We start from the raw sequence: 72,089 nt of genomic DNA on the forward strand, positions 1-72,089 counted from the left end.
AAATTCAAAATATTTAATATTTTTATACAATATTGAAGGATGCCAATTTTAGCATCTAATTGGTCCTTGTTTGTCCACATGAGGAAACAGGCCCTTACTGGGCACTGTACAGGTTAGTCACACACTTCTACTATGCTCTGGAGCGAATTCTCTCATCCCACTTCATGTGCAATCACAAAAGAGCACAGACTACTATAACGAAGTGGTAATACAGTCGTGTTTCTTAAACAGAAACTAGATGTAAATTGAATGTGATAAAAGCCGTATAGTGCAACAGCCTCATCAAGGATTCCAAGAGTCTTGCATGCAGGGTGTCTGGATAATCATATGCATCTGTAGTAAGATAAGTAAAAGCAGGGCGACTTGTTTCGATACGATGAAACATCTGATCAAACTAAGCAGAATTCAATGAAGGATGCTTGCTGGGCAATGCCTGAGCCCCACATACTATGGTCTTAATTGTTGAGGATGAGAAGCGCTCCACCATTCCTTTAGAATCCAGATTTAGAGAAAGTCCCTCCAACTTCAACCTTTGCAGTAGGTATCAGAAGCCTTTTCCCAATACCCACTTTAAGCTCTGATCTAAGATAAAAGAACCAATTCATCGCATTCATTTCAGTAGCTCTGCAGAACTTGAAACCGAAGATGTTAGAGCCAGGGATAACAATTTTCTGGGGGGGGGGGGGGGGGACATTCACCCTCATGGATTGATTACACTATGTAACAAATTTCAAGTTTTCTTTGTACTCGAAAAAGTACAAGTTTTGTTTTCATGTTTGCTTAGCCTAAATAAATAAAAAAAATGAGGATTATTCCCCCTCAAATTTTGCTTTTCTGATAAAGTAATAGGCATTTGCGAATTGGTCACTTTTACTATTGGCTGATGGGATGACTGGAAAATAGTCCATTTATTACATAATAACTGAGTGATACTCCCCTAATACTCACATGATCTCACTTTTCAGGTATTAGACCTCGAAACAAAAATTTGCTTTCCCGATTACAAAATCAGAGTTTAAAACATAAAATGGTTTTTTTTCTACCCTTATAGTCATTGTAAGCCATTGGGGAAACTAGGCTGACTGCCTCCGCAGGGACATAAAATTGTGTTACATAGTGTTATCCAGAGCCACAAAATGGTCTATTGTTTGTATTTTAGGCACAGGGAAAGGGGGAGGGCTTTCCCTTACATGCATATGTCTCTGTCTCGAAGAAGACTACATATAGGGGGGCCCAAAAGAATCGTATTTGCCCAGGGCTTGAACTTTCAGGATCAGGCCCTGGTGTTATCTGTCACCAAACTGCAAGTCAGTGTTGCCTTTAAATATATTCATGTATCTTATTTATGGTTTTACAATTTGGTCAACAAAAAATGTGACAATACCTATGTTGAAAAGTCATCTCAATAAATACACTTAGAATTTTTTTTTTTGACAACTCCCTTGTGTCCTGCTTTCTCCTGAAATCAAATCTCAAACTTCTATTCTGTGTTCTGCTTTTAAAAATTTTGCCTCCACTGAACTACTTCTGAATTTCTTTACTTTTTGCCCACCACTGTCATTTTCATAATTTCTGCTTTCCTTTGCCTTTTTTCTGAGTTTCAACTCCCTCTTCATCCCCCACAGCTCTTTTGGGCTTCCTGGGCCCATCCTTAAAACCGGGTTAAATAATAATGGCCACTGTTAAAAAAAACTCTACATGTTTTGCGCAGTCACCTTTGCAATAAACAAATAAAATGGTTACCAATAGCGAACAACAAATAAGAACATACAAATACTTAATAAAAAATAATAATAACACACAATTCACAATATGTATAGACTATGTATTGCTTCATGAAAATGATCTCTAACAAAATAAATAAAATACAAGTAATAGAAACAAGAAAAATTTCATCACAACCACTTATAAGTTCCACAATTTGTTCACATTCTATCACAAATTTATCCCAAAAAAATACTAATTTTACCCCATGAATTATTCTTATATATACACATCATAATACTCAAGTTCTAAAATCAAATTTTTATCACCAAACAATTTTTTTTAAAGATAGCACACATAAAACATTTTTTTCGCCCTCTTTTGAGAATTTTCTATAATTGAAGCAGTGTAAAAAGGTCTCTGCATATCTTTATTTTGCCAAACTCTTCAATGCATCATATCAATTGCACGAATATCAGTAAAAAAGGTCATCATTTCATTCGATACGTGCTGCAGGGCTGCAAGTAGCCCTGGCACCCCAGTATTTGTTCTTTAACAAATTCTGGGGCATTAAACATTACTGGAGGGGGGCACCAAAATGCATGCTTGCCACTAAGGTAACCCTTAAGGCAAGGGCGCTCAACCATTAGGAGAGTGTGGGCATTTTTATAGGTTTGAAAAGGCGTCACTGACTGCTTAAGTGATTCGTAAATGTGATGGGGGTTATGCAAATGATCTGCATATATGCCGCAGGCCACTTAAGTCACGTAGAAATCATCGATGGACCACTTGAGTGATCTGGAACTGTGCTGTGGGAACTTGCATGATGTGGAACTACACCATGAGCAGATTAAGTGCTCCAGAACTGTGCCACACAGTTCTTACTTAAGTGATCTGTAAACATGTCGAGGGTCACTTGAGCAATTGGGAAATGTGTTGCAGGTCACTTTTATGATGGGGAACTGTAACATACCACAGCTCACTTAAGTGCTCTGAACTGTATTGCAGATCACTTAAGTGATGTGGAAATGTAGTGTGGGCCACTTGAGTGATGTGGAACTGTTCCATGGGCCACTTAATTGCTCCGGAACTGTGCAGCAGGTCACTTAACGATTGGTAAATGTGCAGTGGGTCAATTAATTGATGTGAAACTGCACTGCAGGTCACTTAGTGATCTGTTAATGTGCCACTTATTTCAATTTTTGCAAAATTATATTAGAGGGCGCAAGCCACATCAGATTATTCTGAGGGCCACGGGTTGAGCATATATATATGCCTTGAGACATCTGGCTACTTTTCTTAGCATTTTTTCTATAAAATGGTACTGGAGTGAGCTTTGATAACATATTTTTTATAGAAAGTGTCTCAAAAAATGGTGAAAGCAATAACAAATTTTGGACTACTCATTGTCATTTTTGTATCAAATTTTAAACAAAATTCATGTAATATTTGAAACGATTGCAAAGAATTCTGTTAATGAAATGTTTTGTTATTTTCAAGCTACATTTAGCTTGTGATGATGAGGTTATGAACCAAAATTTAAAATTGTATAGTATGTTCTCATAAGTTACACTTAAATCTGTGATGTCATATGAATTTTTTGAAATTTAATTTAACATATCATGCATAAAAAAACACTGTAATCACACAAATGCATGTAATAGACCTTAGATTTTTATTTATAACCCTTGATAATATGACAAAATATCGTATTAAAATTTTGTAACGATATAATCATTAGACTTTCAGAAATCATGTTTCAAACTCAAGTAAAATGTCAGGAAAATAGCATTCTTTGTAACATGTGTTTAAAGTTTTCATTCTCACAGATTACTCTATGTAAAAATGCAACACTAAAATGGATATTTCGGTTTTAAGCGTCTTACAAACATAACAAGGCCTGTTTTGGAATCATAAGAATGGGGCTTTCATTAAAAAAAAAATGCTTTCTCCCAAAATGAAGCTTCAAATGAAGTCAGCTATTTTAAATGCATGGGTAACGTTCTCTGTAATTCTTTCTATTTTTTATGCAATATTTGTTGATGTTGTATGCAGAAGAATATTTACTAAGTACAGCTGCACACCCAGCTCACAAGGAAACATTTCTCCCTGGGTATATGAATATCAAAGTAGAAGAGTTGTAAGTAAATGAGGACTCGAGTAATGAATGCCAGCACTCTGTCACCAGCCCTGTCGCTAAAATCTCTTCCCATCCAGCTTTGCGGAGGAGTCTGAGGACGAGGGTAAAGAAACTTCGAGGGATTTCTTGCTATAGTGATATGATCAGTAGGGCACTGGAGGAGCGAATAACTGAGGGCTAAATTTGCAGACCTGTAAGAATATGACTATTAGAGGCAAGGGCAATGTCGTACTCGCCCCAAAATGAATTCAGAAATCAAAATCTCTTACATATGGCTTAAATCAAGCATCTACAGGTTTTAAACACTCCTGACGATCCTGGTTTTTACATATGGTCTAATATGAATCTTGATATTCCTTTCTTTTAATCATGAATGTTGAAGCTATTATAACAAAATTAATAAATTCTAAGAAATTTGGCTTAAGAAAAAAATAGGTTCTTTTACGTTGAGTGATGTAATTTGGTGCATCTTGAATTTCGAAACCATTTCTAGCTTCTGGGTAGTTTTGAAAGCTTCAAGAGAGCGACACAATAATAGACAATTAAAAAACATGAATTGCTAAATGCATAAATTCATGTAAACCTTTTGCTCCATATCTAAAGTCTAGCATCTTTGCAAAGTGGCCAGCAACTAATCAGCCACTACATGAATTATGCTGTGTCTGAAGTCTGGGCAGAGTGTGCACTCAGGGCCGCAACTAGTGGAAAACAGGCGAATCTGGTGCTCCGGCAGAACTAGAGCAGGTGCTAAATTCACCCTTAACTGCTCCTTCTACATTATGCAGGGGCACCAAAATGTATGCTTGCCCTGGCGTGGCCAAGTATCTAGTTGTAGCCCTGTGTGTAGTGGCCAATTTACAAAAACACTAGACTTCAGACTTGGACTGTGACATAGATATATCTCATAAAATTAGAGCTATGATTTACATTAAATACACAAAACAAATAAGACTAGTTGCATAAAGGTGTGCTTGGTGATAGAATTCACAAGGTGCATGGTTCTACGCATCATTGATGCCACCATGAATCGAACATTCTGTACATTCTCGTGACTTAGTCAGGATTTTCTTTGGATGCTGCCAAGCATGCGCTGAATTTTTTCTTCGTTGCGAAGTATTGTGGATTTCAGAGCTCCATTGGCATCCAACTGATCCTGGACCAATTGATCTAGGTCATCCAGCTGGATTCGCAGTGGTTCTAAGGCTGATTCTGTGATACTGCGAGAAGAGTAAAAAAATATTTCCAATGTTGCAAATGGTTAATAACAGTTACTAATTTAATACTGATTTTTTTTAAGTTAGTATGTTATAAATGGTTAGCAATGAAAGTGTAGCAGAAAATACTGATTTTAAAACTTAGCTATTATATTCACTTTCGAGAAGCAAAAAGTTTTTGCGATTTCCTTGGTTCTGATATAAATTAATTCAGCATTAACACAAACCTGTTTTTTGTTTCTCTCCCCCCCCCCCCAAAATTTTATTTGAAAATCAAGAGATAAAAATAGTGGAATAGATTCGAGTATGATATGTCTAAATAGTTAATCACTTTCATAATAGCATGAAATTGATCCTTATTATGCTGAACAAACCTTTTTTCTTTGCGCAGGGCCATCAAGTTATGCTTATGCTCTTCTCTCCACATCTTCAATTCTGTTCTCATAGAATCAACATCTTCCTGGAGATAGTCTAACATTCTGCCCAAAGGATACGCTGTTTTGCTGACATTTTGAATGTAGTTGCGGAGCTGCTCCAACTCCTTGTTAGCTGATTCCCTTATTTTGTTCGAGGCTAGTTGCGATTTATCCTTGAAAAAGAAACATTTTTTCAACACTTCACATGAAAAAAAAAATGCATTTAGTAATTACAGATTTTTTATTATTTATTTTTATTTATTTATACATCTCAACAGGCTGAGCCAAATTACAGAGATGGAAAACCACTACAGACATAAAAAATACCAAAAGTACAATATAAAAGAAAAGTAAAATAATAATAATGATTTGTCAAATTTACAAGTTAAAAAAACAAATGATACAAAAATATATATGCACAACGGAAACACAAATTGAGAATTCAATACAAGGAAGACAATGCCACGTCTACGTAAAAAATTTGCATATGAAAAACTTGAATATGCACAGGGGCATATTCCTTGACTAGGTCAGGCTTTTCTCAAAGCTTCTTAATAATCTCATTCAAATAAAAAACTGAAAACAGATGAATTGCATAAAAATACAATATACAAAGATAAGGAAATTAATATGAAAATCAAATGAAAACGAAAGAAATAAAAAATCGTGATGCCAAAGAACTCTTAGAGGAAAAAGCATTAATGAGAAATATGAGCAGCACCTAGCGGAATAAGGAATCTTTAAGAAAAATATCAGGAAATTCACCCGTATTATAATTTTTATATGCTCGAAAAATTGGTGAAGTATCCAAAATGTTTGTACATGCACGAGGTAAATAAAATATCTTTTCATTTTGAAACTAGGAATGCTTTGTGAAATGCCAAAAGACCTAATGCTAAATTATCCCAGTGCTAATCAATTTAACAGCATCAACCACTGCAATTAACTCCTTAACAATCAGGGTCGAGATATCTCGCCCCAACGTAAATGGAAGAAATTTATTCCAGTTCTCTGCCTTTTTTTACCCATTTTCTATTCATCAAGAAGCTTCATTGCAACAGTGAATGGAAGTTGTGTTCCCCTCCATTTTTTTATTCCCGTATTTAGTGATTTTCCTACCCCATATAATGTATCTCTCTACTATATATAAGAGCAAGAAATAGAACACATGGAGAAGACGAGAAAGAAATTTACTGCACTCTTTATTCGCCCTTCTACTTCTAACATGCAAACAAGGAAACTTGTTTCATGAGATTCATCAATGGTACTTCAAATACAGATCATCCAAATTCGTTGCCAAAAGCCTGTATGTTGGGGGGGGGGGGGGTTAAATATCTCTCTACTCATTCAATCCAATATAACTGCATTTACTCCAATAACTGTTACACATGAACAATTTCTAAAAAGATCATAAGAAGTGTAATCTCAATGTAATGATACCCTGTGAACTAAGAAAAAATACTGCTGTAGGAGGATTATTGTTATATAAAGACGTAGCATCATAATCACCCACCACCAAATTTATGCTGTTGTTGATATCTCTTGTATATCAGCATTGTTGTTGTCACAACTAGAAAATATACTTGTAAGCATTTATTTGTCACCAAAAAAAAAAAAAAAAATCAGTCAATTCATAAAATTCAGTTGGATGTTTCGTTTGTGTTGAGTGGTTTACCTCATTACAGAAAGTAGCAATGCTGACAACTTCGTTGCCACTTTCAGTGATGATGCAGAGCGAAACACAGAAATTACCAAACTTTCTCGGAAGTACAAAAACAAGTAACAAATTACAAAATATGTTGAAGGCGACTTTTTGAGCAAGGCATAAAAAAATCAATTGTTGTAGAGCTTTAAATTCACTTAAAAAGTATTTCTATAGAGGGATGTAAAGGAGATCCTTGTATCAAAAGCAGTTTAACATTAGACTAAAGGTAATTCAAAACAAGATTTGAAAAGGTATCATTGTAGAGAGGATTCACCATTATATCGAGGATCACTGTAGCGAGATTCCACTGTATAAAATATTTTATTTTTATTTTTTTTTTATTTTTGTTATATCACTCAGTTGTACCCAGTTAATAAATTTTTCACAAATTTATAGCCTTTACTATTGTATTTATATCTGTAATACGTGTAATAACTATATAATATTCTGCTTTTTTTGCTAATAAAAAACAAAACAAAATTCAGATTTGGCAAAAACTTACAATTTCAACTTTCATCGAAGGATGTTGGCTTCCACCTTCCAAGTCCTTCTTAGTGGCGAGGAGTTGTCGAACTAAGCTTCCTGTTGGTTTAAAAAGAATATTACCATATAAGAATATTAAATGATGCAGAGTATTAAGAAATACAGTAGACTCTTTGTAATCCAGCACGTATCAGACCAGGGGTATACCAGAATAATGGAAGGTCTTCGAAAACAAATGCAGTCAAATTATTTAAAAACTGTTATGCACCATATTTTCATTAACAAAATGTCATATAAAGCCAAAAATGAACTGAACTTTAAATATGAATTTAGAATATTATATATTTTATATATTTTAATGAGTTTGCATAGTGAATCTGTGCATTTATTTTTTGTGACAAAAAAAATTGTAATTGTATTCAACATCTGGTAATGGCACAGTGCCATTAGAGTAAAAAAACTGGGGTGCACAGGGGCATATTCCTTGACTAGTTTAGGCATTTCTCAAAGCTTCTTAGTAATCTCATTTTTTTGAATGAGAGTTAATGTTTCAACTGCAACAACATTGCACACACTAGAGAAACAACAGAGATGCAGACATGATACTATCACAAATGAAGGAGACTGTGAACCAAATTGAAGTAAAGATTGAAGTATAGACATGATGGGTGGGTTACAATAGAGAATATTGTTCGGTATTATTTTCCTCCTAAGCAGCAGACGCATATAGAGACATATTATGACATTTTTTATTTCTTCACATTTGCAAAGAGCCAGCACACCCTCCCCCCATAGATAAGATCTTTATATGGATCATATAGTACACATATACTCCATAGCTTCTTAATATAGATTATTAAGAAGCTTAGAGACCCCACATATACAGCATATCCTGGTGGTTTTTTTTTTTCATTTGTCTTCATGTTTTTATCTTGTCAGCATATTTATATGGGAATGTTTATACTCATATGTTTTTCCAATAAGAAAGCCGTCCAGTGAGAGAATAAAAGAGCTAGCAAGAAAATGTGAGATTACTGAACGGGCAGGATTATTGAGAGTCAACTGTACAGTTAAATTAAAATATCTATGAGCACTGGCATATACATATGTGGGAGGGTTGGAGTCACACGGGCAGCTCAAGGCAATATTCTCAGCCATGCTAAACATTGTTCTGGTGCCTTTCTGGCATATAAGCTATACCAGTGAAAGGAAGCTGAAAACTTACAGTTGGGTTTCAAGCTAGATGAAATGCATTAGAAATCACTCATTTGCAGTTGAATTTCAAAGATTTTTGAAGGAATATTTTTATTCAATTTTTTTTCCTCTTCAAGCTAAATTTCGCATCCCATGTGACCACATGAGTAACACAGTCCTGAAGCCAACACTGTTGTTTGGAGTTCAACCCCCCCCCCCAGATCTGCGATTTTAGCATTTTTTGGAGTAAAAAACACCCCCCCCCCTCCCAGAAAATCCTGCGTGCGCCTATTTCTATTAATAAAATAAATTTATTATTCAACTGAAACTTTTTTTACCATATCAGTGGGAGTGGGAATGAATTTGCCTCCACAAGTTCTTCAGTAGATAACCCATAATTCAGTAGATACTACTTTTCAGCAGCATTTTATAATGGTTAACTATTTGTGCCACAGTTAATATAAGTATAGTCAGATAAACGATTTTAAGACATATTTATGTTTTAAATACATTTTAAAAATTTGAAGAGATAATCATAAAATTTGATCGATATGTAAAATATAAACACCACATGAAAAATATGAAAAGGGAAATCTCATCACCATAGTATGTATTGACGAATTATATGACAAACAATATACCTTTATCTTCATCAGGAGTTTCTTGTAAAATGGCAGGTTGCAACTAAAAAAATTCAACATTCCATACATAAATCACTCATTGACAAATTATGCATGCTATAATAAAATACACCTCTTTTATTTTACAAATAATTTTGACTCATACATAAAAATATAGTATATCTTGCTTATTGTGTCATCAAGACCATACAATATGAATATATTAATCAAGAAAAATTTTTAAGCAGGATATGTTTTGTTACATTAAAAAAAGTAAGAGATGTCTTTAACGGTAAAATGTCTCAAGCAGAGACTTTTCAAAAGGAAAAAATGTATCTTGCGAAGACTTCTCAAACAGAATCTACTGCTCCTGATTTTATATATTATGACAGTACTTGCCAACCTTTTTGATGTCGCAGAACTCCTGTAGTAAAGGTGTGATGAGTTACTAGTCACAACCAGGGTCTCAATGAGCAAACCAATGCAAACCAATGCAATTAGAGTCAAGATCGAACTCTGAATAATTTATTTTTAATTTACATAAAATATTTAACAATTAGATTTAGAAATATTACAACTTTTGACAACACTGATATCACTAAGTCATTGGTCCATACATCCAATCACTGGAGATCAATTTATCGTAGCTAAATGTTTGAAGTCGACTCCTTCACCTTATTCTCTCTACTTTTCTCATTACCTTGTTCTCTCTACCTCTCATTACCTTGTTCTATTTACCTCTCATTACCTTGTTCTATCTACCTATCTTTACCGTGTTCTCTCTCTACCTTTCTTTACCATGTTCTTTCTCTACCTCTCTTTACCTTGTTAGGCCTTACATGATGAAGAAGCAGCCTTACAAGTTCAGGAACATGGAAGACTGAAGAGGTATTCCAAAACTATGACATCGTAACTCCTCGTGTGGAGTTGACCAGCAAGTGATAAAGTGCGAGTGAAATGGAATTACAAGTGAAAAGCAACAAGGTTGTCACCCTTTTATACTGAAGAGGGGACCAATCACAATCGATTGAATCACTAATTTGCATATATTTTGGATTTCTTTCATCATCGTGCAATCATGATGCGACAGCATAACCATGATGTCATTTCATCATAAACAGTCAGTTGGGCACCTCAGAAACAATGTTTGCCAATCGCATTGGATCGACGCAGGCCATAACGTTCAATGAGCTTGGGTCCATACCAAATGACCTGACTTGTGATGTTTAGGTGAGAATTATTCAATTAATGACAAAAACACTTTAGAACACATTTTGAAAAGGGTGGTTCTCTCCACTTGCCACAGGTCTGATCTGTTACAAAGGTCAATGCCCTGTAGACCCCCCCCCCCCTGTAATGTCAGGTCAATTTCAGCGTCACACTGTAATAAAACCCAAAATGATTTTTTATAATTTGCATATCACACAAAAAATTAAACCTGCAAACCCTATACAAAGTGCTTACAGACCCCTGGGGAGGGAGAGGTTTGTGGACTCCACAGGTTAAAAGACTCTACTACTACTTAACAGAACATGCACCTCATACACATTATTCTGAGGAATTTCTAACAATTTGGTACTTATCAGAATGTGTTGTGTGTGTATGTATATGCATAGCCCTGATGTATTTCGGTTGTTAGAAATGTTTTCACTAGTGCTGCCATCTGTGTTCTATATTTTGAAGTAAACATGTTAAATTCTTGAACTTTCATGTTATGTAAGTATGGTGTTGAAGAACTGCTGCTCTCTGTGGACAGACTTTTTCAAATAAGAGACCGTCTCGCATCACCCCTTGAAGTTGGAAAACCGCTGCTGAAAAGCACTTTCTTTTCAACCGAGCACAATTCCAGTTTATCACCATGGGCAATTTACTACCAAATGAGTTGTGCCAGAAGTGTGAATTTTTGTATCTAATAGCGTGGCTGCCTGGATACTACATAGTGTTGTGTCTGATTTTCCAGTGTTGCCATTTATATTTCAGAAGTGAAGTGAAATGATTAAATATTTGAACTGTTTGTAGGCCTGTTGCTCTCTGTGGATTTTCACTCTCTCAGCATGGTTTGTGACACCATAATTTCATTGCAATTTTCATTCCCCTTGATGCTTACTAACAACCCTCTGAGTTTGACAGTTCATTAAAAGAACATCCAGTATAATCAGCACAGACAAATTAAGATTGTTTTTAAACATATAATCTGGAGATTATGAGCAGTAAAATACTGTAATAATCAAATTTTGTTCACCTAATAAGACATTTTTAGCTAATTTTACTTCACACACTAACAATGAAAAAATAATGAATTTTTCTTGCGCTTTCATTTCAAAAAATTCCTTTTGACTTTTACTAAATTCAGACAAACATAGAAAAAAAAACACACTGGTGGCTCCTCAAGCTGAGTCTCTCCTTTGTCTTCAGCAACAACGTATGTTTCGTCCTCATCATCTTCATCAGACAAATGCTTATCATCAATGATCACATTTTCCACTGGTTTTGCTGTTTCAGGTCTGACACTGATGATGAAATAAATTCTGAATTATTAAGGATAGTAAAGCAATCATTACATGTAAACTGAAATAAATTCCCAGCACACAAAAACTGACTCTTATGCTTGAGTTCATCTGATCTGTATTTGATAAAGAAAAATTAGCCAATCTAGGGTGAGAAAAAAAAAAGTAACAATAGGTCAGTTTTTTTTTTAGCTCTTGTGCACATACACACATTATCTACATCATACGTAGAAAGACCATTATTTTCATCGGCCCTTGTGCGTTATGACACAAAGTGAAACAAAACTTTTCCTCAAAAGTTTGCAATTTTGTTTAATATTTTAAGTCAACATTTTTCAAAATTTCTGCCAAATAAAACTAATGGCATAGCATAATAATTGCATAATGGCAAAATTTAAATAATTAGTATTTCTTAGAAGTGGTAGGCTATATGCTTGATGTCTAATTTATTTTTAATTGCATACTAAACAAAAAAAAAAAAAAAAAATTATCCATCAGAAGCAGCATCTATACAAGAAATTATTGACTAAAATCCCATTTCATCTAGGAAAAATTTTTACTACTTCTTCTATTTGCAAAACTTATACATACACAAAATTAACTAAAATAACTGATTTCTGATGGCATAAAACTGGCACTCTTTTGCAAATATAATAAATAAATGTCAATAATTCTATTTTGTATACCTTGGCTCTTCATTTTCAACTATATGCCGAATACGTATCCTTGGAGGAGCTGGTCGTGAACTCGAAGGTCTAGCTGAAGGAGGCCTTTGCAAAAAAAAAAAAACAATGAAAAGATTTGAAAGATGTAATGGAACAAAAATTAAAATCTCAAACACTTACATGTGATCATGTTTTGTTCAGCTAAAAATACTCAAACCAGCAGAAAGTAAAAGGTAATTAATAATTTGTAGTTAAATATGCATACCGTGGAACAGGTGAAATCATCCCATCTTTACGTAAATCCATAACACGAGGGTGGAGCTCTGTATTGCTTACTTCAACTGTACCTAAAAAATATGTTTCGGAATGAATATGAGTGAACAATGAAGCACTTTGGTCATAAAATTTATGAAATAGAAACAAATCACATAGAGTTTTGAACAACACCTGATTTTAGTGAGCACGCTATGCAATAAATTAGGGTTTAAATAAATATTTTTAAAACTTTTTGCTCAAGTTTACGATCCTGACTTTCAAGTAACTTATATATTTTGCCAGTTAAAGCATATTCGTTTGCATATTTTCCCTGAAAAATTTTTTTCATACATTTCTTCAACTTTCAATCAAAACATAAATCGACACTAGTGGTTTTCAAACTTCAGCTATTTGCACTTTCCTTGCTCTAGTTATTATTGTTTAACCGCAACGCCCAAGAGCAATTTAGAAAAGAACCATTTCAAACACAGAGAATAGGAATAAATCAAGGGTTCTTAACCTTTTCCCAGCCACGACCCAAAATCAACAAGATCAGCTTCGTGACCCATGGCACTGTTAGTTTTTCTAAATTAGTGAAATCAATGACATAATAAGTATATTCATAACGGGACTGTAAGTGAATTTGTATGACCCATCACAGAAGCCCCTGCGAATCAAGTTTGGATCGCACGGAACCCATGCTCAAGAATCCCTCACTGTTAGTTGATTTGAATGACCCATCTTGGAAGCTCCTGCAACCCATAGGTTAAGAACCTCTAGAATAAATCAATACCATTAAATAGTTACATTGCCCTAACAATGATGGGTGACGATTTTAAAAGCCATGACACCTAATTTCAGAACTGATTTAGACTATAATTGAATTAGTATAAATACAAATGTATACTTATTTATGCAGTTAATTATTATAAAAAATGATAACATTGACACAATAAGGAAAAAACCAGCGATAAACAAACTTAGTTAGAAAAACTACAAATTTCTAGCGCATATCAACATTGTACGGGTGCTCTTTCAATCTATATATATATAAAATTGATTTTCTGTCTGTCTGTGTGTATGTATGTTCTCTATACGAATCTACAATTTTAGATCTATCGTCGTCAAATTTTGCATATATACCAAATGGGACCCGACTTGAATGATAGGCTACTTTAAAATTTCGTAAGAGAAGGGCAAATGCCCCAAACGGGCAAAAAACTGTCGGGCAACAATGGTTTTTGGGCCTCAACAATCACTTTCGGAACGTTTACTTTGGTTACCATGGTTCCCTAGCAATGCGTTTCAGACGTATATATGCCTTTACAATGGTTTGTTACTTCTCTAATCCTGTTACTATATGAATAATAATTTATGTCTTTATAATGGTTTGCCACATTTTCAATACTCCCAGTAATGAGGTTTTTTGAATGACGTCATAATCATCATCAGCATCGCTTTGAGGGTCAGGAAAAGGGTGATCCTCATAGAAATCAGTGTTGAAATTGCCGATTTTACTGTAGAAATGCGAAAATTTGTTTTCTGTCATATCAATAATTTTAAAAATTGTATTGAATTCTCGATTTTTTTCGAAGTATTGAGTTCGCTTAAAGATTTACGAAGCCCAGGAGATTAAATATGAAGTAAATATCCAGACATATATATATATATATACTTTTGAGTTGGATATCCAGGCAATAACATTAATTTCCACTTTTTATTTATATCCTCTCAAGCATGAAAATTAATGTCTCCGTGTTGTCTTTTTATATTCAACTGCATAAATTGATATAGTTTAGGTTGTTTTAAAATCAATTATGGGTCTGTATAGTACATCGAAGAAATTTCACAGCTTTAAGCATTTTTGGAAACAGAAACAGGCAGAAATAGATAACTTGAAGTTTGGGAGGGGGAATCGAAATACCTAGCGCCCCCTTAAAAAAAAGGAAAAAAAATAAATTTGTTTTTATGTTTCTTTAAATCTAGATTTGTTTATTTCATGAAGTCACACAGGAAGTCGCCATATTGGTTAACTAAGACACGGTTTGCATGTCCCTAAAAGAAAGAGGGAGATATCATGTGATCCAAAAAGGCCTCATTGAAGAAATAGGGAGATATCATGTGATCCAAAAAGGCCTCATTGAAGAAATCCCGGGCAGTGCCGGGTATTATATCTAGTGGACATATAAAATTATAAGCACTCTCTGACTAGGGATCCAACCAGGGGCGGCTGCTCTAGGAGTTGACGGGGCAAAAAAAGCTTTGTCGAGAAAAAAAACATGGTTGGGGCACCAAAAAAGTCTTGCACAGGTAAAGATTTTTTTCGTGAGGAGTGCCAAAAATAGGTCCTGCATGGGTAGGGAGTTTTTCTCGAACCACCCCTGAATCTAATTTGGGTTGGTTACCTAATCCTAAAAATCAGGGTTAACTCAGAAAAAATATATACCTGTAAAAGTCACATGCTGTGGTTAGGTGTACCCTATCGGCGCCATAGTGTTGGTCCGCTAAAGTTGGTTTTCTGTGGTTCCCAACTTTGCGGCATGAATACGAGTTGATCTCCCTGTTAAAGAGTCTGGCCACAGAGACTAACAGCCCTACAACGCTACAAATATTCAATCATTACGCTTCATCCACAATTTGAAATATAGATGGCAACACTAAAAATTCACACGCAACACTATATACCCACTCACACTTCCAGCATAACTCAATCACTAGTAAATTTTCCATTTTTCCATGGCGATAGACCAGAGTTGTGCTTGGTTTGAAAGAAAGCAGAGGCATAACTATGGGGGAGGGGGGCAACTGCCCCAGGCGGAAAAATTTAGGGGATGGCAATTTTAGGTGAAAACAAAGAACACTGTGTTATAAAATTATCTAATTTTGAAGTTGTGGGGGCAGCAAAATAATGTTTGCCATGGGCAGCAAAAATCCAGATATGGCTCTGAAGAAAGAAAGAAAGCTGTGGTTTGGTTTTGCATCAATTTTTCCGGTTGTTTCCCTTTATCATTGGTTTTTTCTTTGTTGAGTCAGTATCAGGCAAGGAATTATTACTCCTCCACAACATGCACATCTTGCAACACAATTGCAAAGAAAAGGTATATGATTTTTTTTTTGTCACTTAAATAACCTTCCCATGATTGCCAACCATTAAAATTTTTCAATTTTATAAATCATGCAACTTAAAAACTGTTCACAGCAATGTAAGAAAGCACACAGTCACATAAGCAACTTGCAAAAAAGAGGAAACTGACCATTGACTTTTGGATCTTTGTCAACACCTGAAAGTAAATAAATACCAATTTACTTAAAGAGGGTAAAACTCAGAAGATAATGCATGAATTTTAAAGATACCTGATAACAAACAAGAATAAGCACACTACATACTTAGGAAACTCAGAAATGATTTCATAGTTCGACTAATACAAAAAATTCATAGTAAAAATAAGCATAACATGGAATTTAATTTTTTAAAAATTTCTGAGCTTAGTAATTTTCCCAATTAAATACATAATCAAAGGGAAAGAAAACATTTTCAGAATCAAAACAAATTCAACTCAGGGCTCCTACTCAAAAAATTAGAAAAAGTAGGAAAAAGCAGTACTAAAAAGTAGGATGGGGGGGGGGGTACCCCCCTAGACAATATAATCATAGCATAACAAAAAAAAATTGCTAAAAAAATTTTTTTTTTATTAAAACAATTTTTTTCCCATTAGTTTTTTTCATAGCACTATTTGCTATGACTCAAGTCAAAGCAAAATGGCAGCAATGACGTGGTTACAAAAACAATTTTTGGCCAAAACAGTGCACTAGCAACCACAGATAATTCTTTTCTGTTCTCCTCAAAATTATATATATATATATACGGGGTGATTATAAAAAAAACTATCCCGACATATGGGCCCCTAACTATCATACCATTCACAGAAACTGAATGAAATTTTGGCATAAGGTATTTTGAGGTATGCGCTCAAGAATGATATGGAAAACAACAGTGTCACTCTAACAGTTACGGTTACAGTGAGAAAATTTCGAAAATATCAAATGGCAACACCAAGTTTTTTGTATTGGAATGTGATCTCCATTGTGGAAAACCCTAAATAGCTTTCAAACGGCAACTGTAGCATAAAAATCACCGGCGGTAGATAGGCTAAAAGTGAGGACAACCAATAAGGACAGAGAAGCAGCATAAAATAAAGCATTTTATTGTGTTTTACAAATTTTCCACATGACCTTGTGGAGGACTAATCAGGCTGGGATCTCAGCCGAAGAAACGGTGGGACGAATGAAACGAACATTAATGCTCTGGTGCAAAGTCCTTTTTACTTTTTCCTTGCCTAGCTCCGGGGATTTTTGTGCTACAGGTGCCATTTCAACGCTATTTAGTGTTTTTCAGTATGGAGATCGCATTCCAATACAAAAAACTTGGTGTTGCCATTTGATATTTTCGAAATTTTCTCACCATAACCGTAACTGTTAGAGTGACACTGTTGTTTTCCATATCATTCTTGAGCGCATACCTCAAAATACCTTATGCCAAAATTTCATTCAGTTTCTGTGAATGGTATGATAGTTAGGGGCCCATATGTCGGGATAGTTTTTTTTATAATCACCCCGTATATATATATATATATATAATTTTGAGGAGAACAGAAAAGAATTATCTGTGGTTGCCAAAAAATGTCACCGACTACCGTTACATAAAATCGTTACTAATTTCCGTTGCATAGAAATGGGCCCTTTTCGAGTTTGTGATTTTATATTATAGAATAGATACTGTATATACGGGGTGATTATAAAAAAACTATCCCGACATATAGGCCCCTAACTATCATACCATTCACAGAAACTGAATGAAATTTTGGCATAAGGTATTTTGAGGTATGCGCTCAAGAATGATATGGAAAACAACAGTGTCACTCTAACAGTTACGGTTACAGTGAGAAAATTTCGAAAATATCAAATGGCAACACCAAGTTTTTTGTATTGGAATGAGATCTCCATACTGAAAAACACTAAATAGCGTTGAAATGGCACCTGTAGCACAAAAATCCCCGGAGCTAGGCAAGGAAAAAGTAAAAAGGACTTTGCACCAGAGCATTAATGTTCGTTTCATTCGTCCCACCGTTTCTTCGGCTGAGATCCCAGCCTGATTAGTCCTCCACAAGGTCATGTGGAAAATTTGTGAAACACAATAAAATGCTTTATTTTATGCTGCTTCTCTGTCCTTATTGGTTGTCCTCACTTTTAGCCTATCTACCGCCGGTGATTTTCATGCTACAGTTGCCGTTTGAAAGCTATTTAGGGTTTTCCACAATGGAGATCACATTCCAATACAAAAAACTTGGTGTTGCCATTTGATATTTTCGAAATTTTCTCACTGTAACCGTAACTGTTAGAGTGACACTGTTGTTTTCCATATCATTCTTGAGCGCATACCTCAAAATACCTTATGCCAAAATTTCATTCAGTTTCTGTGAATGGTATGATAGTTAGGGGCCCATATGTCGGGATAGTTTTTTTATAATCATCCTGTATATATATATATATATGTATATACATTTTTTTTTGGAATCTTCCACAGTCCAATCTATCAACTCTCTTTGATAGACAATGCACAGCAAATTATGAAAGCATGTAAGATTTTTAAGAATGACGCCCCTTTGAGACCACTTTCAAAAGAACAGTGCAAAATGTGTAAATTAAAAGCTCTAATGTTTATTTTCATCGGAGGTCAAGGTGAACCAAATGGTTTTACTGTGTTGCCATCCCCTGTTTTAAAGGGATTTGTTAACATTTTACTGTTTGATACCAGTGTAATAGTTTTTGAAAAATGAAGCACTTTTATTTCTAGCTCTTTGCTAGGTATTGTATACATTGTTTATATGCCTCTGTAAACACAGAAAACAATGGAATGCTATTGGGTAGCATCAGAATCCCCAAACCTATACTAGGCCTATGTATCCAACTTTGTAATGCAAACTATTGTTTCACCTATACACAAAATGTGCACCATAATTTTGAATGATGACTCCTAGTTACTGTCCAAGACCATGAAAAGTAAATACAAAATTATTTTTTTCATCCAGACAGAAGTTTTTAATGACTACTCTACTTGTTGAACTCTCAAATTAAGCAAAAGAAAAATTAATAAACCAAATGGTCCCCATACAACCCCCAAATAACCTTGAAAACAATACAATTTCTGTTTTCGCAGAATAATTATATAATTGTACTCTACAACATTTGTACTATTTGGCAATATATCAATGATTCCCAGCTCAATTAAAATCAATTACACAAATTTTGTAGATAGGATTTGGTGGAAAAGTAGGACAAAACCAAGAAAGTAGGACAAAAGTAGGAGCCCTGGAAACAATTGCATACAGAGCAAAATTTATATATATATATATAAAATTGATTTTCTGTGTGTGTATGTTCTCTATACAAATCTACAATTTTAGATCGATCGTCGCCAAATTTTGCATATATACCAAATGGGACCCAACTTGAACGATAGGCTACTTTAAAATTTCGTCAGAGCAGGGCAAATGCCCCAAATGGGCAAAAAACTGTCGGGCAACAATGGTTTTTGGACCTCAACAATCACTTTCCGAACGTTTACTTTGGTTACCGTGGTTCCCTAGCAATGCGTTTCAGACGTGTATATGCCTTTACAATGGTTTGTCACTTCTCTAATCCTGTTAGTATATGTATAATAGTTTATGCCTTTACAATGGTTCGCCACTTTTTCCATCCTCCCAGTAATGAGGCTTTTTGAATAGACGTCATAATCATCATCCGCATCAGTTTGAGGGTCAGGCAAAGGATGATTCCCATAGAAATCAGTGTTAAAATTGCCGATTTTACTGTAGAAATGCGGAAATTTGGTGGTGTTTTCCGCCCCATCAATAATTTTAAAAATTGAATAGAATTCTCGATTTTTGAAATATTGAGTTCGCTTAGAGATACGAAGCCAAGGAGATTAAATATGAAGTAATTATCCGGACCTACTTTTGAGTTGGATATTCATGCAATAACATTGATTTCAACTTTTTATTTACATCTTCTCAAGAATGAAAATTAATGTCTCCGTATTGTCTTTTAATATTTAACTGCATAAATTCATATAGTTTGAGATATTTTAAAATTAGTTATGGGCCTGTAAGAAGTACATTAAAGACATTCCACAGTTTAATTAAGCATTTTTGAAAGCTGAAACAGGCAGATGGATAACTTGAAGTTCAGGAGGGAGGGGGGGGGGGGATCGAAATACCTAGCTCCCCTTAAAAAAGGGTAAAAAATTCATTTCTACGTTTCTTTAAATCTAGATTTGTTTATTTCATGAATCGCGCAGGAAGTCGCCATATTGGTTAACTTGGACACGGTTTGTATGTCCCTCAAGAAAAAGAGAGGGAGATATCACGTGAAAAAAAAAGCCTCATTGAAAAAAACCCGGGCAACGCCGGGTATTTTAGCTAGTATATATATATAATTGGAGCTCCCAAAATATGATAATATTTCCTACAGTAGTTTTTGCTTGATATTCTTAATAAATGATGTGACTTGCTTATCTGAGATGACAATTGAGACATAAAAAATATTTACTGAGAATATCCTTCAGAACATGGTCTTTGGTCAATAGTTCCATAAAAATCTTTAAAATGGCACATAAAGGCAATTACAGTAGAACCTTGATTATCACAAATAATTGTGATGAGCCCACACCGGTAAATTGAGATTTTGATACTGAACATGGATCAATTTAAAAGTCTACATCAGCTAATTAAAATTGAGTGTACATTACATTCAATGAACAATGAGCTGTATTAAGAAGTATTTTTTAACAATTATGGAAAAAAACATGTTTAATGATGCGAATGTTATTTATTTGCACATGCAAAGTACATATCTCCACCATAATCACATCTTTATTTTCATTGGTTGGAAAATTTCAGACTTACAAAATAATTTCCTAATAAAAAAAACAAGAATTATCACTAAGGAAAATAGAATTTTGTGTCTTCTATCGCTAACAGTTTTGGATATTTGCGCATATGTACGTAAAACTTACATAATTTCATTAAAGTAGACAAAAATTTCATTGCTTCTTAATTATAGCTTAAGGAGTGCTTGATAGGATGCTTTCTGATTTTATCTTTCATTCAATGGAATGAACTCATGATTTAGAAGCTTTTAAACATATTTATTATTTTTTCCCCCCATTGGTATAATTAATTATAAAATATAATAATGTTTATTACTTACATATTAATATTACTGGTGAATGAAAAATGAGGAAAATTCTGTTTTGACTTACCAGACTTTGTCCTTTTGCTACGTGCAGATGGTGGTCGTGATACATGGCCTGAATGAGACTGTTGGGGTACATCCTCGTCCTTCATCTGGAAAGAATCATTTGAATTAAATGGAATATTTGAAAACAAAATCTTATCAGTAACATAAGTGTTTTCTACTAATCACACACCATGTTTTGCACAAATTATCTAACTTACTACCAACATTCAAAACAGTTAGTTACCGTGTCTTGCTCCACATTATTAACTTTGTTTTGATATTCTTTCTCCTAAACAAAAAAAAAATAAGTTTTAATTTTACATAAAAAAAGGTTTAAGAGAGGCAGAAATAATTAATAAATGTAACAAAATAATAAATAACAGGCATAAATAGCTACTTTGTAAGAAAAATTATCAAAAATGAAACACTGAGGCATAAGACTATCTTGTGTGTGTCAATTACATAACTACTGTTACTTATATGAAAGATAATATAAAATGATACAGAAGTGGTTATGGGATTAATTTTTCTTTTTTTCATTACCCATAACAATCATGCAAATGAAGAGGGGGGGGGGGGGAAATAACTTTCATGAAAAATTAGAAAGTGAAATACAATTTCTGTATCCTCAAATATGAGGTAAAATTTTAAGTCACTGAATTGCTACGTACAGGGCTCTCGATATCGTTTCCAATCAAATCTCCATTTACTGCATGAGAAACTTCATCAGTGTTATTGTTTACTGGCATAATGGGTGTAGCATCGGCGATGTCATCCTCATCTTCAAGGTTTGCTTTCATCAAACCATTCTGTAATGTAGAGGGTCTTTTAATAGGAGATTCATTTGGTACAATATCGTTATCTTTCTCTTCTTTGCTGCTGCGTTTTGAAACTTTTTCTTTCTTTGATTCTGTTTTTGTGCCACTACGACTCTTGGAATCATCCCTTTTAGTCCGCGTCTTTTCTTTTGATTTATCTTTATCTTTCTCTCGAGACTTTGAATCTTTGCTACGGCTTCTTGTCTTTTCCGAATCCTTTGATTTTGTCGCCTCTTTATTTGAACTAACTTGTGATGCACCTTTCTTGGCAGGTTCAATTGTCTTCGTCGTCGACCGAGAATGGGATTTTTCAGATGCATTCTTTTGACTCTGTAAATGAATAATGACCGTGAGAAAAATCTAAGAATCAGACTAATAATGAATAATGAGAAAAATGAAAGGATAAACATGAACTTTTTTTAACAAACTCAGTTTCAATATTACAAAAAATATCTGATGGTTCATGTGAGGTGGCCAATGAAATTATTCTTTAGGAAAGAGTCTACTTTTCATGGAATAAGCAATGAATTCATTGCTTATTGACTAGCTAAACACCCCAAAAACAGAGTGTACTAAAAATTTGACGTACATCACAGAACAATCTAAGGAAGGTTTTAGGACAATAAAGAAAAAGGAGTCTTCTATGTAGAGAACTTCATACAATGCTTAAATGCTAAAAAAAGTGTTCTAAACTTCATCTCATAAGCAATGATTATGATAAATGATGAAAATACATAACATTAAATTAAAAATTATAACATGAGTAATTTTTGACACTTGATTCATCAACAAGTACTAAAGTCTACATTAAAATTTTATTTCTGTACTCATTGAATTTCTGACCAAAAACTTTCACTGATTGATAATAATGTTCTTTTCGTCTCATATTCTCTTACAGTACTAAGGATAGAAAAAACATTGCAATTGTCAAGAATAGGCAATGAAAAAACTTTCTTTTAAATGTCTTGCATATTTCCAAAAACACATTTTATCTGATAATAATGTATATATTTGAATTTTTTCTTGGATAAATATTGTACAATGAAGGCAGAAGCAAATTTACAGATTTTTTGTCCACAGAGGCTCTTCGTCCTTTCTGGTTTGTGGAACTTGATTTTCCGAGAACTGTTTGGACAGCTTCTATAGTATCAATCTGAAACAAAATTATAGAATATGTAAGGGAAACTGTTGTACCTTGACCATAGTAAATCTTAAAACACTTGAAATAGTATCAATAGTATTGCATTCTAACTGATGTTTTTGAAGTGCAAGAGATTAGAAATGCATAACCTCTCAACTGAATATTATTTCAGCTATTTGTCTGTGAACTTTACAGAAATTTTGTAAGTAGACACATTTTATTAACAAAATCATGGGTTAATTTTCACTTTGTTTCTCCTCAACATTGCAACTATATTTAGTAACAATCATCGCAATCAATTGATGAACCATACCAAGTGCTCAATCACACAAAACTCTACGAATAAAGTTATCAATATTTTTCACAAATGGTGGAATATCGTGCACCTTGGAACAGTATGAAATTTGCAATTTTCCTAGTTCACCATTTTTAACTCTTCTTCTTTCAAGACAATTCTATTTTTAGAGACAACTTATATTTTAAATTTTAGAGAGTGTGATATACTTTTATCCTACAAAAACTTCAGCTACCCTCCCCTTCTTCTCTTCCATCCACCTTTGGCAGTCAAATTTGTTAGAAAAAACAAAGTTTACAGTGTGGCATACACCTAACAAAAAACTTTTAACGAGTGAATTTCCTTAGGAGGAGAGATGAGAAAATATTTTATTGCTCATCAGTGCCAGATATAGCAAATGTTGACATCACATATGTTTTATCCGTAATGTAATCATCTAGCATCAAAGGAACTGACAAAACAACACATTTAAAAACATTTAAGTTTTCTTTCTACAAGTACTATTTAGAATAATTATGTATTTCATCTATATAAATATATTCCTACCTCCCCCCCCCATTATTGTTATTTTTGTATACATATATTAATAATCATATTTGTGTCATTGTTTTGATGATTTTATTTTAATATATGATTTACATTAAAAAGAAATACTCATTACATTATTTTTCCAGTAACATTTGTATTTTTATGTCTTTATAATTTGACCCTGTTTCAAAATGAAACATTGCATATTTCAAGGTACAAAACCCAATAATGTACCTTGGAACATTTTAGCCTGTTCTTAAATCGATATCTCATGGTTATATTAGAAAAAAAGTAATTTAAATATCATTCGATGATTCATACAGTATAGATCTAGATCTAGATCTGACTGACTCCTGCATCAAAATGCGAAAAAAAATTTCCTTCTGTCATTTTTCTTAGCGAGATTTACACATTCAGCATCTCATTTACCAAAAATTTAGATAATTTTTAGCAACCATTATATTGACTTGCGATCTTCAACATGACTGAGCCAGTGAATAGAATAGAGACAGCAGTTTTAACAAAGAAAATTTGTGGTAGGTTTAAATTTAAGTCGGGCCTGGACAAATCGCAAAAAATCTAATTGCCAAGAAAACATTTTTACCCGGCAAAAAAGGTCCAAAGTAATGCTTCTTTTGACTTTTCGATGGCATAGTGACTCTCTTTCATGTTGGCAGATACGCTGCTATAAATTCTGAACATTTTGTGCTGCTCTCAACCTACAATTTAGTGACTACACTAAGACAATTTTGGGCAATACCAATTTTTTAGTCATCATGGCGACCCGGTTACTAGGATTTGTCCAGCGCTGATTTAAGTTATAGAATGGTTTTTTTATAAACCCTTTTTTAACTCAAAACTATAATTTTTACCACTTCTCTCCATTAACTATGCAATCGCAAGACAATCAGCCTTTTATCTTTAAATTCCTTCTTGCTATGTTTGGATTCAGTTATCACTTTTTTTGACATTATGACATAATAATAACTCAAAACTTTTTGTTTCTGGATTTTTAATTGTGGTGGCCATACATGTGAAGAATATATGTATATTCCATGTCCAAATAGACATGAATTGTATATTGGAGAGGGTCTCTCAAGACATAGAGTCTAACAACTGACTGATAAAGCCTGAGATAGGAAGGGGAATTTTCTTACTTTGGCTGTTGCATTGGATACTGTGCTCTATGAAGTGTTAACACAAAAAAATAAAATTCATACATTCGCTGAATTTCAAGTCGCAAAATTCTCATATCACAATAAAGGTCGTTTGAAAAAAAAATTCTTACTTTGCTTTTAGCAGCAATTCCTAGAATTTGCAGGAATTCATTGGTTTTCTGAGCCTCATGACCAGCAACAATTTTTGATGGTTTGGCATTTACAGGCTGATCAGTAACAATCGCTAAATTATGGAGGAAATACAATCAAATGCAATAGGAAATAAAAGAATATAAAATACAATATCATGTGTAATACTGCATAAATATGATGGGCAGTCATAAAATAACTTTGCAGATATAGAAATTAAAATACATTTGCAGAATTAAAATACTATTTTGAAGTAAATAATCATTATACACTAACTTCTGAAAGTTAAACATGCGAAAGCTTATATAACATAACACACACTACTTTAATCTTGCCTCTCTGGATTAGACAGTTGGTGGAACATAAACACGTGGTATTTGGGTGTAAAGTCCCTTAACATGGAGCCTTTGGTATAAAGTAATGACAGATATTCACTAATCATATTCATACCAAGTGATGCTGCAACCGTGATGTCAGGGCCGTCACTTCAACTTTTCCAGGAGGGGGGGGGGGGCAAAGAACATGTACTCAATGTATGTGTGTATATATATTTGTGTATATATATACCATTTTTAGTGCATTTTCAAAAGCCGGGGGGGGGGAGCAACCGCCTCTCCCTGACCCCCCCTCCCCAAATGATGGTTGGGTGGATGTAACAGATGTGATTACTAGTAAATTCTGCTTGGCTACTAGAGCAATATACTGATTATGGCAACAATTCTAAACACTTCAAACAGTTGTTCTTGAGATATGTATCCAATCAACTAAGGGTTACCACCCCGCTGATGATCGGTTTTTTGCTATAGTAGCCGAGCGGAATCAATGAGTGACCTCCACAACTGTTACATCCATTGTTGCAGCATCACTTAGTAAGACAATATCTGCCAATACTGTGCACCAAAGGCTCCCCGTGAAGAGAGTGTATGCCCAAATACCATGTGTTTGTGTTTCCCTAACCATCCAATCCAGAGAAACAAGATTAAAGTAGTGTTATGTTATATAAGCCATCACATGCTCAACTTTTGCATACATAGATGAGCAAAACATTAATGAAAAGCATACCTATGAGATCAATGGCTTTCTGAAGGAATGCTATCTTGCTTTCTTTATCCTAGGAAATGAAAAGACTGCATTATAACTCAATGACAGTTAGAACCCAGATCTGTACGACTGAGAGTTCAGTGCTAGTTAGTATTTGATTACCCTTGATGTTTAAAATAGGCCTGGACGGTGGGCCCTTACCTCCCATTTTATTTTGTTTACCCCATTAGCCCGTAATTTTCATAAAGTTTTGAGCTGCTCAAGTTTTGGGTGTTGAGATTAACAGAGTTTGGATTAGCTGAGTTCCAAATGAACTTTAAAAACATGTAAAAAACAAATAATCATATTAAAATCTAAGAACCTGACATGTTTCTGCAGCCAGAACCAAAACAAATCAGGTTTTTACGTTTTGCTGCAATTATTTTTTTAAAAATTGTTCATAATTTTATTTATATATTGTTATAGGCAGAGCTTGACATATGTCAGGCGCCAAGTCACCTTGGCCACTACAAAATCGATATTGGCACCTAAATTTTTTTCAGATTCATCAAAGCCTGGTTAATGGACAAAGTACATTTTTCTTCATACAAACATGACATAAAAACTGACAGAGCATGTTTCTTTCACCTTTATGTTGTCGGATACCATTTCTTCGGAGGTGTACAGCCCTTTCATGAAACCTGTCACCTTTATCACCTGTTAGAAATCGAATAGTAGATTAAAAATAATATTATAAATTTCAAAGTCAAAATCTTGATTGAGAATATAAAAAAGTGCTTCCATTTTTAAATGAGTCGCCTGTGCTATAAAAGGTTTTTTCACTTTAATTTCTCTACTGACGAAGGGGCTATAGTAGCTCTGAAACAGCTGTCTAGCTCCCTTTTCCGTATATTTTTAGCGAACATCATTGGATTTTTGCATTCTACATAGCTAAAAAATGTAATTCCATAATACCTTTATTAGTTAAGGGTTAAGCAAAACCACAGAGGTAATATACCTTTTAATACATGAGGAAATGCAAGCAAATGGATATTACGAGTATCCATACTTTTTGACTGTTATGCAGCGTTAGAGCTTTTCATCAGCAGATGTTTTGTCCACTACTGGGGTGGATATCATCAGCTCAAGAGCACAGCAGTAGTGGACAAAACGTCTACTGATAACAAGCCTCAAATACAGCATAACTACCCAAAAAGTATGGGTGCTCATAAATTCCGGCAGTGAAAGACTACTTTTTGCAAAAAAGATTGATAATGGTTTACAAGGTTTGTTCAAAAAGTATCCGACCATAGTTTTTCATGAGTGAACCAATAAAGCTAGGGAGGTGTAGGTTTTTTGCACATATATAGCCAATCCTAGTACGCATGCTTTAATTTTTACCTGCCTGCTGAAGCTACCAGTCGCCAGCAGACTGTGATGAATGAGGAAATGTAAGTGAGCACTGTATGTGTCACATTTTCTTTTTTGGCAAAATGGTAAAAAAAAAACCCTAAAATTCTACTGCATTAATAATGATGGAGCTGCTAATTGTGATGCTGAACCTCTTGGCATGCTTGAATATTCCTTGGTGATCGCTGTGCTGTGCATACTTGTGATGAACCACGTCACTAGAGTTAAAGACGGTCAGTATAACTTTAACATTGAATCTCCTGAAGTTCAGATTGCCAGTCAAAATAGAATGAATGGATTCAATGTTAATGCTCGCCTCGTCTGCAAGTACCATGTTTTAATGATCCTGCATCACCAAAGCCCTCAGTTAGCCAATAACGATCTAATTTCTGGATGTTAAGGGCCTACCAAAGAATGTGCTCTCTACCCTCCACATAAATTTGCTGTCATCTTTGAAGCAGTTGTACTACTCCTTTATTGGAGCAATGCCCATTTCTTCATCTCCAATGGTCTGTCCAAGCTTGCGGAGTGTTTCCACCCGGGAATCACCAAGCTTTACACAAAATTTAATGCAGTAGCGCAATTTTCAATTTCAATTATTCATAGGTTTTTTTTCCTGCTGTTTTGTCAAAAACTAAAATTTGACTGCACTCACTCTTCCTCATTCATCAGTGGTCTGCCGGCTTCTACAGGCAAGTAAAAATTCAAGCATGCACATTAGGATTGCCTAGCACATTCACCAAACCATGCCTCCCTAGATTCAATGGTTTATGCACAAAAAATGATAGTTACATTTCTTTTGAGCTAACAGTGGTTTTCTAAATGTGCACCGCCAACCACTGCTAGGGGCAGGACAATGAGCTGTTCTTATTAATGTGTGCCTATTGGATACCATGAAGCAATTTTTTTTTTTTGTTAAACAATTCTGGTGAGCTGCAGATGATACATGTCCAGGAGCCGCGGAAGACAGAAATTTGAGAACCATCACCTTAATGTCCTGGTCGATTTACTTTGAAGGAACCATATGCAGTAGCTGTATTTCATTTGCTAATGTTTTATTACTATTTGTTTCATTCAATCGCCTAGAAACCTCATGTGGGTTTCATTTGAACATGCCTCATACATTTTAAAAGTTTGAATCATTTTATGGCTCAAGCACAAAGATTTGTACATTTAAGGCATGTTTTTCATGTCTGTGTGAACGCAGTTCTTTTCAATTATTCTTCTTAACAAAGCTATTAGGTTTTCACATTGCTATTCTCCTTCGAAAAATTCATCTCTACATTGTACCCGGTTCTCTACAATTACTTTGTAACCTATGTTTTAATTTATTAGAAATATTTACAAGGTGCGTTATGTGCGTTTTATAATCAAACTAATATATGATACTGTAAGACTTTCCATAGAAGCATTTAGTTTACAGAGTGCAATTTAAGAGATATTTCCCGTACTTGCTAAACATGCGAATTGGCAATTTTATTCAACAGAGAGTAGAAAAACATATTTTCAACGATTTAGCAGAGCAATAAAAAAAAGAAACAATAATTGAACAGTAGTATTACATTCGTAAATATATCATGTAGAAATCTAAAGGGGGGTCTTTTCAAGTTTTTCTCGGCAAGAGGCGGCCTCCTTATAACACCGCCAAGTATTTCTTGGGTCTTCCTAATAGTGGCTGGATCGACTTCTTCAACCATTGTGAAAATTTATTGATTGAAATGAGACTAATCGCAGGATCCACTCAACTATGAAAAATCTCTAATTCAAATGCCATGAAGCAACAGTTCAACATGACGTGACAGTCTCAATATTACTTTTTTTCTCCCTTATAAACAAAACATAACATTGATTGGGAATGATTCAGTTTGATGGCTCTTTTATCCCGAAAATTTTCAAGGCATTTGGGGAAAAACGTCTTCTTCAAATGAAACATCGTGTTTGATTAGACGGTAGATCGCAAGCACTGAGTTAGTGATCGCAAGTGACGTCAGGACGTTGAAAGAAATAAGGAAGGGAACCAGATAAAACTATACTCTCAAGGGATATTTCTCCCATGTTTACGTTTTCAAAATTTTATTTTTCTCATGAGTCTTTTTTGAAACATTTTTTGCTTCTTGATTGAAGTTTGTCAATTCAGTGAAAATGACATCCGTAGTTACTGATATTCTGAATTCCGCAGGTAAACTATAATATTCAATGGAGAAACCAACGATGAAGGCAAATAACAAGAAAAAAAAGCCACGAATTCTTAACTCCTTTTCAATACATTATGGGTGCCGTCTTCAGAGGATAAAATATAATCCGGATACGGGATCCCACTTTGGTTAAAAACCAAATCTTAACTCCTGGTTGATTAAAAAAAAAAACACATCCATCCTAAAGCCAGGTTTTCCTAGGAATAAGTTTGTTGCTCAGCGTGAACCGAATTAGACTATTTCGCGCCGACAGAAACGTGTTACATAATCACTCTACGCGTTTGTGTTTTCCTAGCGAAGCGCATCAGATCGGGCGGCTATATAAAGTATATGGCTTTGGCATCAGCTACTCTGTCGTCTGCATGCTCCGGTTTGAAGGGAAGGAAAGGAAAGCACACAAGAGTGAAGAGAATATCGGCAAAACCGCGCGGCGCACGACGCATTTGACTCCTCCAGAAGCAGTCGGCCAATCACGCCCGACGTATTGCGCTCTGTAGGAAAACAGTCATGCTGCTTTTCTTATTGGTGAGTGGGCGGCGTGTCGCGCTGGGTGAATCATGTTGCGCGCGGCACAGGAAACCTGCTCCTAGGAAAACCCGGCTTTATCAGACATCGTAGTCAGAATGACTTGAACGGACGTACTTTTTTTCCCCGAACCGGGAGTTAAGATTCGGTAAGAAACTCAAGTGGGATCCCCTGTCAACTTAAGGGAACAGCTTTGGTATAAGGGACAGGTTGGCGATTTTCGGCGACTTTTTTTTCCCGGCGCCAAATATGTCAGACGACCCGAGAAAAGGCCGCCAGACACTACGTGCGCCAGAAAAAAAAAGTCGCCAGCATAGAAAACAGTAAAAACAAATGGCATAAACAAAAATAAGCTGTGGAGTATTTAAAAAATAAAACTGGATAAAAAAAAATGAAATTAGGGTTTAAATAAAACCCGGACCGTTGTGATTAAATAACGGTCCTGCTGTATAAATAAAAATATTCTATGTATTATAAATTAAAACCCGGACTCTCTTTCCGAGAATCCGGTTCTTATAAATAATCAACGGTCCTGCATGTTGTATAAATAAAAATATTCTATTTATTATAAATTAAAACCCGGACTCTCTTTCCGAGAATCCGGGTACCTATAAATAATCAACAGGTATAAAATAAATAAAATAAAAAGGATGCAGGGGCATCCTGCATGTAGAAAAGAATAAATATTGGAAAATATTAAAGGTACAACCTGAGGGAAAAGATGTCCAAAATAATTCCAATTAATTCGACACACACACTACATCATATATACGGAAGGAAGAGAAAATATGAAGAACTATCCCAACGGTTGGAACAGCTTTGGTATAAGGGACAGGTTGGCGATTTTCGGCGACTTTTTTTTCCCGGCGCCAAATATGTCAGACGACCCGAGAAAAGGCCGCCAGACACTACGTGCGCCAGAAAAAAAAAGTCGCCAGCATAGAAAACAGTAAAAACAAATGGCATAAACAAAAATAAGCTGTGGAGTATTTAAAAAATAAAACTGGATAAAAAAAAATGAAATTAGGGTTTAAATAAAACCCGGACCGTTGTGATTAAATAACGGTCCTGCTGTATAAATAAAAATATTCTATGTATTATAAATTAAAACCCGGACTCTCTTTCCGAGAATCCGGTTCTTATAAATAATCAACGGTCCTGCATGTTGTATAAATAAAAATATTCTATTTATTATAAATTAAAACCCGGACTCTCTTTCCGAGAATCCGGGTACCTATAAATAATCAACAGGTATAAAATAAATAAAATAAAAAGGATGCAGGGGCATCCTGCATGTAGAAAAGAATAAATATTGGAAAATATTAAAGGTACAACCTGAGGGAAAAGATGTCCAAAATAATTCCAATTAATTCGACACACACACTACATCATATATACGGAAGGAAGAGAAAATATGAAGAACTATCCCAACGGTTTTTCAAAACGCTGCTGCTATTAAGTGACGTCATTTGGAAGAAAAAAAAGAGAGAGGATAGAATGAGAAAAAGAGAAAACCAGTTTGAAAATGGCAGTAAAACCCGTTTGAAAGACGCGCTGGACGCTAAGAACACTGAAAAACAACAGTCAGCGCCACCGACTGGCAGAATTCTACGAACATTCTGGAACAACGACAACCCAGAGCGCGCCAACGATGGCAACTTATCGCCGGAAAAAAAGTCGCCAATTTGGCGTGTCCCTTATACCAAAGCTGTTCCATTTTTTCTGTAGTTACTTGGATGCATAGTTACATTGATTTATTTCAATTAGTTATTTCAGACCACAATGAAACCATTGGTCTCGCGGAAGGTTTTCACATTGATTATTTGATTTTTAAATAAGTTGAGTTAAAATTGATAAATTAATTAATTTTTAAATAAGTTTTGAGTTATTTTATTTTAAGTGTAACTCTAACCATCTCAACTACAAAACAAATACGTGTATGGAGGACGAAAAAACCATATTAATGATGAATGGTATAAAGTAAGGTGTCCAGTAGTTTACTAGTCAACTGAATTTTAAGTGATTTTGAATTGTGTAAACTAGGTGCCTACATTTGACATTTTATTGAGGCCACTGACCTATATATACTACACTCATGTTACCAAAGAGCTCTCACAGGAAGGGCTCAGACAACTGGCCTGCGGACCATATGCTTAAGATCCCTGCTGTAAATAGTTGTAATGGTACGGATACAGGGTAAGTGTAAGTGGGCCACTCAATCCTTAATAAGTGCTATTGAATAGATGCTTCATATTTTTCACTTATAATCACAAGTCAATATCCAGCATCTGTCCGAGGTTGCCGGACATGATGCAGTGTGTTTATCTGGTGTAAACGGTGAATACGTTTCCGAGATGCTCTGTTGATTGCTTGTGGTGAAACATGATGTCATGGCTTCAGTTACCACATTGTGGATCTAGAATGAAAAAAAGAATTCAGGGATATGTACATGCAGGGTCGTAACTAGGCAGGTGCACTCGCACAGGGCCCTTTTAGAAAGGGGCCTAAATTCAAATTCTTGCACAGTAATGGCTAGCTACGGCTCTGTGTAAATGTGGTATGAGTTATTCTCACAAAATTGTACCAAAAATGAAAAAAAAAGTTACAAAGAAAGTCTCCAAAAAATCCTAAAAATCTATTGATAAAAAAATTAAAAACAAAGTGATAACTTTTCAGGAAACTGGAATATAAATAGAAAGTGATGGGGAAAAAAATTCTGTGTCAAATATAGCTATTTAATATAAACAGCTGGGGACACAACTTCAGGACCTCATGCCACAGTGAATGAAATAGGGTCATATCCAGTGGTGTATATGGCATTATGCTTGCCCGATTCGCGAGAGGACCTGGGTTTGAGTTCTAGTGAAGACCAGATGACTTTTCTTTCTTAATTCACCTTGGCATAATATCGAGAAAAATGTCTAATTCCTAGATGTATTGGGCTGAGAAAAAGTCTAGAATCTAGTTTATTTTTTTTTATTTCGGTGAGTGCGGCCCTTGTTTTAATTAAAAAACAAATCTTTTTTTTTTTTTCTCAAACCGAGCACAACTCAGGTCTATTGCCATAGGCAATTTACTACCTAGTGAGTTGTGCCGGAAGTGTAAGTGCGTGTACCTAACAGTCTGAGTGTGTATCTAGTGTTGCGTATGATTTTTCAGTGCTGCCATCTATATCTCAGAAGTAAAGTTAGTGATGTGTAGTGACTGAATATATGTACTGTTTGTAGGCCTGTTGCTCTCTGTGGCAAGACTTTTTAACGGGGAGATCGGTTCGCATTTGTGCCTCGAAGTTGGGAACCACAGAAAACCAACTTCAGCCGACCACCACTGTGGCGATGGTGGGGCTCGAACCCGGATTCCCGCAATGCGAATCCATCACTATGACCACTCGACCACCACAGCGGCTAAAAACAAATCTGAAATGCTTGGCATCTTAAAATTGAAGTGAAATCGAAATTAGTTGCCTGCTAATTTTTTACCGAAGCCATGTAATTTAACCTGTGGCTTTTAATATATATTACGAGAAATCAATCGTAACAAGTTTCCAAGCTATTATAAGCTGTTGTAACAGACTTTTACCATGTTTCATTAGTGTTGATGAGAATCTTATTTTTCTTTATTCCTTGTTTTCAACTTTGTTTTTGCAGGTGTTTTGACGAAAGAGGATATCACGCTGAAAGTAGAAAATTTGGGACAGAAAATTGAAGATGTCAAGCTTGAAATCCAGGAAAGTTTGAAAAGCTGTTATGTTGACTTCATCCCGAAATATGCGCGCCTCGAAAAGTTAGCTGGAGACTTGGATGATGTCAAAGATGAATATGAGAATTTGTATCATCATGTGGAGAAAGAGGTAGGTTTGACATTAATACTCTACTTATTGGAATTACGGATAATGTTATCACTTGCACTTAAGCTCTGACCTGACATATACCACGACATTGTTAAAACCCTCATGTATAGTTAAGATTTTTCAGTTTCTGTAATTTTTTTATCTTTCATTAAAAGTAATAGTAAATTCTTTTTTTTTTTCCTGGTTTTTAAAGTATTATTCCGTTTTAATTTCAAAACTGAAGTAGCGCCTGAATTCTTTTCCCTGCTAAATAACTGTTATCAGGCTGCTGACTACTGTGAGATACTTCTATTTCTTTTTTCTCTCACACACACATGCAGATTCAAAAAATAAGTTCGTAGAATGTCCAGACTGTTTAGTTCAGTATTAAGAGAGTCTTACCATATCTACTGAAATTATTCAAATCTAAGTCCTTTTTTTAATGAATTTTCTCTTTTAGCTTAGTCATTCATTTTCCATAAAATGGGTGAAAATCTTTCTGAAAAGAGGTATCGGGATAGTAATTCTGAGGTAGAAATAGAATTTATTTTACTCAAATGACTAAAATTTGTCAGATTTATTTTGATTGGCATGAAAATTTAGTTCATGACAATTTAGTTCATGCAGTTTTATGTTAACGCATGCATCCATATCAACTGAAATGTTTGTTAGCTGAGGCACTAAAATGTCGAAAAAAATCTTAAAAAAAAGCTGAGGCATATATCACTCTACCCTGTTTAAAGTCTATTTTTAAAATTGAATTACTATTTTTTTGGTTGGTACAAAATATTTTCGGTGTTTCTTACAAGGAAAGGGGTCCCAAGGTGTTGTTGACATCTCACCCGGAAACAAAGGAAAAAAAAAATTAATGGTGGAATGCAATTACAGTAAAACCCCTCTTTTACTGCCAAATAATTATTTCCCCTTTTATAATGAAGTATGCATTTCAAACCCCTGATATTAACAGTCACCCCTCTTTTATGGACGGAATTTTTCTTTCTTTCTTTCGTTTTCTGTGCTGTACTTGATCATGCCTTATTTGAATTACTCTAACACTCTAGGGTCACTGGATTTTTTAAAATTCATTGTTGGTTTCTTCGACATTCAAAATATTAATAGTTACAATACAAATAATAATACTTTGTTTTTTTCAAATGACATAATAATTCCACCGGATTTTTTAAAAATATTTTTGTGAACATTTAAATGAGTGGAATCAGTGGTAATTTTTGAAAACTTTTTTGAAGACGTTACCTTGGGACCCTTTTCTTGTTAAAATTTGTCTGAATAAGATTTGGCTGTATTTATAGCAAAATTCATCTCTTTCTATTGTCTAAAAAACATCTTTTTTTAACCGAGGAGGACCAGTTGCGTTTCATCTAATTTTAATTCTGAACTGATATTGCTCTTTTGCTCAAGTTCTAAAATATCTGTTATGTAGCTTACTGCTGTTATTTTCTTCAAAATTCTTTTTCTTTTTATGCAGATAAGGCCACAAATGAACAGTTCGGTCTCTGAATATCATGAGCTGTCTGAAGAAATGAAAAGGATACAGTCGTTGAAGCAAGTCGTCTCATGCCTTACAGACATGCACAAGTGTGTCGAGAATGCCAGATATGCTTTGGACAAGAAACGTTTCTTGATAGCCATAGAAAACTTGTTGAAGTTTGAGGAAAAGGCAGAACATTTGCATATTGATGACAACAAAGACATCGAAATATACTGTGCGATGAAGCTGAAGTACTGTGCGATGAAACAGAATGTTATCTACCGCTTGGGTGAAGAGTGGAAAAAAGTTATAATATTCCCAGAGAGAATAGACATGGACAAATATCCAAAGAAATACACTCTGATTTTTGATCTCGAACAGATGGAGGGATTAGGGAAAGTAGTTGAATCGCTAAAAGCCTTGGATCAATTAGAAAGCAGGTTGAGGCTCTTTGGAAGACAATTCATGGATTCTATATGCACTCACTTAATCTGTGAAAATTCAGAACTGAATGTGACGCATACCATTGAAGATATGTCGTTTGTTGTGACTGTCATGGATGAATCGCGTCCAGTTCCTGAAACAGTTTGTAACAACCTTGTGAAACTTTTCAAAAACTTAAATAACTTGTTTCTCAAGTGGGATGCGGAGAAAAGTGATTCTAAGTCGGAGCTTGCTGTGATGCATATACTGGGTAGATGCATTGGTCGTGAACTGTGTGAGAAATTGATAGAGATGTCCCTGAAACCTTCAGTGCCCAATAAGAGTAAAGATTTGAAACGTTTTCAGGTTAACATTGCTAGTGTGAAGTCTTTGGAACAGTTCTTCTGCGACATTGGTTTGGTGGAGCGAGAGGACAATCCCATATATCATTTTATTGCAAATGTTGATCAGTTGCCTGCTAGCAAAATGGCTGTGGTAAGTGAATATTGTATGAACTGGTTGGACATAAAATAATTGTGGACCAATGGTTAAAATCTCTTGCTCTAGACAAGGTGCATGTGTGGTTCAGTAGTAGGTGTCCTCTGCGCCAGGGTTGTAGAGTTAAATCAGTTAATTTAAATCAACTGATTTTTTTTTTTAAAAATCACTAATTTAAATAAATTTTTTTCAGATACTAAAAATTATCTGTTGTAATTGAATAAAATTATTTATGCAGCTCTAAAGTGATTTAATTTTTTATTAAATTATTTAAATATCAATTTAAATATCATATTTTCAAATGTTATTTATAGTATTATAAAAATTGTGTATTAATATGTATATATCAGAGATACCATGGTCATACCAATTTAGCTGATAAATGGTTAACCAAGATTTATAGTGATGAAGTTATGAGATGTAAACTTGACTTCGAAAATCACCAATTACATGACGATGTATGGATGGATATTCATAATGAATAAATTTTGTGTGTTATCAAACGGTGTGGTAAAGCCATCCATATTGATACTATTGACACATCCGGCTCATCACATACTGGAAATTATTTAACAAATTTGGTTTTTAGTTCAATGGAGTAAGTCAACAGAAGAAAACTTCAAATGTAAACTATCAAGTTTTTTGTTGCAGACAATACTGAAAATATATGATTTCTTCCAGAAAGACTGGATAAAGAGCTTGGCTTTTTGGGACTTACATATTGGTGCAGTGACCACATTTTAAACCTGCTAGCCAAAGATTTGGTTGAAACTGATGTAACAAAGTATGTTACAAGTATATTTAGATATTTCTGCAATCATCTCTTGAAAGCATGGTATAATGTGTAAGGTGGAAGTGCATTGGTACTTCCCATAGAGGTATGGATGGAAAACTTATTTCGATTCCCTTGAATCTTATGTTAAAAATTCATCAGTTGTTACCAAAGTTTGTGAAGACCACAGATAGTGAAAGCTCTTGTGAAATCTTAAATATTGGTTCGAAAAGAAATGTCAAGGACATAATAGTGCAATTCTGAAACCAATAGCCAAAATTAATGATTTTGTATAAAGGAACAACTGCTCCATAGCTGAATGTGTATTAGCATGGAAAGAGAAGATAAAAGAAGCATCAACATCAAACTATAAAAAGGTCTTGTCATCAGAGTATAAAAATAGATATGAACAATCATTAACAGATGCACACTTTGCTGCATTTATTCTAGCTCATCAGTGTTAACTTCTTATAGGGAATTGATGTTGCGACAGAATAGAGAAATAAGTTTGTTGAATTTATCAAACAAAAATGTGGCTCTGTGGTCATCCTATAGAGAATGTATAGCTAATGATTCTGTTGTCAAAGAAATGTTGCCACAACATACACTGTACCTAAAAAAACTAGTGCACATGAAGGTGACCCTGGAAATAGAATGCTCATCTACCACCATGAAGGTTTCCATCAGGTCCGCAGCGCAGGTTCGATCATTGGTAAAAAACATAGATAACAAGTTCTTTCCTGACAAACCTGAGGCAACCCCTGATAGATAATGTCTTAATTTACTTCATTGACGATCCAATTCTATTAGTCAAAATTTGCTGTATTGCGATATGATCAGAGTTTTGGTTCTGTAAGGTATTAGTGGGTGGAGTCAGCCTTTTTTCCAAAGTTTGATAACAAAAGAAGAGACTTCCCCCCCCCCCTTCTTTTCAGTGTAGTGCAGGAATATATCAGTAAAGTATTTCTCTTCCTTTGATTTTTTTAAATTATTATTCTTGTTGGGGGGGGGGCACTTATCAGCTGCACAAAATCATAAAAAATATAATTGTGTTCATAATATTGTTCATATATATCATTCATAATAATGAATTTATTGTTTTTGTGATTTCTACTGTGGCAGTTTTCATGTGGATCAGAGAAATTTAAAAACTGCTTAAAGATTTAACAAGTCTAGACTATTTTTCCTAGCTAGTAGAGAATTCTTGTTAACAGCGACTTTACTCGAACAAGATATTTAATGACTTCAAAAATTATTTTCTGCAGGATTTACTTAGTCAGGCTCGGGACCTGATGAAACAGGACTTGCATCACACAGTTCGTGTTGGCACGACGGATTCGACTCAGGCATCTCTAGTTGATTTTGCTCCAACATCTTCATCCACAGAAGAGTTGCAAGGAGTATCGAAACTGAAGAGCAGTGGTCTCAGTAAAAATACTTTTGCATTTCCTTCCTGCCAAATCAGGTATACATTTATTTATGTTTTTACTTTGTTTTCATTATAGTATGTTATGTACTATAGAATTATGTTTAAAAAAATAATTCTATTGTAAAATGCCAAATTGTCAAGCTTTGGGTATGTACAGTAGGGTGGGTCATGGTTCTATGTAAAAAAAATTTTGTTTTTAATTTCTATCCTGCACAGAACAAAAAGGGTGCCAAATGATGTCTTTAGCTCACATATAAATTTTTTTAAGAATGGTTTATCATCTTCTGCCTCCGGATTGACTTTAAAGAATACATATTTTGAAAAAACTTTTTTTGATGATTTTTCAAAGTAAGGTTTTAAAATAAATTTTTAAAGTGTGTCTATAAAACAAATACAAATCACATGAGTAACATTTATTTATTACAAGGAAAAAGTTTAAGAAGCGGCATTTATATTATTATCATCATATTTCAAATAGCACAAAAATCCTTCTTACTACTGAATTTCGGAAAAGCGTTTGGAGACTTACTAACCGAAATGGCGACCTGGTCCATATGTCGAAGATTTTGTCATTTTAATTGCGTTGTATCTCTAATTTGCAAGTCGATCTTCATGACTGAAATCAAACTACGAACCAAATTTTGTGGGTCGCACAGTTTCTAAAATCAATTTTTCAAATTCATGTAAAGCAAGGGATACCTATTGTATTGCTATAGTAAATGGGATCGTGGTGAAACTTTTTGAAAAAGTAGAGTCATTTTGTCACACTAACTGGAAAGAATGAGCAACAGGTTTTACTGTATTAGGAAGAAAATCTAGTTGGTGATGTAAAACATTAGTGGAAATTCATTGCAATAACTAATTATGTTTTTATTTTTTCCTCCAGCAAATCGGCAAAAGATTTAGTAGAGCTTCTGCATCAAGTACTCAAGGAAGCCAAGGCATTAGAGAGCAACAGTCCAATTTATTCATCCAAGCTATTCTATACTGCCCGGAGTATATGTGAGCTATATTGTTGTGTTGTTCCCACGCAACACAAAGACAAGATAACAAGTCTCCCACAGCAGACAGGTTTGTCAAAAAAAGATTTTTATTTCCTTCACTTTCAATTATAAAACATGACTAAAGAATGCAACTAAAATTGAAACCTCCAATAGCCAGTCACCTTTTATTTCCAATTTTCTCGGTATGAAACACTCACCCACACCCACTTCCAGACATACTACTAAAACAACCTGCATCCTACAGCCACCTCTGCAGCTCTTTTCCCAGACTCTTCCATGAAGCTGGGCTGGAAAGGATCTCAGCAACATCAGAGATTATAATGCAAGTTTGGTGGCAGAATACTGCAGTTTATTCATTTAGCCCCATCTGCTGGTGATTGATGGCCAACCTGTATGTAATTTCACAAATAAAATATGAAAAAAAAAAGTTTATTGGAATTACATTTCTGGTACCAGGTTTTTAACTGAGAAAGAATCCAAAGTTCCTTCCAATAATTGCTCCTCCAAAGAAATAACAGATTCTCTCAATGGTGAATCTAAAACAAATGAATAATGAATACTGTCAAAAAAAAAAAAAAAATTTAAATACAGTAGACTCTCTTAGTGTACAGTAGACAGTACAGTTACAGTAGACTCTCTTAGTGTACAGTAGACAGTACAGTTACGGTAGACTCTCTTAGTGTACAGAAGACAGTACAGTTACGGTAGACTCTCTTAGTGTACAGTAGACAGTACAGTTACAGTAGACTCTCTTAGTGTACAGTAGACAGTACAGTTACAGTAGACTCTCTTAGTGTACAGTAGACAGTACAGTTACAGTAGACTCTCTTAGTGTACAGAAGACAGTACAGTTACAGTAGACTCTCTTAGTGTACAGTAGACAGTACAGTTACAGTAGACAGTACAGTTACAGTAGACTCTGGTACTAGTCTGGCCTGTCCAGTAATCCAACATTCTTTTCTTCAAGCGTAGAGGAGGAAAAATATGTCACAGCAGAAGTTTATATTATTTAAGTGGGTTTTTTCAACTGACATGTACAAAATCAGCAAGAGTCTACTCCACCATAATTTCTGAGAATCGAAAGCCCTTGACTTTTCTTTTATGGATGTGTTAGAAAAGTTTTCGGATTTACAGATCAAGGTAAATGAGATGAAACATGATCTCAAAGAACTTCAAATCATAAATAACAGACTAAAACATGAAAATGAACAATTGAAATAGAAAGTTGATAGCACCCATATGACTCTGGATGATATGGTATTAAGGTTGAAAGCATCAAACATCGAGATCCAGGGGATGCCGGAAGACAAGGGAGAAAATCTGCCAACTATGGTATCCAAACTTGGGTCTCTGCTTGGCGATTACTAACCTGAAGAGATCGTAAACATGCATCGGGTTAACTCTGTCAACAAAGATAAACCTTGTCCTATAATTGTAAAATTTCATGACTCAATGATCCGAGATGAATGTTTACAAGCTGTAAAAACCCAGAAAGGTCTATCAACAAGTGATAAAGACGAGCAATCTCTTCCAGTGACGAACATCTCACAAGAAACTTAACCTATTTTATGAAGTGCGACAGTTTAAAAAATCAGACGATTAAAAATACGTTTGGATTAAGCATGGTAAAATCCTATTACGTAAAGGTGACGACGATGATAAAGTACATTATATTAGAAATCATACAGATTTTGACAGAATAAATAATTTGTTGCAGTGAATGATTCAGTGAACGAGTGTATAGTAAGTCAAAAGTCATCTTATATTGATTCTATTGATCATATAAATGAATTTTTGATGAATAATAGGATCAATATCATAAATGTGAATTTTTGAAGTTTAAGAGAAAATTTGATCAATTGATGATATATGTATCAAAACTAAATTATTCATTTGATTTTATTCTATTGACAGAAATTTAGATAAAAAATGAAATGAATTTATATAAAATTCCTGGATATTAGTCAATTTATCAGACAAGAATTAGAAATAAATCTGGAGGAGTAATAGCCTATATTAAAAATACAGTGGAACTCGCCGGTTAACGAGTGGTTTGGTTAGCAGGCAATTTGCATAACGAGCATAAATTGTGAACAAATTTTTGACTTGGATAACGAGCGATAATTCACATTACGAGTAAAATTTTTGTGCTTTGTTTATTTATTTTCACATTATCACAACTGAGCTGATATTTTTTTGCTTTACCCTACACACGTGTTATGGGATTGTGGGTAATATTTTCCTCTACAGTCTCCGGTAAGCATGCCTTACTCGAAAAATTAACACACATGCGAGGATGAATATTTATGATACGAAACTAGATGTAGCATTGCAGCGATGCGTATTGCAGCACATAAACATTGCAGCCATGTGTATGTGCGCTTGAAGGTTTTTTTTTAAATTTTGCTGGGATAAAACTGGTCTGATTGCATTATTGAACGTGACTTTGAGGGGAGGGCTAGCTCATGAACAGGAACCACTACTTCATCGAAGAGATTGTATGCTTGGGGAAGACCTTGGATGGGAGGTGCATGAGGATGGCATTCAAGAACTAGTAGTGTCTAGAAGTTGACGGTAGATGAAGTGATGGATCTCTTTTGCATGCACCAGCAAGAGTGTATGGACAATATCTCATCCGAGGAAGAGAGAAGCAAGATGTCCCTCACATAAATAGAGATTAGAGAGATGTGTGATGTTGAATTTTCTCGCTCCCCTAAATATATCTTCACATCAGCCAGCTCTTTAAAGCCTTTAATGTGTGTCTATTTCATGATTATAACTTGAACAATGTCAAATATAAAAAAAAAGGTCTATTGCCAAGTGTATACAAATTATGAAAGCCTGAACGGATCGTGTGATCCCTTAAGTGTAATCTTTAGAATGTAATATGTGTTTTGTATCTGTGTTAACTGTGATGTGTTTGTGTTTAATAAATTTCAATTTCAAAAGTAGAAACCAAAATTCTAAAAGAAAAAAGAATTGATCTAAGCTATTGCGAGTTTGCACATGAATATGTTTTCTGCCCCTCTTAGTGGAACAGGACATCCAGCTTGATAGACCAACTTTGTCACTTATTCACATCCGTATCAGGGGGCATATGCAGGATTGGCCTTTGAAGGGAGCACAATTTTTTTAAATCAAAATATATATATTTTTTCAATTATTTGGTTGGCTTGAGGGGTCAGCTCCCCCCCCCCCCCACATACGCCTCTGATCAGGATTCCAGACTTTAATTTTGATGAGGAAAGGCATGGGCAAAATGAGAATCAGGGTGCCTGATGGCTGAATTAATAAATGACAGAACTCTGCCACTGAACTTGCATTTCCAAGATCTCTTCTAGCCCAGCTTTATGACAGAGTCTGGAAAAAAAGTCCTGCAGCTAAGATCTAAGATATTTGGTTAGTTAATGGAAGCAGGTTGTTTTAATTTAGAGCCCTGCCGAAATCCCCTAATTCTGGAATAATGGAATTTGCCTTAACAAGACGTTACACTTAATAAAATGAAAGTATATATAATCATATATATATATATATATCATATATAATTTTTTTTTAACTGAGGCATCTATGGCCCTGTGTGCTTTTCCCAGATTTTGCGGCATTATAAATTTCCACAATGATATAGTATGACTCATTGCCACTCCACCTACATTTGGTGTTGACCTCCAAAGACTGATATGTTTTCCTAGAACGACAAGTGATTGTCTTAGAGTTTCCACTGTATTATGATGGCATTAAGATGATATGTAAATACATGTATTTTACATCTTTCCAGCAATATTCCATAACAACTGCATGTACATAGCACACTGCCTGTTGACTCTCGGCCAGGTTCACCATCACGTCAAATTTCCATATCTAGCCACCTTCATTGATTTGGTGCCAGAGTTAAGGCGCTTGGGCACAGAAAGTTTTCTTGCTCAAATGCGCACTCAGAGGCAAAATCTGTTACAGTTGTTGCAAGAACCAACAGGTAGGTGGTTGAAAATGTCTGATTTAAAAAAAAAAAGAAAAAAAAAAGGTTTTTATTTGATTATTAACTTTTAAGTGATAAGGATTTGTTTTTCATTTATAGATGCTGGTTGTAAACATTCCCATAAGGCAGTGGTTCTCAAATATTTTCCACCCGTGAGTCCCTAACTATAGTCAACGTTCATCTGCAGAGCTCCATAATATTCTAACAAAGAAACGCGTCAAAGCCCTGAACATGCATACATCAATATAAACAGTTTACAGTGACACTCCTGGAGTTCACGACACATATGTTAAGAACCACTGCTTTAGGGATTTCTAATCAGTTAGCGCACATGCCAAAAGTATTGCAAAAATATGTGAGTGCCCCCCCCCCCCCACACACACACAATATTTTTGACTACTACTATATAACCATATATGCACCAGATACTAATTCCTCTGCGGAATTTCTACTGAATCAATACATACCGAAACATGTATAATAATGTGTGTAAACCCTAATATACTTATGTTGTCAGAGTTGTGCTTGTTTCATATTTTTTTTTAAGACTGAAGTATACATATAGTTTAGGCTTGTTATAATGACCTTTCATTGTTTTGTCAAAAGTGGTCATTATAGTGAAATGAATAACATTTTGGACTTCTCATACCGTTCATTGCAATGGAATGGCTGCTATACTCGTAACATAGGGTAGTTATCATGAATGTTGACTATTGCTGTGTTTCCTCGAAAATAAGACTTGAGACATCACATTGGGGATGGTGTATTCGGGGGTCCGGGACTTCAATAGTAACAAATGGTTAAAATTAAGAATATTTAATATTGAAAACTATTTTACACTGGTTTATTTCACATAATGAAAAAGATGAACTATATGCGCAAGAGCAACATACTGAGAAAGAAGTGGGTCACACGAAACAGTTCAACTTCTCCCCATTTTTCCCTCTGACACCCACGTGCAAGGAGGTGCACATAAGAGGCGAGAGATGACACACAGGACCTACCCAAAAATAAGCCCTCGTTAAAATCGTCAATCAGATGCATTTTTGCAATCAATTAGATGCTTGGCAGCACACGACAGATGTATTGCACTGCATAAAATGATAATGGCTTTATTACTATTTATTATCGAATAAAAATATAAGTGAATGATATCATTGAAATTATACTTGAAATAAATTATAGTATAAACTATAATATCAAATTTTTGTTAATGCCCAAGCAGGCACATTTGGACGAGAGGTGACTAAGCAAACAGATAAATTTGAGATTTTGGCTTTATAAAAAAAAAATTACGGTTCACAGCATTTCTGATGATAAATTAAAAAGAAACATATGTTTTTCAGTTACCCAATGCATGTCGTTGCCATAAGTAAACAACCAGAATAGTTCAGCACTGAGGGCCGAATGAAGCTATGAGTATTTCTGGCAGCCATGGGCACATTGCTTCCTTGGGACCTGAAAATCTAAACTGAACTTCTTGTTTACTTGTTACCCAAAAGACGCGTTTCATGAAGTTCCGCATTTTCATTTTTTTTTTTTTTTTGTGTAACCATCATTCAAAAAGAAAGAGCTATTCTGTCGAGCACAAGAAATAAATCATGGAGTACCCCAGAGGCCAGAATCTTACGGCATTTTGCACAGAGAAGAAGTTGGATCACCGAATGGTTTCAAAATGGTGAGCGCAGTATGATAACTTCAGTCAGCAAGCTGACAATGAAAATGCCACAAAGCACAACTGTGGATTAGGTAAGCAACCTTTATTTCTTGAACTGGAAGGCATTATCTGTGGATGGATTGCTGACAGAGCAAGAGCTTTGGTTGTGATCAGGGCTGATATTCGAACATTTGCATCACGAATAGACATATCCGCAGCAGAATTTAAAGCATCACAACACTGGCTGGATGGCTTTCTTCAGCAGTATCAGCTGTCTCTGAGAAGAGCAATAACATTGTTTAAGATGGAAAACAATGAAATTGTAAAACATGTGCTCACATTCAAGTAATTTGTAGATGGCATCGACTTTTCCAAATATCAACTCTTCAACATGATTTCTATGGATGAAACTGCTGTATCCAGGGGTATCAAATGACAATCGGAAGGAGGCGCCTCTTCAGTTTACGTTCCCTCCACTGGTTACGAAAGTTCATGTGTTACCTGCATTTTGGCAATTCGTCTGGATGGAACAAAAGCCCCACCTCCAATCATAACTATAATCTTATCTACTATAAGAAAGATAAGATTGAATGTGGTTTAGGAATTTATGTTCTTGAAACCGAGAAAGCTTGGTGCACACAAACATTTTATAAGGAAATGGATCGATTTAATGCTGCCAAAAGTTTTACAAGGTAACCAAAGAGGTCTGCTTGTGTGGGATTCAGCCAGCTCTCACCACGCTAAAGACATGAAGTTTCTTGTGAACAGAAGAATTGATCAATTAATGATTCCTGCTGGAATGACTAGACACTTGATGTTTCAATAAACAAGCCATTTAAAAACCATTACAAATTGAGGTCAATGTACCGTTCACAGTTGCGTCATCTGTTTGCAGAATTGGAAGTAAACATTGTAGATACCTGAATTTTTGTATTTTCAAAGTTGTGTTGCAAGTACGCTTGCTCCTTGTGGGGGATACACTGTTTTAAGTGAGCGACCAGTTAGCATCAGAATCTTAAATTTCATCTAAGTTGAAAAATCACAGAAAACCCATTTCCTCTATCTACAGAATGACAAACTTACTTACTAATCAAACTGAGCCTGGTCTATTTCTATATCAGCAATTTACTACTATTTTTGCATGCAAAGTGGGGGCAGTGTCTGAAAAGTTTTTTTAAAAAACTTAGCAGTGCTGCTTATACATTTGCTGCTGTGGTGGTCAAGTCATAGTGATGAACGAGCATCACCAGGTTCAAACTCCACATTCTTGTCCTCATCGCCACAGTGGTGGTCAGCTGAAGTTGGTTTTCTGTGGTCCCAAACTTTGAGATGCAAATGTGAGCTGATCTTTCCTTTAAATAGTTGTGCCTACAGTGATGCAATTACTCAATCATTACACCTCTTTCATAGTTAGAAAAATTGACGGCCGATGGCAGCACTACACATAACAAACATTACACAGAAACAGGTTTCATGTTAGATTCACAAAAGACATACATGCACAACTTCCAGCATGGCGTAGGTCTTCGTTGACCACCGTGCTAAAATCTCTTCATTTACAGAAAGCAGAAAGCCATAATCTGGTTAAGAGTGTATGTGCCTGTTTGTGTGCTGTTATGTACCTTCCAAATCGGAAACCAAGTGTAAATATTCTTATTCATATTCCATGCACGAGATGAGACTTGACTGTGAAATGTGACATCATGCCATGTCATGCTTTGCATTTTATAACAGCAGTAGCAGCTTTAATTTTTAATCTTGAATCTTGTTTCATTTCTGGGTAGTAGAAGTAGTTTCTACTACTCTTTTGTTTCATTCTTCAGTAGTCATATTAAAAATTGACCCTGACATGTTGACGAAATAGTATGGTTTTTTTTTTCAAAGCTAATGTTTTTCGTGTAATTTAATTAGATTTTATTGATTCGTTTCTAATCTCCCTCTTCTTCTAAAAGCATTCAGAAACATGTCACAGGACGAAGAGATGGTGAGCAAAGCAGAGAAGACTGTTCGCCAGTGTCTATGTCAATTGGAGCTTTTGAAGCGAGTGTGGGCTGATACCTTACCCTTAGAAGTATATTTCAAAGCCATCGGAACATTGCTGAACACCTTTATGGAGGAAATCATAATGTTGCTGACATCTATGGAAGATATTGCTGCCCAAGTTTCCGCACAGTTCGACAATATATTAGGAATTGTCCTTAAGAAGTCTCCAGAGCTATTCAAGGTATTTTTATTATTTTTATTTTAAGGGGGAAATTTTTTTATCAATGGGGGAGGGGGGTTGCATAACCTCTGACCCATAGGTCAAATGTGACAAGTATGAGATCCAGAAAATTTGCCTCAGACATTTTGTCTCCAGGATGTTTTGCCTCTGACACTTATTGCCGCTGGTCATTTCATTCCAAATGGGCCCGGGTAAGTCACCATATGAGTGAGCGAATGATCACATGAGTCTCCAAGTCAGTGATCATGCAACTGAGTGGGTGAGTGATTGTATGAATGACCAATTCCTTTAATACTATATGAATGACCAAGTGAGTCTTTCATGCATTCGCTCACTCATACAGCCACTTGACATCTTAGTATAGAGGGCAAATTAAAATTAGCTTAGTCTAAAAAACAGTTTACAGTATTTTAGGTTAACTGCCTTTTTTTTATTCAGTGTCCCAAAAATATGCATTAAATCAAGGGTGCACCACCTCCAGCTTGCCAAGAGGTTCCATCTGTCCCGGAAAGGTGTTCTAGTAAAAAAAATATAAGTATACACTCAACACAACAAATGCCTACGTTGACCATATTTCCTTTACAGAAATCACGACCCATACGGGTTATCACCAATTATCGCTAGAAAATTGTCAAATACAAATAAAGTTGCCTGTTACAGCCAAGAAAAATTTTCAAAGACAAGTAAAGTTGGCAATTATAGCCCAAAAAATTCTCAAAGGCAAGTAAAGTTTCTAATTACAGCCAAGAAATTGTCAAAGGCAATAATTTATAACTCATGAAAATAATCCTAATTTTTTATCTCGTAAATTCAAGTAAGCCTCATAGAAAATAAGAGAAAACAGGACATTTAATTAAAAAGTTCGGACGACCGAAATTGCAGGAATGTCCATAAATCTGTACCAAAGTATAAACACTTACTCAAAGATAGAGTACAATTCAAGAAGAAAAAAGCTTGTAACATGTTTTAGTGTTACTTGAGATATATATTATTGTTCAATGAAAATAAGCTTAATGGTTTTAAAGACACTTGTCACAGAATATTTGGATTTTTGGTTCAGCTTGCACTTGATACTCATAGAGTCTGAAAGCTATTTATATTCTATTGTATAATTTTTGTCATACCTAACAAAAATCCAACAAAAATCTTTTTTTTTTTCTTTTCAGGTTGATTGTTGTGATAAAAGAGATTTCGTTCATAAGTACGTACGTAGGTGGTTCAAATTCCAAGAACTGCAACTGGTGTTGAACGCAAGTCTGATAGAAATAGTGGAAAGGTGGGCCAGTGGTAAAGGACCGTTGGCTGCACATTTCACTTCAGACGAAATAAAACATCTTATCAGAGCTCTGTTTCAGAATACAGAAAGGAGGGCAGCTGCATTGGGCAAAATACGATAGTGTTTGGATGAAGAAATTGTAAAAATGTGTATACCTGTTTAACCGTTTCAGAGAATCATTTTTTTAAATGTAACTCAGTTATTTATGCATTACATTTTAATGTGTCATAATGACATGTCTTCTGTGTCAAATAGCTGCATGAATTTATGCGAACCGTATTTTAAAAAAACTAGAGCCTGTATTGCAAAATTTAACTGTGCAAACCCATGAAAACAATGAATGTATATAAGCTAATATTCTTAACTTTTGGCAGTTCAGAGGTTTTTTTAAACTTTGTTTGTACAGTTCATACTTTATTATATTGCCTCCTCACAAAATAAGAAGACCCTAGATGCTAGCTGTCGCATGGTTTTTTTTTGATGGCTCGTAAGTTCTGCTAAGAAGCCAAATTCACAGGATCCTTCCTGTGATCACAAGGGGTTGTTATAACAACGAAATACTGGTTTTTTGTGATGTTGATTCCACTTTGATGTAGTACCACAAAAGAAAATTGTGATTTATGAATTTTATTGTTAGAGAGTGATTTAACTGGAAAGTTTATTTCATGTAGATGTGAGTTTTCAAAGGCGAACCGGTCCTGGAATGAATGTTTAGTAGGATGTATTACATGTAGTGGTTGTGAGGCTATCCCCATTTGAAAAAGTCTATCCATAGAGAGCAGTGATGCTGGATACATTTAAGATTAAGGCATAATACAAAAGAAGCAAAATAATCTGTGGGCTTGTTGCTCCTGAATTTGAAAGACAGATGGCGACACTTCTTGTGCACATAACAAGTGTTCCTCATTAACAACTTGACAATAGATATGCAGCGCATAAGCTGCATGCCCCGACATACTTTAGTAGTAGTAGTTATCTGAGGTTCATGCAGTCTGTGAAATGGGTCTTGAAATTAGAGAGAAAGGAGGGGAATAAGGCTCTGATGCAAAAGGGAGGAAACTGGCCTCCTTGTAGGAAGTAATTTCAAAACTGGCAAGGTTAAGTAAGAGCAATGTATTAATTCTCATATTTACAATTTACGTATGTAATTTAACATAAAATTAACTAAACATTTTTAAATCTGAAAATCTCTGCTCAAAGTCAGTCACTCCATTAAACCACACCCAAGAGCAAGGCCAGAAACAAGGCCAAGAGCATAGCCAGAAATTTCTCTCGGAGGCAGAAAAATCAGTGTTTTGTGGAGGCGGAAGCAATAGAACAATAGACCACGTTACTCTGTACAGGAGGATACTATTAACTACCCAATAATTACACCTGTGATTCCTTGCAAAAAACTAATATGGAAAAGAATTGCAGTTTTTGGTTTGATCAATAGTTAAGGAGTTATAATGCATTAAAAATCAGTGACGTCACTTGTGAATCGTGACAAATTCACCGAACACCTGCAATAAACGCATAACTAGGCATTTTTAAGCTGATAGCAGTGTTACAACCCTGAGAGTAATCAAGAAAGCTAAAGCTGTGTGAACCAGTTTTTTTTTCCTTTGTCTTTTCTCTCAAAAAATTTCATTTAACAGTGAAAGAAAAAAAAAATTCGACAAAATGGTGTTCATTTTGAGAAAACAATTTTTCCAATAAATCTCGTTTGGCTAACGTTTTACAAATCTGGTGATGAATTTGTCAATATAATGAGGTGAAGGTGACACGTAATAACAAGGTTAACATCGTCATTCTTAAAAATTCTTAATAAAGCGTCATTCTTAAGTCATACATGCCTTCATAATTTGCAATGTCGAAGAGAGTTGACTGATAGGACTGTGGAAGAGTAAAAACAAAAATTATATTGTGAGGAGAGCAGAAAAGAATTATCTGCGGTTGCTAGTGCACTGTTTTGGTCAAAAACTGCTTTTGTTGCCAAGTCATTTCTGCCATTTTGCTTTGACTTGAGTCAATCTTACAGGATACTGAAATAGTGCTATGAAAAAAAAAAAGATTAATGGAAAAAAATTGTTTTTAATAAAAAAAAATTTTTTTTTTTTTGCTATGCTGTGATTATGCTGTCTGGGGGGGGGGGGGTACCCTCAAAAATCTCCTAAAAGTATCATTATAGAGGGATTTATTGTAGTAAAGGCTATCGAGTATCATTGTAGCAAGGCTTCACTGTATTTAAAATAAAAATTGAGAAATTGCATACCATTTTAAAAAACAGTGACAATGAGATCAGCAACCAATAACGTTTGAAAGAAAGATTCTACATATCTGTAATATTTAATTTTTGCTTTTTTATGCCTCTACGAACTCTATTTTTGTGTTCCAATTCAATGCTCGTTTGTTGTTGCTGAGTGCCATCTGTATACTGAATGAAAATCTCTGCAGTAGCCAAACCATGGTATCGCTAAATTGTGAACAATAATTCAGTCTCCCTCACTAGGGTGTAGGGAGCTCCAAATCCTCCAAAATGTGAAAAAATTACCGAAAAAGGGGAAAAGATGGCCAAATCTATTGTTCTATCACTTTGGTTCCCCCTGAACTAAATTTCTGGCTATGTCCCTGCTCCCTCGCGTATTACTTTCTCGAAATGATCAAACTTTTTATAAGAAATGAGTGTTTTCTAACAAAAGTCACCATTTCCATCATTAATGAAATGCTAAACACTGCTTTTACTAAATTTTGAATAGTAAATTCTCTCCCACTCAAGCCCGACTCCTAGAACCAGTTCAGATGGATAATTAGCAGAAAGAGTTCGGCTAACAAAAGGTGGGGGGGTCAGAACGACTTAACTTTCCTCCCATCCAAAGAACAAAAGCATGCACTTAGCCAAAAATTCTTTCCGTTTTAGCAGGTTTTGTTTCTACAAATATACTAGATATGCCTTCCATTTCTGCATTAGACAGTTTCTGTCTTAAAGAGGTTTCCTATTATTTAAAAAACATTAATTATTCACAAGACTATTTGTTCCATTTAAAACCGGTTTCACTGTATTTGGGGATTGATAGTATCCACCCTATATATTTATATACAGGTTAAATATTTTATAAATAAAAGTCATTTTCTCACATTCCAGGGGAATGGCAGACAACCCCCCCCCCCCGCGGTATTCTTTTTGCTGCAACCTTGCATGTATTATAGTGTATTGCAGCGGTTCTCAACCGGTGCTTCGCGGAGCCCCTGGGGCTCCTTGTGCTCCAGGGGATCCGCGGCCGGTTCAGGAAAATAAAAAAAAAAACCAGTAAAATTTAAAAAGATAATTATAAATAATTTTAAATAGCAAAAATAAATCAATGACTGAGGAATAATTAAAAAGTTGGCCTACGGGGCTCCGCCATAGAATTTTTAACTTAAAAGGGCTCAGCGAGTCAAAAAAGGTTGAGAACCGCTGGTGTATTGCATAGTGGTTAAAGAATTAACCTTGCTTTGGTGTCATTTAATTCATTTATTGGTTTTTTTTTAAGAAAGATGCCAACATCCCCCCTGCTTACCATTGAGTTTATAACACCCTTCCTGCTTTCGCTCTGAAATGTTATTTGCACCAACACTTGTATTATTTTTGTATTAGTTTTTTCAATAAATTCCTTGTTAAATTCATGTGCTGGAACTTGTGAATGCTGATGAATTGGCAGAATTTGTTTTCCATTACTTTTATTCAGTTCAAAATTGTTTATACTGTTACGATCTATAGACGATAGATGGCGCAAGTCTTTATTGCAATCTTCTGTTGGCAACGAGAGTTGATACCGGTTTCGGTTTATCGAAGAAAGCTGCGATTGACGGAGAACTGGTGGGAACATTCTAGAAGGTCCCGCCCATCCAGACAGTGGTTACGCATTTCCGTACGGTGGCGCCGCCAACTTGAAAACTGTTAAGTAGAATTTTGTAGAATGTTTCTTTTCTTGAAGTTTCGGCAGACCTACAAATATAGGTAGAATGAGAATAAAGGATGGAGAGGCTAGGCTCGAATAGAGAGAGAGACTGGATGAAAAGTCAGAGTTGTGATTTAACTTTGCGAGAAAGTTGTTAGCGCTCTAATTAGGTTGTAAATACGCGTAAATTGCTGTTTTGTAAATAAATCTGTTTGCCCGTCGAACCGCTTCTTGTTTTGCAATCTCGAAGTCTTGTGAAAAATTGCCCGGAACAATTTGGTGTCAGAAATGGGATAATTCAAGACTTGCATGAAGACGAGAAGAATGGACATGGGTGAAATGCGAGAACAGACTGAACGACGTCGTAGCTCGGATCCAGAGAACGCCATCTTCGAAGTGCAAGGTGGTCCACTTCAACAGACTTGCCTCTCACCACAGTGAAACCCGCCGATTTAAGGACTGAATTGTCGGGACGAACAATTCTTAGAAAGGGGGCAATGTTACGATCCATAGATGATAGATGGTGCGATTCGTTCGATGAATATCAAATATCGAAATCCGTTGGCAACAGCAGATGATACCGGTTTGCGGTTTCCGTTATGTGCAAGGATGTGCGATAAGCGGAGGGTGTGTAGAGAAAATTCCAGAGGGATCTATACCCCCAGACAGTGGCATCACAAATCTTGTACTATGAAATAGAAATTTATGGAATGTTCTTTTTCTCGAAGTTTCGACAGACCTTTAAATGGTAGGGAGTTGTGAGAAAACGCTCGAATAGAATAGAATTGAACTTTGCGAGAAAGTTTTTAGCTCTCCGATTAGCTTGTAAATGCGTGTAAATTGCTGTTTTGTAAATAAATCTGTGTTTGTCATAATTTTTATATTCTGTTTCATACGAAATTACATGGTGCGATCTTCTATATTTGTTATACAATTTTTCTTTGATACTATTTAGCTGTTGTATTAGTTCTTTAGTGATCCGTTTATTTTTGTTTCTTTTAGTAATGTTTGATGGTAATTTAGGCTACAGATTAGAGTTGAGAATGATTATGTCTAAAGCTGGGATTACACTATGAAAGTTTTATGAAAGTTCTTTTATAAAACTTGAAAATGCAACCAATAATCGTACCGGTTATAATCGCGCAAATGCAACCTAGTCTTATTGGTTGTATTTTGAAGGTTCATAAAATATCTCTTATCAAACTTTTATAGATATATAATTTATAGATACTATAAAATTTTAATATAAATTCTTTTATAACACTTGAAAAATTTGACCAATTCAAGCATCAATGGGGGGAGGGGGTTTCCGATTTGCTGACTTGATGACAAGGGCGAGGGGGGGTTTGGATAATGCTTACGTCATCAACCACCCTGTATGAAAATATGAAATAGTCTCAATGGCATCTTACTTGATGCGTCATAAACGAGAAACCTTTTTGATAGTTTGGTGACACTTGAAGTAACATTCCCCCCCCCCCCCTTATTGATAAGTGCCCTACAGAACCACTAATGTTTCGCGGATCCAAGTGCTCCGGAACTGTGCCACGCATCAATCAAGTGAGCCGTAATAATATACCCCGGATCACACTTAAATAATATGATGATATGCCACGGGTAACTTGAGTGATGTAGAACCGCACTGGGGGGGCCACTTAAATGCTCTAAAACTACGTTGCATGCCACTCAAAAGATCTCTAAATGTGTCACGGAGCGCTTAAGTGTTCTGGAACTGTGTTCCAGGTCATTTAAGTAAACATTTTTTTGACACACATTTTGTAAACACATGAATTTCATTCATCTGAAAATGTGCCACGGGCCGCCTAAATGCTCTGGAATTGTACCACGGGACACTTGAGCGATCTGTAAATGTGCCGCTTAGTTCATTTTTACAAAATTAGGTTTGAGGAGGCAGGCCGCATCAGATAACACCCAGGGCCATATTTGGTCCGCGAGCCAAGGGCCTTTATGCGATTTATCATTATACGGCTTAGAGGGTGGGTCGCAATGAATTTTTAAAGATAAATTTTGAGTTCACAGCCTTCAAATAACATTGAAATTAACAAATTTTTTTTTAATGTACAACTTTTTTTTTTCAGCATCCATCATCCGATAGTAGATCCTAAAATTTTAAGAACACTTGATGTATTGACTAGTTGAAAATCATTATCACAAGGATGGCGCAAAAACTAATAATATTGAGCGAAACGATGTCACTCTCCGTTGTTAGTACGAAGGCCTGGGACAACCAAGCGGGAATCGAGATGTAGTTCGGAAAGAAAATTCGCATTCTTCTATGGGGAATCGAACCACCAATCTCTCACTGTTCGGGCAAGTGTTCACCCCATTGAACGATGTGTTCGTTCCGTTCAGCATTCATACATATGCTCTAAGGTAGAAATATGTCTGTCCTCTGTAGTTCAATGGTTAGAGCACTCTCCCGGAAAGATGGTGGTTCGATTCCCCACAGAGGAATGTGAATTTTCTTTCCGAACTACATCTCGATCTCCGCTTGGTTATCCAGGCTTCCGTACTAATAATATTGCAAAATAGACTTCACATTATTGCTAAGTTTTTCGATTAGCTTTTCACAATTTTCATAAAGTACGCACAGGGCTGTCTTAACATTATCATACGCCCACATACAAAGCGATTTTTCTGACAGAGGCACTACTTACCTAGCTAAAAATTGAAAATTTTCTGTACTTCTCTCGGTGGCCTCTCTTAAATTTCGAATTAATTTTAAATGCCAAATAATGTTGCAGATAGTTAGACTATATTACCAAGAAGATCTGATTTTAAAATTTTTAGTATCTTTAACGCAATTTAGCGGGAGAAAAAACGATTTCCTCTAAGCGCTATATGTGTGTATAAGAATAAGTAATATTGTGGTTTCTTCTCCATTTCTATGAGTATTTCATGCTTTGGAATCGTATTATCCTCAACCATAGATAGGACAGTATACACAGCATCATGTGCCCCCCCCCCCCCGCAAATTGGTTCTGAGGCCAGTGCCTGATATATGGGCCCCCAGGAAGACCTGAATTTTTGGGATCCCCTGTGATTAAAGTCTAATATGTTTCTTTAGTTAATGAATAGATGCTACTCACATTTTGGGGCCCAAAAAATCATGGGGTCCCACAGCCTCCACAAGCTCAGGGCTCCAGCTTTGGGGCCCCGGGACGATTCTCATTATTTTTTTTGTTTTTTCACGCTATAAAGTCACTATTAAGAGGGACCCGTGAAATTTTTGGTCTGGGGGCCCTGCTCCAGGATGTGGGAGGTCATGCCCCCCCCCCCCCCCCACAACCCAGTGGAAATACCAGACCTTACCAATTTACATACTTCTGAAAATCACAGTACTAGATCTTATTAGCAGAGGTGCTATATCAGGGCCATCTTATTAACAGCTGTTAGCAGCATCTTGGGAGCCACTCCATGAAAGTGATTTTTCTGGAGACCCACCTCGCTGTAACTACCTTCTTTTAAATTTATCATATTACTTGCACTCGAAAAATACAACCAAGTCTCATTATCATAGGAGCAGGGCCGCCCTTACTACACGCGGGGTCCGGTGCCAAAAAAAAATTGTGGAGCCAAGTGCGTCTCAACAATTTTTTGGACATGTTTAGGACCCCCTTTGCCGCGATTTTATATATTTTGTTTGGATAATTTTTCCAATGCCAATGAGAAAATTGAGAATTAACGAAAGAAATACTTCCAGAATTGATTAAAATTTAGAACTAATAGAAGAAAAAAATTTAGAATTGAGGAAATTCTCCCAATTAATGGAAGGAATAATACCAGAATTAACGACAATACAAAACCAATGGAAAAAATACTTCCAAAAGTGATGAAAGAAACAATTCCAGAATTGATAAAAATGCAGTACTACCGGGGGAGGAGGGGGGGGGGAGAATTCCTTAATTCAAGAAAATTAAGAATTAACGAAATTGATACTTTCGCAATTGATGGAAATTAAAAATTAATGCAAGAAATAATTTAAGACTCGGAAGGCCCCCAATAATTTACCGTAAGTGCGGGGCCTCATAAAATGCGAGGTCCGGCGTAACCGCACGCCCCTAAGGGTGGTTCTGCATAGGAGACCTTCTTTGCACTTGAGGCTCCGAACTATGCCCGAGTTGTTCCATGCTTCAAAATGGCCATCAGCATGACTCGGCTCCCACTTTCTGCTGTGGGGGGGGGGGGGGGCTTAGGCTGGGGTCTTTGGCGTGTCCCCAGGCCAAACTTTTCACTGGCCTCTCTGTAGTATATAGCGTGAAAAAATAATCGTGCCAGGCCCCTGAGCTGGAGCCCTGTCCTTGGGGGGGGGGGGCATGGCCCTCATTCCTATACATCCGAGGCCGTAGGGGCGCCGGACCAGAGGGGGCGCAAATTTCCCTTTTAAAAAAATCTCCGTCAACATTACAAAGAGTTGTGACAAAATGCTTCCTTTCCCCGACTGACCAAGCATCTAGTTTCGGTCCCAGAAATAGGCATTGCCCTGTTGGGCCTATTCGTGAAAGAAAGCCCTAATTACAGTCGCCCCCCCCCCCCCGTATTTGCGGTTTGCATATTCGCGGCTTCTGTATTCGCGGTTTTTTTCCTTCATTAAAAATTTTTTTTTGACAGCATTCAGCAATCGTCATTCATGTGTTTTGTTTACAAAATCTGAGTTGTGCTTGTTTAGAATGGCTCATTTTTCTAGTGCTACCGATAATGCTTTGAAAAGACAAATAAAGGTGAAAACTTTTTGACAAGAAAAATTGGATATATTGACGAAAACTATGCTTTGCGAAAGTAAGTCAATACCTGCTGTGGTCCGCCATTCCGGAATCAACGAATCTACGGTGAGATATATCAAGAAAAAGGAATCTCTCAAATTCGTTCAGCCGTGGCTGCAGCTGCACCCGTGGCAGTTAAAACTTTGCAGCGCCTACGGGATCCACGTGTTTCTCGTACAGAAAATGTTGTTTTTTGTGGATACAAAAAAAGACATACAAAAAGGTATTCCAGTTGATTGTAATATTATAACAGAAAAGGCCAGAAATTGTATGTTTCCATAAGGAAAAGGCTGGTGAAACGTCTATTTCATGAGAATTTTATGCAAGTAAAGGTTGTTTCATAGGTTTAAGAAACGATTCGGATCACGCAATGTAAAAATCACTGGCGATCAAGCCTCTGCCGATCAGGAGGCAGCTGGAAAATTTCCAGACTTTGTAGAAAATTATTGAAGAGAAGGGATATGCACCTCAGCAGGTTTTTAGAGCTAACGAAACTGCGCTATTCTGGAGAAAATGCCATAAAGAAGTTAAGCAAGAGAAGAAAAGTGAGCTCTTGGTTTTAAGGCAAGTAGAGATAGACTTACTATGTTTTTTGTACAAATGCGTATGGGTACATGATAAAGCCCACCATCATTTTTTTAAATCTGTGAATCCGTGAGCATTGAAGGGAAGGATAAGCTAAAGCTCCCAGTATTTTGGACGAACAATAAAAAGGCTTAGACTATTGAAAAATTTTTCCTGGATTGGTTTAAAGGGTGTTTCGTTCCGAAAGTCAGGAGGTACCTTGAGAGTGAATACATGCTATTCAAAGTTCTTTTGATACTAGACTGACCGTGGAGGAATTAATGCAGCTGACTGGTTCTGAAACTGAAGCAGTACCAGATGTAGAAGATCAAGATAAAGAAGTGGAAGACAAGTTTTCACACCACAAGTAACATAGCGGAAGGACTTCGCAAACTCAAATCAGCAATAGATTATTTTCATAACATAAATCCCTCTATTTTACATTCTTCTCGTGTAGAAAAATTAGTAGAGGAAACCTTGTGTCAACATACTCCAACACAAAAAACGGCAAACAGAAATCACAATGTTCTTTCAGAAAACATCGCCAACAATCGCTGCACCCTCTTTTACATTCGCTTCTACCTCTGCGTCACCCTGCTCTTTCTCGTGATGTTCAATAAACGAGATATACAAAAAACCTACGGTTTCGGTTATTCGCGGATTTCCATATTCGTGGTCACCCCCCCGGAACGTAACCCCTGCGAATGCGGGAGGCTGACTATACGTGCATAATGCTTACATGGGGAGGCCGATATTGCCACCCCCCATGATCTATAATTCTTTTAAACAATTTTTCATTATTATAATTAAATGATTATCATGAATTCTCCTAATTATCATTATTTTCATCATTTATGAATAATTCATGAATTTTATAAATCAATGCGTTATTCATAAGTGATGAAAATTAATTTTTATGAAGATTTAATTGCTGAAAGAAATTGATCAGAACTGAAAGAAATAAAATATATAAAAGAAATAAAAATTATATACAATATAAAAAATATAAGCAAAAAATAAATTAATTAAATTAAAAAAATCCAGAATAATAGAAAATTTTCAATTAATTTGGGCCCCTGTTTAACCGGGTCCCTGGTGACCCATACCATTGTACATTGAATTAAGCTGTTGTGAATCTGGATTCAAAGTTGGCCCGTGGGCTTAGTGGAAAGTTTTTCTTCTTCCCGAAATGCTTGATAGGTTGAACACCCCTAGATTATAAGAAGGTTAAAATTTCTTTTCATATGAAAAAAAGTAAAATTTATTTCAACAAACAGCGCAATTCGCCGATTCAGTTCAATATATTCTTGATTCCTTTTGAAAATATCAAACCGATTATAATGAAAAAAGTAATTCGTCAATGTAAACGCGTATGGGCAGCTTATAAGTTGCTATAGCAACGGATAGCGTCTATTCAGCACAAACAAGCGGAATAGAGTTGCCGAAAGGCAGGACATCACGTGACCTTTTGTCATCTCCACCCCATAATACCTCCATGGGCCTGCCAGGCGTCCACCTTTTTCAGTTTTGAATCTGGTAACCCTATCTGAAGACAATAATCCGTATTTTCACTTATTTGTTTGATCATACATAGGGTGGCCATACGTCCCGTATTTCCTGGGACAGTCCAGGTATTTTCTGTTTCTTTTGGCCATCCCCACTTTTTGGCAAAAGTGCCCCGATTTTTCCCGTATTTTACACGAAGCCTACTTGAAATTTTTATTCTTTATTGAAGTCAAAGATTGACAATATTTTTCAACTCATAAATTATTTTATGATAATTACAACTATATATGAGAATATTAATCTCCCACATTTTTTTTTCGTGAAATTCACTTTAATCCACTGCAATTTGCAGTAACGCTTCATTAACCCGCCATTGTGATCTTTCCGTAATTTCAACAATATTTGGCAACTTTTTTCGGTTTTGGCGTCGTTATTGGCGATAATTGGCGATGTCCCGTATTTTCCCGTATTTGGAATCTCAATGTCCCGTATTTCTCTCAGGGAAATATGGTTAGTCTAATCATACATATTGTCCGAATTATTTTGTGAAAAGAAATAATTTTTGTTTTAAACATAAAATCGATTATTGCAAATGTACGAATTTTGTTACCGAAATTTTCGTCTCATAAGAAAAATTTTATGCTATAAAATAACAAAGGACTCTCTCTCTCTCTCTCTCTCTCTCTCTTTTTATCATTGCATGAGTTGCCTGAAATTTCTAGAATAGATGGCAGCACCAAAAGCATCATGCCTCAGAATCTGTGTTGTCTACTTCTTTCGAGGTTCCTTGTTTTGGACGTCTCCTTGTGTCCTGAGAAAATTACTGAACTGAAAGTTCAAACTGCCAGTTCTGTTTGTGAGCTTAGCTTGTAGGGAACCGAACAAACCGTCTGTCGTCTGCTCATTAAGTTCATTGTTTTGGACGTCTCTTTATGCTCAAATAAAATAACCGAACTTTCAGTTTAAACTTCCAGTTCAGTTTATGAGCTTTGTTCATAAGGAACTGAGTGGAATAAAGAATATAGTTTTTTACTTTAAACTTCATCACCACCACATGAGTCACTCTTAAATTTGAAGTTAGATGGCAGCACATTACTATAAAGTGGAGTGTGGAAATTCACTTTTTACGATCTTACCTGTCGTCTGTTTGTTTGGAGTTAATTTTTTTTGGATGTCTCCTTGGCATCGAGCTTATAATTACTGGAAGGAGCATCCAGCCGCCGCGACGGCCACTGAAGCCGGGTTTTTCCTAGGAGCAGATTTCCTGTGCCGCGCGCAACGTGATTCGCCCAGCGCGACACGCCGTCCACTCACCAGTAAGAAAAGCAGCATGACTGTTTTCCTGCAGAGCGCAATACGCCTGACGATAGCGCTTTACGTCGGGCGTGATTGGCCGACTGCTTCTGGAGGAGTCAAATGCGTCGTGCGCCGCGGTTTTGCCGATATTCTCTTCACTCTTGTGTGTTTTCTTTTCCTTCCCTTCAAACCGGAGCATGCAGACGACAGAGTAGCTGATGCCGAAGCCATATACTTTATATAGCCGCCCGATCTGATGCGCTTCGCTAGGAAAACACAAACGCGTAGAGTGATTATGTAACACGTTTCTGTCGGCGCGAAATAGTCTAATTCGGTTCACGCTGCGCAACCAACTTATTCCTAGGAAAACCCGGCTTTAGGATGGATGTGCTTTTTTTTTAATCAACCAGGAGTTAAGATTTGGTTTTTAACCAAAGTGGGATCCCGGATTATATTTTATCCTCTGAAGACGGCACCCATAATGTATTGAAAAGGGGTTAAGAATTCGTGGCTTTTTTTTCTTGTTATTTGTCTTATAGAGAACTCATCTAAGGATGAAAAAAGATTCAATTATTTATTTCATTAATATATACTGGAATCATTTCTTTGTCAGTAATGCTGGAATAATTTTTTCCGGTAATGCTGAAAAATTTCTTTCATTATTTTTTGAGTTTTTCTTTATTTATTCTGGATTATCCTTCATTTATTCTTGAATTTTTCTTCAATAATTCTGGAATTTTTCTTCATTAATTCTTGAATTTTCTTCATTAATTCTTGAATTTTCTTCAATTAATTCTTGAATTTTCTTCAATTAATTCTGAAATTACTTCCTTTATTAATTATTATTTCTTTCATTACTTCTGGAATAATTGCTTTCATCAATGCTGGATTTGTTCCTTTCATTAATTCTGAAATTATTTCTTTCATTAATTCTAGAATTTTTTATTTCATTAATTTGGAATTATCTCTTTAATTAATTTGGAATTATCTCTTTAATTAATTTGGAATTATCTCTTTAATTAATTTGGAATTATCTCTTTAATTAATTCTATAATTTGTCTTTCATTAATTTTAGAATTATCTCTTTCCTTGATTCTGGATTTCTCGATTTCAGTAATTCTGGAATTATCGCTTTCATTAATTTTGGAATTATCTCTTTCCTTCATTCTGGAATTACCTTTCATTAGTTTTATTATTATCTCTTTCATTAATGCTGAATTTATTTCTTTCATTAATTGTGGAATTATCACTTTTTTATCAATGCTGAAATTATCTCTTACATTAATTCTAGAATATTTTCTTTCATTAATTCTAGAATATTTTCTTTCATTAATTTTGGAATTATCTCATCGATATGCTGAAATTATTTCTTTCATTTATTGTTTTAAATTCCTGTGGATGCCGTAAGAAAATAACGGGGGATTGTGTTTGTTTTCACCAAGTCACGTGATCTTCCAGCGAATGATGTTGAGGAACACCGTTCTCTTTTGGGGATCTGGGGTACCCCCGAAATGTGAGAAAATGACCGAAAAAGGGGAAAAGATGGCCATATCTATTGTTCTATCACTTTGGTCCCCCCCCCCCCGGAAATGAATGTGGTCCCGCTCCAAACAACATTTCTGGCTACGGGCCTGCGCCCAGGATCTATTATCATATTTTTGTTTTTTACCACCGTAAATTCACTTTAGAGGAGGCCCGTCAAAGATCCCAGCCTAGGGATTCTGCTGCAAGATGTTGGGGGGGGGGATGTGAGGGAGGAGGCACCGATTTTTCCACGGACAAGTGGGCTATTTCTCGAGGTCTCATAATTTTTCGGACCTCCAAATTAAAACCAAAAATATTTGACCTCAGTGGAAGCCAGTAATTTATCTTAAAAGGGGCAGTGATGTGTTAACGCATGGGATCATTAGGGCACAGCCCGGAGGACCCCTGAAGTTCAAAAGGAGATGGTTACAATTCGAGATCTGGTTACAATTTTCAGTAGTTTGAAGGCGGGTATTTCTAACTTGGTGAGAGAGGGCAACAGAAAAATCACTTTGCCAATGCGGGCGTATGGTGCCCTTTAGACGGCCCTGCGGGAGGAACGGGCAGAGGCGTAAACTTGTATCCGGCCCATGGGCCCGAGCCCCCCCCCCCAACATTTCTGAAGACCCGGCTCAGCCCCCTCCCCAAAAAAAAAATTCGTATGGATATGGTTTCCTCATTTTGCAATGATGAAAAAAAAGAATGTAACCAAAAGTTGTCCTAATTATAAATTAGTTAATGGAAACAATCTACTCAAAATTTTAGTTCTTTTAAAAACTCTGGTCTTTGGCTTGCTTGTTCCATGAGCCATGACAATACGTTTATCTCATTTGTGCATCAGTGCTGTAAGATACGGAGTTAAAGATAGGAAGAGTTCAGGGTACATGGGCTCAAGCCTACCCACATCCAAATAGTTACACTTTTTCATTCCCACATGTACCGATTCGTTGGGGGGGGGGGTGCATGTGTGGTGTAGCAGTAGTAGGTAGGGCCTCCAAAAAAATGGCTCGGGGATCCATGATGTTCTTAAAGGGGCCTACACACGTTCAGTTATACCTGTACAGGCATAACTGAACGCTCCGATGCATCCACACCATTCAGTTATACATGTGCAGGCGAAGCTTCTGGAACCGGTTCTAGGCAATCTGTGGGAATATTTTCATTCTTCGATCTCTGTCTTCGCGGTCTTTTGATCAGTTCGGATTTTTTCATAGTCTATAAAGTTCGGAATTTTCTAGTATGATTTCAACAGATTATGCTTTGGGTGTAGTTGGATTGGTTATGGCACTGAAAGTTATTAACTCAAAAAAACAGAAAAAAACGGGTAACGTGGTACAAAGATTGGTTTTAAAAAAAAGGCATATTCGCACGTTAAATTATTACAGGAATTGAGATTGGCATAATTTTCTCAGAATGGATCAAGATACCTCTACTCAAAGCTTCTTTTTTTTCAATTCATTTCGGAAATTGCTTCGCAAACTGTTTATTTTTTTAACAACACTGTCTCTTCGCTAGAGGATCTATTTCTCTCATTTTCCACACCAATCTCTCATAACTATCATCTTTCTTAATTTTGTTATGGTAATCTTTAGTTTTCACCTGCCACAAGCATTTCTTATTCCTATACATTTCAATGAATTCTTCCAAACATTCGTGCTGCCCGTTTCGAAGATCACTCGTCATTATAAACCTCGAGTCGTGAAAACTAAACTGAACTCTGAACTAAACTCTGGTGGAGTGGTGAAATCGGTGTTTCCCAAAGTAGGACTGTTCAGGCTATGAATGGACACAAGGGGGTGATGGGGGGGGGGGACGAGAAGGAAACATCAGTTTTCGAAAACTCAGACCATTTTACCGAAGAAGCCTTTGTAAATATGGGCCTTGGGCAAAAAAAGAAAAGAAAACTAATATTGCACACAGAAATTCGTACTTGTTTCATCAGAGCTACAGTGTTTTTTTTTCTCCCTTTGAATGTGCGCTGTACATTCCAGATGTATTGTAACTGTAAATTGATCGGTAAAGCCTACTGTCAGAGATCTCCACACCATCTGAGGTCTTGCATCCCCGGGGGCTGGTTTTACTAATGAATATAGTCATTATTCGAGTCATTCCCCCCCCCCCCCAACCCCCACAAAGATCGGATTGGGATCAGGATTCTGATTTCAGAGCCCGAGATGATTCCAATCATTCTTTTTTCCCATTACTAATGAATATTGTCATTATTCCAGCCATTTCCCCCCAACCCCCACAAAGATGGGATTGGGATCAGGATTCTGGTTTCAGAGCCCGAGATGATTCCAATCATTCTTTTTTCCCACGTTAAAAAATTCACTATAGTGGCGGCTCGGCAAACAGAATAACCTCTGTGCCCTGCGGCAGGTTGTGGGTGGGGAGGGGGCAGGGCAGGGGGGTGACACCCAAGAGCCGCGACGCACACTTTGAGGAAGACTGCTGTAACGGAAGATGTTTGTTGAATCTACACCATAAGTACAATAATGTATTTTGATGTTACTAAAACCTCTCATAATGACCGATTTTCATGACTTAAGTAAAAGGCACTACTGCCTACTCATGCTTATCAAGAATGCTATCCATATCTGCAGTGATTATGACAATACGTATAGGCAATAAAAGAGAAATTTTGGTATTACAATCGACGCCCGATATAACGACCCCTTCGTCCCATCGAGAATGGACATTATTATTTGGAGCAAAGTCGTAGCGAGGGGGAGACTTGGGGTTGTGGTCGGGCCTGATTGGGACGGTCGTTATATAAGTAAAACATAAAACATTTGGGACTTACCCTACCAGTCTTTGTCGCTATAACGTGAATGATCGCTATAACGTGAAGTTGTCATAACGAGCGTCGACTGTATCTTCGAAAACAAGCATCGTTTCTCCTCTGAATATACAGATAGGGGATACATGCTCGTATGATAGCATTTTTTTCTCGCGATACCGTCGATTTAAAAAAAAAAATTTTTTTTGACTGGAAAATTTTTATGGTAACTTACGTAGTGTTTTTCCTTGAAAGAAAACTGCATTTTCACGCGACCTCTTACGATTAATTCAACTCAATTAAAAAATTGACTCATTATGAAGCATAGTATGTATAGTAATAGTATTACTCAATGATATAATTATATTATCAATCGTATATCTCTCTCAAAGAATTTTTCGATTGTTTTCTTACGTTTAACTAGCGTAATTTCGTCTGAATTTTTTTCTTTCAATGTATATACAGATAGATGATACATGCTCGTATGATAGTATTTTTTTCTCGCGATAGCGTTGCCTGTACAGGCATACCTGTACAGGCCAACTGTGCAGGCATAACTGAGTGTGTGTAGGGGCCGTCAGTTGACCTGCACAGGCGACCTGAAGGGAATGGTTTTTCGATTCGGTATAACTGTGCAGTTATGCCTGCGCAGGTATAACTGAGCGTGTGTATGGGCCATCAGGTATAACTGCGCAGTTATTTTTTCCCGCTTTCTTATATTCGCCCTTCTTTCTTCCCTCTTCTTTTTTCACTGATAATGTAATAGAACAATAATAACTGAATAACTTGTTTTGGAGAGGGATTCCATTTAATTAGAAGAAATTTTTCTAATGGCGTAATTTTCACGATATTTTCTTACAATTTCATATCGAATAAAAAATCGAAATAAAATTTTAGAAATATTTCGACCATTGTTAAAATTCGCAATTTTGTTTCTGAAATCACTTTTTCAATAAATTTGCCCGAAATTATGCACCGAAACACACAAACTCTACATTCAAATAATGTGCTATGACTATTAATTGTTTATTGATTATTTAGAGAGGAGGTCTCTAACCAGGGTTCTTGGAGATTTTAGGGGCCCCGTGACATCAGATTATTTTGGTATTCTTTCACATGTACTTCCTTTAGAAATCAAGCAGGTGTTTATACGAGTCAGTAAATGTTTGCAATTTCAAACGCAGGATTCCCACTCCTTTCTCCATCGAAAACCAGCAATCATCAATAGGACAAAAATCACTGAAATTTATTATTTTCTTTTACATTTAATGAATCTCATTGAATTTGTTTTTTGGACACATCTCGTCAGATTGCAACGAATTTCAACTTTCAGCTCAAACATTGAAAGAAAAAAATTCAGACGAAATTACGCTAGTTAAACGTAAGAAAACAATCGAAAAATTCTTTGAGAGAGATATACGATTGATAATATAATTATATCATTGAGTAATACTATTACTATACATACTATGCTTCATAATGAGTCAATTTTTTAATTGAGTTGAATTAATCGTAAGAGGTCGCGTGAAAATGCAGTTTTCTTTCAAGGAAAAACACTACGTAAGTTACCATAAAAATTTTCCAGTCAAAAAAAATTTTTTTTTTTAAATCGACGGTATCGCGAGAAAAAAATGCTATCATACGAGCATGTATCCCCTATCTGTATATTCAGAGGAGAAACGATGCTTGTTTTCGAAGATACAGTCGACGCTCGTTATGACAACTTCACGTTATAGCGATCATTCACGTTATAGCGACAAAGACTGGTAGGGTAAGTCCCAAATGTTTTATGTTTTACTTATATAACGACCGTCCCAATCAGGCCCGACCACAACCCCAAGTCTCCCCCTCGCTACGACCTTGCTCCAAATAATAATGTCCATTCTCGATGGGACGAAGGGGTCGTTATATCGGGCGTCGATTGTAATACCAAAATTTCTCTTTTATTGCCTATACGTATTGTCATAATCACTGCAGATATGGATAGCATTCTTGATAAGCATGAGTAGGCAGTAGTGCCTTTTACTTAAGTCATGAAAATCGGTCATTATGAGAGGTTTTAGTAACATCAAAATACATTATTGTACTTATGATGTAGATTCAACAAACATCTTCCGTTACAGCAGTCTTCCTCAAAGTGTGCGTCGCGGCTCTTGGGTGTCACCCCCCTGCCCTGCCCCCTCCCCACCCACAACCTGCCGCAGGGCACAGAGGTTATTCTGTTTGCCGAGCCGCCACTATAGTGAATTTTTTAACGTGGGAAAAAAGAATGATTGGAATCATCTCGGGCTCTGAAACCAGAATCCTGATCCCAATCCCATCTTTGTGGGGGTTGGGGGGAAATGGCTGGAATAATGACAATATTCATTAGTAAAATCAGCCCCCGGGGATGCAGGACCCCAGATAGTGTGGAGATCTGTGACAGTAGGCTTTACTGATCAATTTACAGTTACAATACATCTGGAATGTACAGCGCACATTCAAAGGGAGAAAAAAACACTTTAGCTCTGATGAAACAAGTACGAATTTCTGTGTGCAATATTAGTTTTCTTTTCTTTTTTTGCCCAAGGCCCATATTTACAAAGGCTTCCTTGGTAAAATGGTTCTGAGTTTTCGAAAACTGATGTTTTCCTCTCGTCCCCCCATCACCCCCTTGTGTCCATTCATAGCCTGAACAGTCCTACTTTGGGAAACACCGATTTCACCACTCCACCAGAGTTTAGTTCAGAGTTCAGTTTAGTTTTCACGACTCGAGGTTTATAATGACGAGTGATCTTCGAAACGGGCAGCGCGAATGTTTGGAAGAATTCATTGAAATGTATAGGAATAAGAAATGCTTGTGGCAGGTGAAAACTAAAGATTACCATAACAAAATTAAGAAAGATGATAGTTATGAGAGATTGGTGTGGAAAATGAGAGAAATAGATCCTCTAGCGAACAGAGACAGTGTTGTTAAAAAAATAAACAGTTTGCGAAGCAATTTCCGAAATGAATTGAAAAAAAAGAAGCTTTGAGTAGAGGTATCTTGATCCATTCTGAGAAAATTATGCCAATCTTTTGGTGCAAATCTCAATTCTTGTAATAATTTAACGTGCGAATATTGTTGCCTTTTTTTTAACCAATCTTTGTACCACGTTACCCGTTTTTTTCTTTTTTTTTTGAGTTAATAACTTTCAGTGCCATAACCAATCCAATTACATCCCATGGGCGGTGATACGGGGGGGGGGGCGTGGGGGCATTGCCTCCCCAGCATCAAAGGTGAAGTCGACAGATCTAATGCATAGTGTATAGATGAATCGACATCATCATCATCTTGCCCCCCCCCCCCCCCAGACTTCCAAGTCTATCTCCGCCTATGCTACACCCAAAGCATCATCTGTGGAAATCATACTAGAAAATTCCGAACTTTATAGACTATGAAAAAATCCGAACTGATCAAAAGACCGCGAAGACAGAGGTCGAAGAATGAAAATATCCCCACAGATTGCCTAGAACCGGTTCCAGAAGCTTCGCCTGCACAGGTATAACTGAATGGTGTGGATGCATGGAACCGTTCAGTTATGCCTGCGCAGTTATGCCTGTACAGGTATAACCAAAGCTGCATTAAGAGTAAAAGAAGTAAGAAATGTCCGCTTTAGTGGGAATTAAGATTTTTAGGTTCCGTAGCAATAGACTGAAAAATAAATCAAAGTGGAAATCGGAATAACGCGATCAAGGGAAGGGGGGAAGAGAAGCGTGGGAGCCACGTGATCAATCGGCAAGTTTGACCCATCAAACTTCAGATGGCGCTGCCATCAATTCCGCGGCCTTTCTTTAACATTAAGTGGGTACGCTTAACTTACAAGCGGCTTTGGGTATAACTGTGCAGGCATAACTGAACGTGTGTAGGCCCCTTAAAGTCAGCCACCTCGTTGGGCAATTTGCCTGTTGTGGCGTGGTATTTGTATTTCTTCCCTGCCGTTCAATCCCTCAAGGCACAGCTGAAATCACAGCACTCCTTCCCACTGAAAGAATTCTTGTTTGCCTGGCAAAAACTGAGTGTCTCTTCTTTTGTTCACTGCGATCGGGAGGGGGGGGGGGGGGAGGTTGAAAATTCGAAAGCAATGATATTGCAACCGAAATAAAAAAATGCACTCTATGAAGAATAGGTGCCAGAACTTAGAGGTTGAGGCCATTTGAGCCCCCCCCCCCCAAGTATAATTACTGAAAAAACCATTGCAATGAATCTTCTCTCTCTCTCCTTCGTAAACGCTTGAGTCCCGTATATACGGGAGAACCAATAACTTTTAGCCCCCCCCCCCCCCAATGTTTTCTTGAAAAATATCGGGAAAAAACAGTACATTCTAAATCTCCATTCATAACAGATCTTGAGGGCCGATGCCGATACATTTTTCGAGCCTCTTTACAACTAAATCTGACTGGGGGTGGGAGTAGAACATAGAATCAAATAAACAACAAGTGAATTATAATATTGATTTTAAAAAAAAGGAAATTAAAAATGAATGATAATTTTTCAAAGGTTCAGGAGCCTCTAGACCAGAACCAAGAACCTCGACTCCTCAAGAACTTCAGAAGATTATGTTGATTTTATAGTTGATTGTTTATTGTATATTATGATCCGCCGTTGCGAGTGTTGATTATATGAAAAAAAAAAAAAAATCCACCACACACATACACCCATCCTCCGGGTACGCTTCGATATCTCTGAGTTGTAAAGCGGGGTGTGTCCGGTCTTCAAAGGTCTAAGGCGTAAGTCCAAGCCACAGGCGTAAACTTGTATCTGGCCCATGGGCCCAGGCCTCTCCAATAATTTTGAAGGACTGGCTCAGCCCCCCCCACCTCCAAAAAAAAAATTCGCGTGCATACGTTTCCCATAATTGGGTCCCACTTTATGATTCAAAAAATTGCCCCCAAAAAAAAGTTTAGTAAAAAAAATCTCAAAATTTTATTTCAATACTTTTTTAAAATCGCAACGACGACATTCGATTTCCAATTATCATTCTCCCTCGGTGCCAATCGTAGCTGCCCCAAAGGTATGCATCTCTGGATGACATCTGGAGACGATGTGGGGTAGGTGCTTTGACCCTTTCTTGTTCCCGCTGTCGGAAAAACTCAGAAGCATCTCTTCTTTTGTTTGAACGTAGAGGAAAGAAACTTCCAGACGATGCAGCAGGAGGAAAAGAAAGGTTAAAAAATAGACCGATAATGATTGAAACCGAAACAAGTACACTCCGAGAGTCATATTTTACTTATCGAGTTCGAGAGCCCGGGCCGAAACATTTTTAACAAAATCCTGTATGACTAATAACACCGAGACAAACAATAGCTAAATGAAATACAGTGAAACCTCGATATAATGACTGCGGACAAAGAAAAAAATATCGTTGTAGAGAGATTATTGTTATATCGAAAGGCAACATTATCATCACATGCCCTGAAATTTCTGTTGCTGTTGGCATCTTTTCTGAATCATGTTGTTAGTACCACCAAAAAAAATGCACTTTTCAATATTTATTCACCGCAAAAATAATTTAATTGATTAATAAATAATTGATAATAAAATTAATTTGGATGTATTGCCCCCATAAAGAGCTTAATCGCAATACGCCGTGGCATGGCCCTCTCATCCTGTCGCAGGGCGCCAAGATTGAGATCTTTGGCGAGCCCCTAGCCAGACTGATTCTCATGGGCCCCTATAAAGTAAATTTACTGCGTGAAAAGTAAAAAAAAGACAAGAATCATCCGGGGCTGGAGCCTTGTCAGCCCCACCAATGTGGGAGAGGGGGGCATGCAGAAGCACCCACATGAAGAAAACATTGAAGGGGGCTGAAAGTTGCTGGTCGTCCCGAATATACGGGACTTGAGCACGTACGCAGGAAAGAGAGGGTGCCATGGTCCCCACATCTTGGTGAAGGACCCGAGGCTGGAATATTTGTCGGGTCCCCCGAATCAGATTTTTCACGGAATTTTTACTAACCGAAACGGCGACCCAGTCCATATTTAGAAATTCTTGTCGCCGTTTCGGTTAGAAAGTAAATAAAGCCCCCTATAGTGAATTTATAGCATGAAAAATAAAAAAATGATAATTATCCCGGGCTCTGCCAGCCCTATGTGGAACCATGTCAACCCATGTGGGAGCCATGGAGGTTGTATTGCATTGTTTTTCAGAAATTATTGGGGAGGGGGGAGGGGCTCAGTTCCCTCATAAAATTTATTGGGAGGGCCTCCTTAAATGACTCCGTCGGCCCACGGAACAGGAAAAATAAATTTCAAATAAATTAAGTCTTATTTGAGTATCAGTATTTCATGAGTCATTGCAGAAAAATAACGTGCGGCGTGTAAAACGCTGTGATGTTTTCACAAAAACTTTTGGCCCTGGGCTGCAATTTTGGGTGGACAGCAAATTTTAGGGGAAACAAAAACTATCTTTCGAAGTCATCGATTTTTAAACTGTGGAGGTGATGTAAAACTACATTTGTTTTAGCCCTGCTGAGTCTTGTCAGCCCCACCCTTGTGAGGGCCATGATTGAATAAGGGAAGAATAATGAAAAATCCGCGTTTGCCGTCTGTGCATATTGAATTCCCCCCCCCCCCCGAAACTATTGCTTGTCTTTAGCCGCCGATAAAGAGGCATTTCCCCACACCCCCCCCCCTCTTTCTCTAAATTTTCGGTTGTGTGGAGGCTTTCTTGCTTTGCCC

At 36.2% G+C, this 72,089-nt stretch overlaps 2 protein-coding genes across 2 annotated transcripts; one reads left to right on the plus strand and one right to left on the minus strand.

Annotated features, from left to right (window-relative positions):
• Window positions 1-677: 677 nt before the first annotated feature.
• On the minus strand, window positions 678-29,638 carry LOC149081420 (intraflagellar transport protein 54-like). Its single transcript, XM_089238267.1, has 16 exons — window positions 29,283-29,638; window positions 26,959-27,027; window positions 26,353-26,401; window positions 25,272-25,384; window positions 23,083-23,172; window positions 21,873-22,349; window positions 21,446-21,490; window positions 21,224-21,308; window positions 16,158-16,184; window positions 12,914-12,995; window positions 12,670-12,753; window positions 11,854-11,986; window positions 9,498-9,540; window positions 7,682-7,761; window positions 5,433-5,647; window positions 678-5,061 (listed from the first exon to the last, which is right to left on the minus strand). The coding sequence occupies exons 1-16, from the start codon at window positions 29,415-29,417 to the stop codon at window positions 4,902-4,904; spliced, it is 1,887 nt and encodes a 628-aa protein (XP_089094393.1). The 5' UTR covers window positions 29,418-29,638; the 3' UTR covers window positions 678-4,901.
• A 119-nt stretch (window positions 29,639-29,757) lies between these two features.
• Window positions 29,758-51,057, plus strand: Zw10 (Zeste-white 10 kinetochore protein). Its single transcript, XM_089238268.1, has 8 exons — window positions 29,758-29,899; window positions 34,088-34,290; window positions 35,756-36,676; window positions 38,717-38,916; window positions 39,767-39,951; window positions 43,660-43,857; window positions 47,470-47,741; window positions 48,908-51,057. Exons 1-8 carry the CDS (start codon window positions 29,863-29,865, stop codon window positions 49,136-49,138), a joined length of 2,247 nt encoding a protein of 748 aa, XP_089094394.1. The 5' UTR covers window positions 29,758-29,862; the 3' UTR covers window positions 49,139-51,057.
• Window positions 51,058-72,089: the final 21,032 nt, after the last annotated feature.

Source organism: Pholcus phalangioides, unplaced genomic scaffold (assembly GCF_987345545.1).
Source record: "Pholcus phalangioides strain wild (caught in Gottingen) unplaced genomic scaffold, Ppha-v1.0 ptg000010l_1, whole genome shotgun sequence".
Classification (NCBI taxonomy): domain Eukaryota; kingdom Metazoa; phylum Arthropoda; class Arachnida; order Araneae; family Pholcidae; genus Pholcus; species Pholcus phalangioides.

Coding starts and splice junctions, on each gene's coding strand:
- LOC149081420 (XM_089238267.1), bottom strand. CDS start 29,417: ATGGTTGAAGAAGTCGATCCAGCCACTATTAGGAAGACCCAAGAAATA. Junction 27,028..29,282: donor TACATGATATATTTACGAAT/GTAATACTACTG, acceptor GATTTCTAACAG/GTGATAAAGGTGACAGGTTT. Junction 16,185..21,223: donor TAGCAAAAGGACAAAGTCTG/GTAAGTCAAAAC, acceptor ATTTACTTTCAG/GTGTTGACAAAGATCCAAAA.
- Zw10 (XM_089238268.1), top strand. CDS start 29,863: ATGACATCCGTAGTTACTGATATTCTGAATTCCGCAG. Junction 29,900..34,087: donor TGATATTCTGAATTCCGCAG/GTAAACTATAAT, acceptor TTGTTTTTGCAG/GTGTTTTGACGAAAGAGGAT. Junction 39,952..43,659: donor AAGTCTCCCACAGCAGACAG/GTTTGTCAAAAA, acceptor ACATCTTTCCAG/CAATATTCCATAACAACTGC.